This window comes from Selaginella moellendorffii, unplaced genomic scaffold (assembly GCF_000143415.4).
Source record: "Selaginella moellendorffii unplaced genomic scaffold, v1.0 SELMOscaffold_38, whole genome shotgun sequence".
NCBI classification, from domain to species: domain Eukaryota; kingdom Viridiplantae; phylum Streptophyta; class Lycopodiopsida; order Selaginellales; family Selaginellaceae; genus Selaginella; species Selaginella moellendorffii.
This window is the reverse complement of record NW_003314299.1, coordinates 1,007,603-1,076,307: the sequence shown is the minus strand read 5'-3', so window position 1 is coordinate 1,076,307 and position 68,705 is coordinate 1,007,603. Positions and strand designations below refer to the sequence as shown.

The 68,705-nt window shown below is 42.3% G+C and overlaps 10 protein-coding genes and 2 long non-coding RNA genes across 12 annotated transcripts; 8 read left to right on the top strand and 4 right to left on the bottom strand.

The window, feature by feature from the left end:
* Window positions 1-13,528: 13,528 nt before the first annotated feature.
* On the top strand, window positions 13,529-15,170 carry LOC9658964 (shikimate O-hydroxycinnamoyltransferase). The gene is made up of 2 exons (XM_002978759.2): window positions 13,529-14,070; window positions 14,115-15,170. The coding sequence occupies exons 1-2, from the start codon at window positions 13,630-13,632 to the stop codon at window positions 15,066-15,068; spliced, it is 1,395 nt and encodes a 464-aa protein (XP_002978805.1). The 5' UTR covers window positions 13,529-13,629; the 3' UTR covers window positions 15,069-15,170.
* Window positions 15,171-15,607: 437 nt separating this feature from the next.
* LOC9653907 (pentatricopeptide repeat-containing protein At2g29760, chloroplastic) lies at window positions 15,608-17,796 on the top strand. Its single transcript, XM_002978758.2, has 2 exons — window positions 15,608-15,694; window positions 15,745-17,796. Exons 1-2 carry the CDS (start codon window positions 15,638-15,640, stop codon window positions 17,791-17,793), a joined length of 2,106 nt encoding a protein of 701 aa, XP_002978804.2. The 5' UTR covers window positions 15,608-15,637; the 3' UTR covers window positions 17,794-17,796.
* Window positions 17,797-18,685: 889 nt separating this feature from the next.
* LOC112349366 (pentatricopeptide repeat-containing protein At4g18520, chloroplastic-like) lies at window positions 18,686-21,445 on the bottom strand. The gene has a single exon (XM_024683653.1). It carries the CDS (start codon window positions 21,443-21,445, stop codon window positions 18,686-18,688), a length of 2,760 nt encoding a protein of 919 aa, XP_024539421.1.
* A 43-nt stretch (window positions 21,446-21,488) lies between these two features.
* LOC9658963 lies at window positions 21,489-23,043 on the bottom strand. Its single transcript, XM_002978642.3, has 4 exons — window positions 22,717-23,043; window positions 22,263-22,657; window positions 22,001-22,209; window positions 21,489-21,933 (listed from the first exon to the last, which is right to left on the bottom strand). The coding sequence occupies exons 1-4, from the start codon at window positions 23,013-23,015 to the stop codon at window positions 21,514-21,516; spliced, it is 1,323 nt and encodes a 440-aa protein (XP_002978688.2). The 5' UTR covers window positions 23,016-23,043; the 3' UTR covers window positions 21,489-21,513.
* A 4,000-nt stretch (window positions 23,044-27,043) lies between these two features.
* On the top strand, window positions 27,044-29,082 carry LOC9658962 (protein NRT1/ PTR FAMILY 8.5). The gene is made up of 3 exons (XM_024683652.1): window positions 27,044-27,183; window positions 27,643-27,698; window positions 27,854-29,082. The coding sequence occupies exons 1-3, from the start codon at window positions 27,044-27,046 to the stop codon at window positions 29,080-29,082; spliced, it is 1,425 nt and encodes a 474-aa protein (XP_024539420.1).
* Window positions 29,083-29,886: 804 nt separating this feature from the next.
* LOC9658961 (shikimate O-hydroxycinnamoyltransferase) lies at window positions 29,887-31,326 on the top strand. The gene is made up of 2 exons (XM_024683572.1): window positions 29,887-30,306; window positions 30,365-31,326. Exons 1-2 carry the CDS (start codon window positions 29,887-29,889, stop codon window positions 31,298-31,300), a joined length of 1,356 nt encoding a protein of 451 aa, XP_024539340.1. The 3' UTR covers window positions 31,301-31,326.
* A 1,423-nt stretch (window positions 31,327-32,749) lies between these two features.
* Window positions 32,750-34,479, top strand: LOC9658960 (gamma-glutamyl hydrolase 1). The gene is made up of 9 exons (XM_002978755.2): window positions 32,750-33,222; window positions 33,266-33,358; window positions 33,490-33,674; window positions 33,723-33,783; window positions 33,845-33,934; window positions 33,986-34,048; window positions 34,104-34,192; window positions 34,251-34,343; window positions 34,402-34,479. Exons 1-9 carry the CDS (start codon window positions 32,941-32,943, stop codon window positions 34,436-34,438), a joined length of 993 nt encoding a protein of 330 aa, XP_002978801.1. The 5' UTR covers window positions 32,750-32,940; the 3' UTR covers window positions 34,439-34,479.
* Window positions 34,480-35,307: 828 nt separating this feature from the next.
* LOC9653906 (shikimate O-hydroxycinnamoyltransferase) lies at window positions 35,308-36,831 on the top strand. The gene is made up of 2 exons (XM_024683571.1): window positions 35,308-35,737; window positions 35,795-36,831. Exons 1-2 carry the CDS (start codon window positions 35,318-35,320, stop codon window positions 36,731-36,733), a joined length of 1,359 nt encoding a protein of 452 aa, XP_024539339.1. The 5' UTR covers window positions 35,308-35,317; the 3' UTR covers window positions 36,734-36,831.
* A 4,169-nt stretch (window positions 36,832-41,000) lies between these two features.
* Window positions 41,001-42,509, bottom strand: LOC9658959 (shikimate O-hydroxycinnamoyltransferase). Its single transcript, XM_024683818.1, has 2 exons — window positions 42,086-42,509; window positions 41,001-42,027 (listed from the first exon to the last, which is right to left on the bottom strand). Exons 1-2 carry the CDS (start codon window positions 42,503-42,505, stop codon window positions 41,089-41,091), a joined length of 1,359 nt encoding a protein of 452 aa, XP_024539586.1. The 5' UTR covers window positions 42,506-42,509; the 3' UTR covers window positions 41,001-41,088.
* A 750-nt stretch (window positions 42,510-43,259) lies between these two features.
* Window positions 43,260-57,739, top strand: LOC112349414. Its single transcript, XR_002993380.1, has 3 exons — window positions 43,260-43,275; window positions 45,390-45,392; window positions 57,665-57,739. It is a non-coding gene; the product is annotated as an uncharacterized LOC112349414 (long non-coding RNA).
* On the bottom strand, window positions 57,301-57,565 carry LOC112349415. The gene is made up of 3 exons (XR_002993381.1): window positions 57,540-57,565; window positions 57,431-57,491; window positions 57,301-57,369 (listed from the first exon to the last, which is right to left on the bottom strand). It is a non-coding gene; the product is annotated as an uncharacterized LOC112349415 (long non-coding RNA).
* Window positions 57,740-57,855: 116 nt separating the features above from the next.
* On the top strand, window positions 57,856-59,064 carry LOC112349365 (pentatricopeptide repeat-containing protein At2g22410, mitochondrial-like). Its single transcript, XM_024683651.1, has 2 exons — window positions 57,856-58,100; window positions 58,212-59,064. The coding sequence occupies exons 1-2, from the start codon at window positions 57,856-57,858 to the stop codon at window positions 59,062-59,064; spliced, it is 1,098 nt and encodes a 365-aa protein (XP_024539419.1).
* The last annotated feature ends 9,641 nt before the right edge of the window (window positions 59,065-68,705 follow it).

Genomic DNA, 68,705 nt, shown 5'->3' with positions numbered 1-68,705 from the left:
TTCTGACAGATGTCATGCAATGGTTATTGTATAGCTCAGTCACCCTTTCACTCAAATAACTTTTGCAATCAGTCCCAAGATTTGGACAGTAACTAGAAGCTCTTGCACATTCCAATCAACCTCTTCTTCATGCTGGAGAGGAGATCCACATCATAAATACCACAACAATACAAGATCTGGGAGCTTTTATGGCATTAGTCACTCCAAGAGATACTGTCACAGCAAAAGCATTCTTGGATTTAGGATTAGAGAGCAATTTCCTCTCCTTAGCATTGGCAAAGTCTACTAGATTACAAATCTAAGATAACACCACCGTCATCCTCAAAACATTTGCAAGTCATACAATGATCTCTACGGGCATATGCCGCCAAGTGCCAATATTAGTCCAAGGGATCTCATTGTTGGTGGATTTTGTGGTGGTGGACTTCCAGGATGTGAACTCCCACTCCCTCACCAATCTTATCATCTTGGGATGCACATGGCACCTCCAAGTAGATGCTGAGACATAGTAGAAGCAAGGAATGATGCAAATTAGTGACCACATCCAAACTGCCAAATGCTCATGGCCGCTCCTTGCACAAGACAACTCCAGCTCTTACTCCGACTCCTACTCCCACTCTGACACCTACTCCTACCCTGACTTCTTCCAAGACTCCAACATGTTTAGCTTTTCCAGTTGAGTTGGCAATTGTCTTCCCCAAGCTCCTCAATGATCCATCACTGCCAGAAATAGAGGTATGTAGCGTCAGCACCATCCATGAGTTTTTTGGGTCAACTGTAAACTAATCAGTACCAAAACCCACAGATGACAGCAAGGCCCATCCAAGCTCAACATTGCTTACCTCCTCAACCCTTCACATCACCATGGGGTATGCAAGTGCTAGGTTTGGCCTCTCTACTTGAGAATCACACCCCTACAGCTCACTGGGATATCCCAACTATACCAGCAAGGTAGCTGCAAGCAAGCTTGGATGCAAATTTTCCCCCAGTGGTTTTACATAACACACTTAAGTGCACTTTTTCAAGACCTATGGTTTTAACAATGGGTCTTTCTTGTGAAGAACACAAATCTGCTCACTCATACCATGATGAACATGAAAACACTTCTAGCATTCCAGTAATCGTGGCCATGACTTTCAGTGATCAAGCGACTCTGGGAAACTTAGAGACATCAGCCTCCACACTCATGGCACAATCTCCTCTAGCCAAACCACTTGAACAACTTAGATCTTACAAGTCCTAAAATGTGGCATTTTTCCTTACTGAGAAGATTCAATGTCCTTTATTTGGACCTCATATCCATCATGCTGTTTGCTCTTGTCTACTAACTTTGCCTTTCTAGGACACCCTCACAGATCCATGTACTTTATCATGGATCCCTACAAGCTCGATAGACAATACTCTTGCAACTGCTCAGTCCACTATCTCAGTGTAGTGTATGTGATCATGGGATGAGATTTGGATATACTGTTATTATGAATCCTTGGAATCTTTGGGGATAAATAGGGATAAAATAGCCACTAAGGGCTCTCTCATCAAGCAATTGCCCATTTTTCAATTGGGTTAAGAGAAGAGAGATAAGGTGCACTATATGTGGTATTGGAGAAAATGGCACAGGTTCAATTCATATTGATTAGTGGCTACTTAAAACATAATATACCCTTGAGCAAGGTATATTCCTACCCCTAAATCTGAAATCTTACATATTGGGCATCCATGCATATGTCCTTCCTATCCACAAACAAAGGTATCCACTGTGGGACTATGTGTAAGCAACCAAAGGGAACGGCTCGAGAGACGATCCATGGGGTTCAAATATAGAGGGAAAGGGCCCATGAACAAGAGTGCACCCCCTTTTCCAAACGGTTAAGGGTCTTGGGATATTTGGGGTTAAGCGTCCTTAGGTTTGAATAGTACTGGGCTGGGTGACCTCCCGGGAAGTCCAAACTCAGGAGCTTACACTATGGTATAGGTGGATGATTAATTGCCTCACATGGAATAGCTAGCCTACACAATGGAAGGATTAGTAAATTTAATACAGAAATAGAAATGTTGGTTCCTCTTGGCTTAGTAAAGGTTAAAAGGATTGGTAAATTTAGTGTAGAAATGGAGATGTTGGTTCCCCTTGGCTCAGTAAGGGTTGTTAGTTAATAGTCAATGAGTACATTGGCATTTCTAAATGGGGGTGAGTGTAGCGCATGTGATCATGGGATTAGATTTGAATATACTATTACTGTGGATCTTTGGAACCTTGGGGGATAAATGGGAATAAAATAACCACTAAGGGCTCTCTCATCAAGAAATTGCTCCTTTTCCAATTAGTTTAAGAGGAGAGAGATAAAATGCATTACACTCAACTCCAAGTCTTTTTCCTCACCATCAAAAAGCCTCACTCAAGGATCTAAGCTCCTCACAACACCACTTGGACGTGGCACATGCTAGCTATGGAGCACAAGGTGGTGCATCCTTCAAAGTTGGTAGACCCACAACTCCAATCTTTGTTTTTGACTTTGGCCACACTCAAGAGTCTTTACATGGCTTCCTTAACACTCAGGGAAGTTTTCCTCAGTTTGTAGCAGCTCCATATCACTCTAGAGTCAATACTCAGTTGCTTTGACATGGCATTGCACATTCATATGGCTTCGGGTTTCATCACATTTCAGCTCCAATTCTCAACATGGTGTCCTCAAGCATGGAGCCTTCACAGACACCATTCTTATCACAAAGATTCAATTTAGTTCAACCATAACCACACAACACATTTGATTCTATGGTAACTTTCCCAAGCATTGACACTTTGTTCGCCCACAAGACTTCTACAAGCACTCAGGGAAACTTTTTCCTCTTCAACACCATCAACATTTCCCATCCAAGAGCAGCCAACATAGCTAGACATCATGCTCCAAGTCTCTTATAAACATCTCTTATGGTCCTAGATTCTCTCAACACTAGGATTCTCTCAACACCAGAAGCTTTAGATCATCATGCCTTACTTCAGCTCAACTTTCCATGGAATCCAAAGCTTTCTCTAGGATTTTTTTCACCCTCCAAAGGTGAGTTTCTTCACAACAACACTTGAGCAAAGCTTGACTCACCACCTTCTTCACTAGCAGTGAATTTTCTCCTCTCTTTGGGTTTTTAACTTTCTTTTCTTTTCCTCTTTGTTTTCACTTATTTCTCATGTCCTTCCAAGCCATATCCTCTTGCTAATATAAGTTCAAGCTTGAATTCCAACCTTGAGGTGGCCTTAACTCCACTCGTCCGGGAGCTTGTTCATCTTCTAGCCTTTCCCCTTGGTTCCCAAGTTTGTCTCTATCACTTTCAAGAACACATCCTCCTCTTCATTCCTATCCATTTACATTCACAAACCATCACTCTATTCACTTTCATAATCACTGCATTTCATCATCATAAATACCCACTCTTGGTTTTTCATCATTTCCACACCAAAGTCATTCCTTTTTTAGAATTAAAAATATATTACAAATGAAATTTACATAAAAAATTTACATTATCTATGTATCACACTTAACTTCATTCTATTGTAAGGATTTAGAATCTATTCAAATAATTAATAGGACCATTAAAGTCATTGGGAAAAAGTGATGGAAATTTTTTCCCTTTACGTTTAAATTATAGTACTCTAAAATCATCTCCTTCCCTTTTACTTATTGAATTTTATATATTTCAAGAAATATACTCACTCTAGATTTCTATAATTATTTTCTTTGTCTCATACAACTTTGGATGCTTGTCACTATGTGAAACTCGAGGCTGCTCAAGCAGAAGAGGTGATTCCCTTGGTGGGGCTTCTCTCAAGTGTGGACAACAAGAAGTTCATTGATATGTGGTACAAAAAATGACCACAAACTTACAATAGCTTGTAATAGGAGTGAAGTGCATTAAAGGAGGGTGGCTTTCTTTTTCATGCATTATGCTGCTCTTTCTGTACAGGATGATGATTTTGGTATCAATGATTTTTACTGGTTAAGGTGGAGTGATATCTACCTACTTACTTTCATATTTTATATTTTAAATTTGTGAATCTATGCTATAATTTACATAGTGACTTATAATGAGAATATAAGATTTTTATTTAATTTTAGAGTTTTTAAAAGTAACATTTTTTAATTTCTATTGGCCTTTCAAAATCTTTAAAACCTATATTTAAAACAAATTTGCTAATTCATTTAATATTCCTTACTTGACCATTCTCTAATCACCCTTATCTCTATACTTTAAATATTTTTTACAGGTATTACATTTAAAATTATAGCATTAGCATAAATTATTTTGTAGATTTCTATATATATATATATATATAACTTTTTAGTTTATTATTAAGTTGTGAGGTCCAAGTGTATGCCTACAATGCCGTATACTAATATTGGCATAGTAAGATTTGATAGCTGTCAGATTAGTTTCAATCTAGACCACTCACTCATATATATAATCTAATATTTTTGGGCTAATTGATATATGCATTTTTATATTCCATTTCCATATCTATACACTCACATTGGTGAAGGTGAAGGGTAGTTTTAATTGTTTTTGATGAGTGATTGAATGTGGGATTTTGGTTTAAATCTAACTTTTGCATTGTTTAAATCTCCCTTTCATTATAGCTTTTTCAATTTCTTTTCTTTTTACTTTTTCTTTTCATTTATTTTTATGATAGAGCAATAGCTTCCTCCTCTTTTGACTTTGGAGTAGCAATTGGTGTAATTGCTCAATGATATGTGATTGTAATTGAATAATCAAACTCAATTGATGGCAGCATTCATGGCATATGGTACAACTCGTACTCTTGCTGCTAATCATCACGTTTAGCTAGAGTTCTTCCATGGGAATTCAAAAAATGATGTGTACCATTGGTTTCATCACTTTATAGTGATTGCCATATATCATTCTTGGGATGATGCTCAATATTTGCATGAATTTCCTATATGTCAAGACAATCCATAGAAGTTTAAATATAAAGTGAAAGGGCCCATGAACAAGAGTGCACCATTTTTTTCAATCGGTTAAGAGTCTTAGGATGCTTGGAAACAATTGTATCATGACCTTTTAGGAAATTCAAGAGTTTACAATATATTAATAATTGTGATAATGCCTTTCAACAATTATATCATCTTTATCAAATTGTGATAATGCCTTCCAAGAATTATATCATCTTTATCAAGAGCTATATAAGTCAATGATTCAATTTAGTGTTCATTTCTGAAGTCTCTTCTTTTGTGTAGAGTCAAATATGTTAAAGTGGATCAAGTTGGGAATGTTATCATTAGTACTTCGTAAAAATTTTGTAGGATTTATGCATGCACTTACTACAGCCACCCTTAATGATACTCTTCGATTGGCATAATATTATAAAATGTTATTTCTTTTGCTTCTCGCTACATGTTTTTCAACTCCACTTCCTATAGGAGATGGTCTTATTTCAATGGAGGTTGATCCTATTATTTCTCGAATTCAAGGACAAGAGCAAAGACAAAGTCAAGGACAAGGGTAAGGACAAAGGAAAGGACATAATCATGGCTGTGATATCCATTATTGGGTATGTGATGAAGTTAATCACACTTATTGGTGTTGTGTTTATTGGACTGGCAATTTCCATTTCCTGGGTGGAGACTTTGGCGTTAATAATATCATGTTGGTGCTGTTGCAATGGAAGGTTTAGACATCAAGATACTTCTAGGAAATGAAGAGTCACGTGAGTAGCGAAGGGTTCTTGCACAAATAAGTCAATAACCTTTCCATCTTTCTTTTAAAAGTATCATCAAAGGGTTCATTTAGCACCAATTCATTCAATATTTACTTTCTAAATTTGTTTTCATAACAAAAAGTCTCTTATTATTCTCTCTATGTTAGTTGATACATGCTCAAATTTATCTTTTATTGCTTGGCTTATTGCTACATGTTGTTGTTTAGATTTACGTCATGTAGTAGAGCTAATTTTCATTCTTTATGGCAATGGTCGAATACACATATCTACACAGGATGAGGCAGACCTAGTTGTGTGTGTGGGTGATCTCAAGCTTGAGTTGCAATTGTTGAGGGTAGTGCCAAATCAAGCTTTTGACTTCATTTGTAATATCAATTGGTTACAACATAATCATGTCAAATATGATTCCTTTTCGTCCTTTTGCTTTTACTTCTTCTTCCATCACTTTTATCTTCTCATTACTTCCTCCTTTATTATTCCTCTATTCATTCTTCAAATCCCTTTGATGGTCTTTGTATTGTAAAGGTTGACCAGATTATGAAGGAATATGCTAATTACTTTGAATTTGATTTATCGTTTGAGGCTAAGATTGCAAACACATCATCCTATTCCAACTAGGGATGTTTGTCCAATCAAGGTTTTCATTTGTCATCAGTCACCAAAAGAGTTTAAGATTTTACATCCAAACATCAAAAAAATATTGAAAAGGGTGTTATTTGAAAGTCACAGAGTTCTTGGGTGTGTTAATCTTATCTTGTGATGAAACTTGATAGGAGTATTTGTTTTTACATTGACTATCATCCATTAAATGAAATGACAATCCCTGATATGTATCCTTTTTCTCACACTGTTGATCTCTTGGATTATCTTGGGAGAAGTCGTTAGTTCATTAAGTTAGATTTTGCTTCTAAGTACTAGGAAGTGTTAATAGTCAAGGAAGATATTCTCAATAATGCTTTTTGTACACCATTTAATTTGTACAAGTTCTTGGTGATATTGTTTGGTTTGAACAATGCTCCAGCAACTTTCTAACAGATCATGAACAAGGTTCTTTATTATATGCCAAAGATGACTGCTGACATCATTAATGATGTCTTGATCCATTCAGAGGGGACGTGTGAGAAACACATCCATGATGTTCATAAGGTGTTGGATCAACTATGAAAAAAGTTGGTTTAAAGTTGAAGTGATCAAAATATGTATTTAAGTTCAAGGATACCACTTATCTTGGGTACCGTATTTTTCGTGAAAGTTTGCAAATTAATCTTAACAAACTTATGGTTGTTCTCAAGTTCTTTACTCCAAAGTGTGTGAATGATGTGCAATACTTCTTAGGCAAGGTGCACTATCTTGATTATTTTGTTGATCATTTTTTTAATTGTATTGCACCATTGCGAGCATTATTGAAGTTTTCAACACCTAATCTATGGACTGTGAGTGGGTATTTACAAATTTCAGAGAATTATTGACGACTCCTTCAGTTTTGGTATATTTTGACTACACTTGACTTTTCATTTTGCTCTTGGATACTTCTAATATCGATTTTGGAGGTGGTTGATGCAAGAAAGCCCGAATGTACTTGGTCAACACCATCCCATTGTATACATTAGTTGTACATTACAATTAATAGAGGTGAACTACTCTACAACAAAGGAGTGTTTATTACTAGTTTAGAGTTTTGAGAAACTTTATACATATTTATATAATTCTTAAACATTACTAAAAAGTGATTATACTATAGTTACTTCATTATTAAAGCAGAAAAACTTGGTTAGTTTTACTACTCTATGAGCTTTGAAGCTTTAGATGATGTTGTTCATTGCTTAAGGAGTTTTATGACTGATACTGACACCCTTTCTCAAGCTCTTCTTCCTTTTCTATTCTCATGTTTCTAACAAGCTTGTTATTTCAGCATCTATGGATATTTTAGATGACAATTTTGTGCCATTGGCAGTTGCTATACTTGATGTTTAGTGTTACAAGGTGCAAAACAAAATTTACCTTCTTTTGACAAGGTTCATGAGGCTCAAAGAGTTAAGCCATGAATTTAAAGGATTTGCGATGGGTTTGAAAATCTTGCATCACTTACTAATGATTTGCCATTTTAGTATTTATATTCTTAATATCGTCTTGAGGACAATTTTCTTTATTTTATGGGGATTGTTGGTGATGCCTTCAATCTTTATTCCACGCTTTCTTCATGCGTACCATGATTCTTCTATTCTAGGTGGGCATAGAACATTGTTGTGTGATCGAGAAGCTGCAGAAGTCTTTTTATTAGCTAGAGATGCAATGCAACGTTATTTCGTATGTGTGTAGCTGTATTTGGTGCCAAACTCATAATACTCCCCCTTATGCTATGAAAGAACAGTTGAAGTCAATTGCAATTTCCCATTTATCTGAGTTGCTTGCATTTGATTTAATGGGGTATTTTCCATACTTGATTGCTGGCAATGAGTATATCATTATTGCTTCTAACTACTTGACTCACTAAGTGAAATTAGTGCTTTTGTTAGTGCATCTACAACTATTGTTGGATACTTCCTCCTCAATCAAGTGGTGTTCTAACATTTCTGTTTAGAGTGAATTCTTACAGATAATAGTCCCACATTTATAGCTAAAGCATTTCATATTTTAATGTCTTAGTTAGAGATATACCACACTTTTATGAGTGTTTATTATCTACAATCAGATGATTTGGTGAAATGGCTCATTCAAACTTTCAAAAAGATGATTGCAAAGTACATAAACTTTTAACATTCAAATTGAAATGGTTATTTGCCACCTTTTCAATATGCATGTCACAAGGGTGCAAAGTTATATTAGTGCTTCACCATATAAATTCTTATATAGTCACGAATATGACTTTGGGTATCAAAAATTATTTATCGGCGAGTCCTTTTAAATAATATTTCCTTACTGCCACAACGGCAAAAGGTTGGTATTGCTAATTCCTTTATCAGTCCCTTTTGTTTAAGTGTTAGTAAACTTGACTTAACATTTGTACTTAGCTAGATGAACATAAAGTAGAAACTCTTATGTGTTTCTTTCTAAGCATACTCGGTTAGCTCTTAGTTCTCTTTTGCTCTATTCTACACTTGTTTAACAAGAACCCTACGATATTAAAATCAATATTCACTAAATGATAACTTACTGTATCTGTTAAACACCCTTGCTATCATGCCCTTTGTGTTAGTCCTATTCAGTCCTAATTGCTATTTATGGAAAGTGTCTATATTTAGCATATTTACGGAATGTAAAATGTTGTCCTAAACACAATGGTGTTGGTCCTGTGTCCAAATTCACAATTTAGAGACATTCCATATTTAATAAATTTTGAGCTTCTCCTAAAGACTAACTCCTAATACTAAGGGTGGCTAGGTTGAAAGCCCAAAGCATATGTTCCTCAAAGGGGTGGGGGGTGCTGTAGGGGGTTCCAAATATATAGTAGGGATAGTGGGTATTTAGCTTGGGTCTAAGCCCAAGTTCCATAACATGCTAATTGGTGAAGTATTTATATCCTCGCATTAGGCCACTAATATGCTAAAATAACACCAAACTCCATTTAGCTCTGTTTTATGTGTTAGTCCTGACATTAAGATACTAAAAGCTCTAAAACTATTCCAACATTGCTCCATGCTTCTGTCCTTTCATTCCTTAGGTTGAATACTTAAGAGTCATTCTATGCTCCAATTCCTTTGCTCCTTAGCTACAAGCTTGGGAATTTGGCTCCGTTCTTTCATTCAATGCCCCAAGGCCCTAAAACTCAAATTCCACTCTACTATCATTGGACATGTGACATATGGCACATAAAGGGTTTAGGTTCTGTTTTATGGTTATCCTATAGTAAACCATTATAGGATAAAGGGTGAAAACCATGTATGTTACATATATAGTTATGATGCGATACTACTAACGAAGTTGAGTTTACCTTTGCAATTGCCACAAGCTGTTGATACTAGGTCTTGGGATTAGTATTTAATAAGCATTCTTCCACTTGTCTGAGTAAAGTTTGTTGAACATCTGGGCTACATACAAATGGGACAACGGCACTACATCGTCCACCTATAGAGTATAAAATAGATGATTTAGTGTTAATTTATTTTCCCAATTTTAGGGTATATGGTTTGTCTAAGGGGCTCCTTGATTAGTGGAAGGGACCGTATTGAGTGTTGTAGCAAGTTGGATCACAAATTTATAAGGTTCAATATAACGTCTAATAAGCATCCTTCAGAAATTGTGCATGTGCAATGACTAAAACACTTCATACAAAGGGATTAGGAATAATTGGCACCACTTACAGATCCACCAATGCCTCCTTCTGATGTTCCTTTAGATCCTAGCCAATCCACTAGAAACCCTAACTATCTTCTATCATTCCAAAAGGATGTAAGGTCTAAGTGTATAATTACAATGTTGTATAACTGTAGTGGGATTTTGATAGCTATTGGATTGATTTCAATCTGGACCACTTGCTCTTGTATATAACTTAGGGTTTTTGGGCTAATTGATATGCATATTTCTATATTCTATTTCTGAATTCCATGCACTCGCAAAGTTATATTATATTTTTATTTTTAAAATTTAAATAAACTATAATAACTTTAAAATATTTGAAACTAAACTAAACTAAACTAAAGTTTCTTTATTATATATAATTATCTTTGCAAAACTCTCTAGGATATACTTTGCATTATGACAAAATTCTAACATATCTCCAATTGAAAGAAAAGAATTTAATATTATATTTAATCCAGATTTTATGATTTTCAAGTTTATATTTAATAAAGTAATAAATATAAAAACATTAAATAAATTAAAAAAATATTTCAAGATTATTTCAAGAGTATTTGACAAACATTCTTCCATTAGTTTGAGCAAAGTTTGCCAAATACTTGAGTTGTATACAAATGGGACAACAACAACATTATAACTTCTATTATCATCCATTTACAAAGTACAAAGTGAATGATTTTGTTTTAATCCATTTTCCCAAGTTTATAATACATCGTTCAAAGGGCTCCCTACTTAGTAGAAAGGGCTATATCAGGTGTTGTGCTAAGTTGAACCACATGTTCATAAGGTTCAACATAACATCCAACAAGCTGATCCTCTAGAAATTGTGTATATGTAACAATTAACACTTTATATAAAAGGATCATGAACAATTACCACACTTACAAATCCATCAATGCCTCCTCCTTATGTTCCTCCAAATCTCAACCCATCTATTAGAAAACCTTAATTGTCTTTTATCATTTTCAAATGAGGGGATGATGTGAGGTCTAAGTGTATGGCTATGATACTATATATCAATATTAGTATAGTAGGATTTTGATAGCTGTTAGATTGGTTTTAATCTAGACCACTTACTCTTGTATATAAGTTAGAAATTTTGAGCTAATTGATATGTATATTTCTGTATTCCATTTCCATATTCCATGCACTCATAAAGTTATATTATAATTTTATTTTTTATAAAATTTAAATAAATTATTCTAATTTTAAAATATTTAAAATTAAATTTAAAGCATCCTCATTATATATAATTAGATTATTCTCTTGCAGCTGTCATAGACCTCGGTCTTTGCAAAACTCTCTAGGATATACTTTGCATTACAACAAAATTCTAACATGTCTCCACCTGGAAGAAAAGAATTTAATATTATATTTAATCCAGCTTTTATGATTTGTCATGATTATATTTAATAAAATATTAAATATAAAAACAATATATAAATTTAAGAGATATTTCAAGAATCAATGCAAAAATGTTTATAAATAAAACTTTAATTTTTATTTTGTTACCAAAATTTGTGTTAACACTTATCTTTTCAGGAAACTTAAATATCTTACAACCTGAAAGTGTAGAGATAATTCTATTAACATTAAATATGATGATTTCAAAAATTGATTTTCAAGTAGTACCTACAGGTCAAAGTATGAGTTTTGAATATAGTTTATTAGATGAAAGGCTTGGAAATTTAAATTTAATTAATCAGTTTTGGATATTTGATAGACTTAGTGACTTAAGTACATGTGTTGCATATCGTGGGAATAAATATGTTAATGAAGAAAATGTTATAAAAGAGTTTAAGGATCTAATTAATACTTATTATCATTCTATACAAGAATTAAAATCATCTTTTGTAACTATAATATCTGATTATTTTGCTATTCATTATGTTGTTACAAGTTTGTATAAAATTCCTGATTTACAGGAAATGGTACCGAAAAATTTTCTTAGTCAATTTAAAGATGGTTGTATAATTTATTTAACAACACTATTTAGTACTATGCCTAATCATTTTTTGAAAAGCACTCAATTTTTACAATCTTCTAATAAAAAAGTATATCTTTATTTGCACTCAAATTGTTTATTGGCACTATATAGTGGTAACAATATTAAATGGTTTAAACAACCAGAAGTATCATCTTTTGATTGTGAACTTAGAGTTCAAAAAGATGGAAATTTAGTATATTATAAAAATAATGGTGAGGTAATTTGGTCTCCAAATATATATTGTGGACCACATGATGATTGTGTTACAGAAACATACTTATCAGTTCAAAATAATTGTGAATTAGTTTTATATGAATTACGTCAGAAAACATTTTCTGTAAATCCCAGACCTATTAGAAGATGGTCTTCAAATTCATATCCATGTTAAATTAGTATTTATTAAAATTAATTTCAAGATTAATAAGTAAATCTAGAGAATTTTATATTACAAAATATCCTAAATTTATACTTTAAATTTAATTTATCAAGAATTTTTTATAAACTATATATAAGAAATTTATCTAGTTTTTTTAAATTATGAAATTAAATAAAATTTACTATTGATATTTTTTAAAATATTAGATGAATTTGTATCAAGTGAACCCCTTGATAGTACTCTTAAAAGAAGGATGGAGGGTCATTTTCCATAAGGACCTTCCAATAAAGAATATAAACTATCAAGAATATATGTCCTATTGATTAGACAAGGAGGTTCTATTTCAATTAATGGTTATTAGCATTATTTGTCTGAGCAATAAAAACATATTAAATAACTTACAATGTTTGGCTTAAACGAGGCCCTACAAGTAATAGTTATTGTGACTATTAGGCAAGTAAAAAATAAATAAAACACTAAACATGTGTAGCAAATTTCAATCTTTGCTAAGCCATCAATAGCAACCAAGAACTGTATGATAGTGTTCAGAAATATTGGATATCAATTTATTGATATTTTTAATTTATTATGGCTGATTATAGTGTTAAAGTCTAAAAGTTAAATTTAAAGCTTTAAAGATCTAGTCTGTTTTACAACACGAAGTATTTGGAAGTTGCCTGTTGCAATTGCACTCAGTGTTAAGGGGCAGATATTATAAATATAGTTTTTTGTGTAATTATGTACAGTATTACAAATTTTTATTGGTTAACACTAATTCTTCCTGAAAATTCTACTCTTAAGATGGCAATGGACCAGCCTTCTCATCATCAATCAAAGCTCTGATAATTGGGTGTACATATTAAGTTTGATAAACATATGTATAGTCCCTATATGTCTAGTAGAATGGAAAACGAGGATCACAAACTGCAAAGAATCCCTCTTGCGTCACAAGAATTGCTTTGTTTTATTTCTTTGTAGTTTGAGTTTTCATCTGAGCATTTTGGATAACGCAAAATGCGCTCACCATGGGCATTTGCCACTGCACAAAAGGTTTTCTCGTAATATCAAACTTCGAGTTAACACAACAACACAAAGATTCGCATTGTCTGAAGATTTCCTTTTGGTCTTTTGAATATTGAATTTGTTCTAGCATTTCTGCCAATTTATAGAAGAACCCACGGGAAACGCGTGTACAACAAAACCCTTATTGGTTAGAGAGAGAGAGAGAGAGAGAGAGAGAGAGAGATGGGTGTTGTGAGCATGTTGTTGGTCTCCACTGTCACTCCAGCCACTCCCACTTTGCCCATGAATCGAATTCACAAGCTTTCCAATCTCGATCTCCATGTCTCCTTCGATTACTACACCAAGCAAGTCTACTACTTCCCGCCGCCAGCCCCAATTGATGACCCTCAGCACGAGAAACCGATCGAGGAGATCGCGAGCAGCTTGAAGGCATCGCTGTCGCAAACTCTGGTCTTGTTCAATGTGTTTGCAGGCAGAGTCCGCGAGAATGGACCTCGGCTGGAAATCGAGTGCAACGATCGAGGGGTGCCATTTCTTGTCGCCACCGCCGACGCAAGTTTCAGCGACTGGGGCGATCTCGCCCGCTGCTCGATTGAGCACGAATTGAATCCCGGTGAGACTTACATCACCAATCCGGTCGACTCGCCGCTTCTCAAATTCCAGGTTAGCCTTAAGGAGGACAACTCTGTTTTAACTCCGATTTGCAGCTGACGAGATTCAACTGCGGCGGCATTGCGCTGGGAGTTGTGACCGCCGAGCTCATCGTCGACGGATCTTCCTACTTCGAATTCATGCGATGCTGGTCACAGATCCACAAGGGCTCCTCCCCGCGAGATCTCACTCCCCCAGTCTTCGATTCCTCTCTCCTCAAAGCCCGGGAGCCGCCACAAATCACCATCCCAGTCCGGGACTACACATCGTCGCCCAAGCCATCCACTGATGCCATGGGCAAGTCCAGCCAAGAACACAATGCCTCCGCCAAGCCGACACTCGTCAAGCTCTTCGAGATGGATCCCCCGCAAGTGGACAGCCTTATCCGCGAGATCCAGTCCGGCCCCTTCGGATTCGACACCCCGAGCTCGTTCGAGGCCACCTGCGCCATGATCTGGAAGGCCATGACCGAGGCGCGAGGCCTCCCCGACTCCACTCTCACCACCTACGTCTACGCCATCTCGCTCAAGGCCAAGAACCGATGGAACCCCCCAATCCCAGCCGCGTACATTGGCAACTCGGCTCACTCGCCTTGCCTGTCAGCCAGCGCCGGAGAGATCAAGTCCAACCATGTCTCGTACGTGGCACGGCTCTTCCGGCAGGATATTCGAACCACCACGCCCGAGCATATCCAGTCGGCCATCGACTGGATGGAGCTGGAGATCATTCGCGGCCGCAAGATCAACTTCAACTGTGACTTTGTGGGAGGAACCGGGGTCTACAGCACCAGCTTGCACACGTTTCCGGTCTATGGAGTTGACCTTGGCATGGGGAGGCCCGTGCATTATTCGCTTGTCATGCAGCCGTGGTATGGGAATGGGGTCGCAATTGTCCTTCCGACGCCCAAGGGCGGCCGGAGCAGACGATTGCTCGTATCATTGCCCCGGGAAGAGATGCGCAAGCTGTGCGAGAACGAGCTCTTTCAGAAGTTCACCACAGCTGTGTTATGATTCTTGTTTGGCGCTGTGTTTGTTCAGCGACTTGTTCTACTGAGATTTTGCTTTTGAAGGTTTTATTTGGATGGTAGACGCCGACCTTCCAGAATTTCTTGACTCCTTCTCTCGCTCGGCCCAGCCGTAGCTATCAATGACTCGGCACAATCTTTATAGGGCAGGCGAGAAAGGGCTGGTGACGAGAAACACGACCAGATGCAGAACACTCTAGAAGATAAACCAATCAGTCATGCTTATGACAATAAACGAATGTTCTCCTTGCTTCGAGAACATTGGTATCAATGATGTTTCCAAACTCAAACATCCCTTTGGACCAAAAGTCAATACGGCAAAAGCTATGGCTCCTTGGTGGCTGGGAACTGATTACATCCATAAACTATGGATATAATAGAAAAATACATATAAGATTGTTTACAGTAGGGATGGCGTTCGATTTTTTTATTTATTTGTGGTGCTCATGTCAGGACAGCTATGTAAAACATTTTGTATAATTGGTCACATCATGTTTCATAGGGGGCGATGTGATTGAAACTGCACTCCACGATGTTTCTTGGTAGATCATTGTCATGCTTAGTTTGATTGTTGGTACGAGGACAGCAGGAGGAACTGAGGCCCATCCTAGAGTAAGCTCTGCTCCAAATCCATTAAAAGTTTTAATGTTTTCTCGTGCCAGGACGAGGCAAAGAAGCAAGACTTTGCCTCCAATATCCGCCAATGCAGCGACCTCGCCACCCTCCGGTTGCTCCACGCCCAGATCACTGCCAGCGGACACCATCGCCGCCCATTCCTCGGCAATCTTCTCGTCCAGATGTATGGCAAATGTGGGAGCATCGAAGACGCGCGCGCCGCCTTCGCTGCCATCGCCTCGCCAAACATCTACTCGTGGACGATCCTGGTGGCGGCGCACGTCCAGGCCAGCGATCTCTGCGACGCCAGGGCGGTGTTTGATGCGATGCCGAGTCGCGACGTGGTGGCCTGGAACTCGATCATCGGGGGCTACGCTCGGCGCGGCCACTGCGGCGAGGCGATCGATCTTTTCTGCCGGATGGACCTGGACGGCGTGCGAGCTGATGCCGTGACGTTCCTGGCGATGCTAGACGCTTGCGCTCGACAAGGATGCCTGGAACTGGCACGAGAGATCCACGAGATTGTGATCGAGGAGAGATGTGGATCGGACTCCAAAATCAGAAACTCGATCGTCAACATGTATGGGAAGTGTGGCGGAGTGGAGGAAGCTCGCCGCGCGTTTGATTCTCTTGAAGAGAAAACGGTCATTGGATGGACTGCTGTTCTTACGGCGTATGCCCAGAACGGGCACCTTGCGGAGGCGAGGGAGACCTTTGCCGCGATGCCCGAGAGGAATGTGGTGTCGTGGAATGCTATCCTGTCCGCGAACGCGCAGCAGGGGAACCATCGGGAGGCGCTGGAGCTCTTCTTCGGGATGAATTCGGAGGGAATTCAGGCTAGCGCCATCACGATCATCTGTGTGCTGGATGCCGCGGCGAGCGCTGGCGATCTAGATGCTGGGATTGGAGCCCATGCCATCGCGATTGAAGCTGGGCTTGCGGGCGAGATGATTGTCGCCAACGCGCTGCTCCACCTCTATGGCGAGTGCGGGGAGCTTGCGGCTGCGGAGGCGATGTTCGCGGCGCTGGGCGATCGCCACCGCCGCAACACAATGTCCTGGAACGTGATGATCTCCGCGCGCGCGCGCGTGGATCCCGCAATGGCGCTGGAGACGTTCTGGGCGATGAATCTGGAAGGATCCCAGCGGCCAAACGTGGTGACATTCGTGAGCGTCATGGACGCTTGCGCGAATTCCTCCAATCTCGCGCAGGGCAAGCTCGCCCAAGCCCACAGCGCCGCGCTCCTCCCGCCCAGCGTCATCCTGGCCACCGCGGTGGTGACGATGTACGGCAGGTGCGGCCGTATTGACACCGCGCGGGAAGTGTTTGACGGAATATCCTTGCCGGACGTCATCGCCTGGAGCGCGATGCTGACGGCATATTCGCAGAACGGGCATGGCAAGGAGGCGCTGGCGGTGCTGGCCGAGATGGACGTCCTCGGCCTCAAACCCAGCGCGGTGACGTACGTCAGCGCGGTGGACGCGTGCGTCAGCCTCGAGTCCATCCGCACCGTCCACGACGGGATCGTCGACGCCGGATTCCAATCCAACGGCGCCGTGGCCAGCGCGCTGGTCCACGCGTACGGCCGCTCCGGCGCGCTGCCGGACGCGGCCGAGGCCTTCCGTACCGGCCCGCTACGAGACGCCGCGCTGTGGAACGCGCTCATCGCCGCGTTTGCGCGGAACGAGCTCGCGGGTTTTGGGGTGGCGGTGTTTCGGGAAATGGTGGCGGACGGGGTGGCGCCAAACGAGATAACTTTCGTGAGTGTCTTGTGCTGCTGCGGCCACGCAGGGCTCCTTGAGGACGTGTGGAGCTGCTTCGTGGGGATGATCGGGGATCACGGCGTAGTTCCCGGGGTGGATCACTATGCTTGCGTGGTTGATCTGCTGGGGCGGGCCGGGAGGCTGACGGAGGCCGAGGATCTCATGGCCAGCATGCCTTTCGAGCCGGATTTTGCTGCTTGGACGAGCTTTCTCGATAGCTGCAAGAGTTCCGGGGCTCGAACCAGGAGTTTTGCCGCTGCAAATGCTCTGGTGGTCGATCCCAGCAGCTCTGGGCCATATGTATTGTTGTCAAACATGCACAAACATTCTTAATCCTTCTCAAGTATTTAAATATTGCGCATACGGCCGTTCACCGGTTTGAGTGCCATTCGAATCCCGCAATGTTTTCATGTTGTTTTGCGCCATGGACTGGAGCCTGATCTCTCGACGAAGGTCTGCAGATGGGATCTCCAGGAAGCTGTAACAAAGCAAAGATATATTATATTATATTCTTAAAGTCGAGTATTTAAATATTGCTATCGATATAAAATTTACTTAAATTCTTTCTATAAATCAGCGATGCTGATTTGTATATATAATGCGTTCAGACTTTTTTATTACTCACTGGATCGTGTGTACTGATGATAACGTGTACTGAGAATAACATTCTACGGATTTTCTCTCTTGTCTTCCTCCTCGTGTCCATAATCCTTGTCCTTGTGATCATGATCTTTAGCCTCGTGTCTTGCAGAAGAAATTAATAATAATGTTGATACTGTTATTATTATTGATGTTCGAGCCATGACTTCCTTCCTCCAATCGTCCATCTCTGTAAGGTTTATATCACTAAAACAAAAGGCTGGTTCTACAGCTACTGAATCCCCATCCACCTTGACGTTGCCTCCTTCCAAACTTGAGAGCTTCCTTCTACTTGAAGACGAAGAAGAAGAAGACAATGCAAATGTGAAAAGTGGCGGGCCTAATGGATTGCTAGGCCTTACATACAAATTTAGAGTACGCATGCGTACAATTGTCCTTCTAGCAGATTAATTATGTTATGTAATGTCAGGATAGCGAGGGCGTGGGTTCAAATCCCACTCCTGACAAAAGTAGTTTAATGGTTTTTCTTTTTCATCTTCAGAGAGATGGTAGAGCCAATGTAAGATGGATCAGATCATGATGCTCGTTTTTCCGGTGGTGATCGCATAGACGTGATGATCGAGTTCTAGCCGTCTTGAGCTAAACCAGAATGAAGTATTTTGTGCTTCTTTTCCCACATCCCCACGCTCGCATAGATGTTTCCCATCAAGACGTGAGCCGCGGCGTGCCTCTGGTCGAGCTCCAGCAGCGATCCGAACGCGAGCTCCGCGATGCAAACGTTCTTCCACTTCTTGCACGAGCTCAGCAGCGTCATCCAAGTCACTGCCGTTGGCTGGAGCCGCATCGATCTCACCACCTCTACAGCCTCCTCCAATCGGTTAGCTCGCCCAAGCAAATCGATCATGCCGTGGTAGTGTTCCAGCTCGGCCTCCACGCGGTACTTGGAAACCATGAGCCGGAAATAGTCGGTTCCCTGGCGGACTAGCCCGGCATGGCTGCAAGCCGCGAGCACATACGTGAAAGTGATCCCGTCCGGCTTCACTCCGCTCTCCTGGATCGCGTGAAGGAGATCAAAGACACGATTTGCGTCTCCCAGCCGGCTGTAACCTCCCATCAGCGTCGTCCAAGTCTCGATGCTTTTGCATGCCGGGATGGAGTCGAAGAGGTGCTGAGCTTCCAGCATCAATCCGGACTTCCCATACAGGTCCACCAGAGCGTTCGTGATCTCGGCATTGCTCTCGAATCCACGCCTGAGAACCAATGCATGGACTTCTCTGCCGCCTTCCACCGCTGCAACGTCGCTGCAGGCCTTGAGCACGGCACCCAGGAGCTGGGAGTCCGGTTGACAGCCTCGGGATCGCATCTCTGCAAACGCTTCCAGAGCCGCTTCACTGTCCGAGTTTTGGACGTAGCCGAGGACCAAAGCCGTCCAAGCAACCACGCTGTCCTCAGTGCTGGCACAGACTCTGTGCGCATCGAACATGCTCCCACACTTCGAGTACGAATCCACCAGCGTGCTTGCAACGTAAGCGTCGAGGCCGAATCCTGTGGCTGTAGCTTGGGAGTGTACCACCCTGGTTCGTTTCAAAGACTGGACTTTGAGAAGCCTTCCATCTTCGCGCCTGCTCTCTTCCTTCACTGCCTGGCCACTGCATGCCTTGAGTGCCGCAATGTAAGTCTGCGTCACTGGTAAACAGCCCTCCAGTTGCATCCGATAGAATTCCTGGATAGCCACCTCGCACTGTCCCTTCTGAGCATATCCAGCTATCATCGACGTCCAGGAGACCGCACCGGGACTGTGCAGCTTGTCGAAGACGTGCCGAGCATTGTCCATGCTGCCACACCTTGTGTACAAGTCGACCAGCGCGGCTCCCACAAACGCATCGGACTCACAGCCAGCTTTCGCAGCTTGAGAGCCGATAAACGAGCCTTTCTCCAGAGATAAAGCCTTTGAAGACTGCTCGTTTTTCGTCGCGAGGAGAATACACGCCTTGAGTGCCGCAACGAAGCATTGGGAATCCGGTACACAGCCTCCCGTCTCAAGCATCTGCTCGTACAGATGAAGAGCTAACTGCGGCTGACCGTTCTGAGTGTATCCCAGTATCAAAGTCGTCCACACCACCACGTCACGCTGCTGTAAACGGTCGAAAGTACGCCGAGCCTCCCTCATCTCCCCGCATTTCGCGTACATGTCGATGAGACTGCTTGCCACCAGCTTGTCTGAGACGAGTCCATTCTTCTCGGCTCCCGAGTGAATCTCAATGCCTTTCGCCAAAGCCACCACCTTCAAGTCGCCCTGCTTCGCTTCTTCTCTTGCTATGACGTTTGTGCAGGCTCTGAGTGCAGCCAAATACGTCTGAGAGTTTGGATGTATGCCAGTTGACTTCATCCGCTCGAATAGCTGGAAAGCCGCTTCTTCCTCACCATCCCGAGCATATCCCAGCAGCATTGTGTTCCATGACGCGACGTCATGGTTCTGAGTACTCTCGAAGACTTTCCGAGCATCCTCCACGCTTCCACACTGAAAGTACATCTCGATTAAGCAGCTCCGCACGGCTACCTCAGAGTCCAATCCCAACTTTGTTGCGTGTGAGTGAATAGCTCTTCCTGTTTCCAGCGTTTCCTGCTTGGAGTCTTTGTTCACTGCCATACCAGAGCACGCCTTTAGCGCGACCACAAAAGAACGAGCATTCGGTACACACCTTGTTGTCATCATGCACGAGAAGAGTTCCAAGGCCACTTCAAACTCCTCATGTTGTGCATAACCCCAGACCAGTGACGTCCACGACACCACATCGTGATATCGCATCTGGTCAAAAACACCTCGAGAGTCCCACAAGCTCCCACATCTTGCATACGTATCCACCAACATATTCGCCACCACCATATCAACGCAGCCTCTCTTGGCAGCTTCGCGATGAACACCCATCCCTTGCCGCAAAGCAGCAAGCTTCACGACCCTTCCTTCGACTTGACTGCCAACTTCTTTGCTAGCTACGCTGGAGCAGGCCTTGAGAACTGCAGCGTAAGTATGGCCACTCGGTTCACACCTGCTTGCCTTCATCCGCGAGAACAACCCCAGAGCTATCTCGGCTTCCCCGCTTTCAACATACCCAGACAACAGCGCTGTCCATAGAAACACGTCCTGTGGAGAAGACTTATCAAAGACCTTGCGAGCATCCTCCATGCTCCCACATTTGGCATACATATTGATGAGCGAGCTAGCCACGAACGTGTTCAACTCCTCTCCTGTCTCAGCGGCTTCTGCATGGATTATCTTGCCTCTTTCCAAATCCCTTGCTCTAGTAGACTCTTTAAGCGCAGCCAGCAACTTGGATATCTTTGCTCTTGGGTCTTTCAGAGAACCAAACCTCCGGCAGTGCATCCCAGCATGGGCTTCGATCAGAAGCCGAGAACTGCCATTACCCTAGACCCTGTAGTGCCGTTTGTTTCCTACCCGTCTGCAGTCCAGCTGAATGCTAGCAGCACCAAGCCTAAAGTAGACACTAGAATACTGCCTCCAAACACCCAAAGTACTCGCTGTGAAGGCTCGGACTTCTTCGGCTGGCTTGATTCCTTTCCCTGTCTGAGCGACTGAAGCTGCTCAACTAGAACCCGGATCTTGTCCAGGTCTGCATCCTTGGCGGCCTTGGCCAGTCCGTCCTCGATCTGCGTCAGTTCCAGATCCACTCCACGAGACCAATGCCTGTCTACAGCTGACCAGATGAAACCAGTTGTCCTCCAGAGTAGAATCCCCACATAGATGCCAGACACGACATCCACACTGTAGTGATGCCGCTCTCGTATCTCTCGCTGCGACGAGTGTGCGACAAGAAGCCAGATGAAAACCGAAGACCATCCCGGGTAGGCTTCCTGAGAGGGTAGTCACTTGAGAACAAGAAAACATGGAAAAAAAATAAAAATTGATCCTTGTACTTACAGTCCATGCCATGGCAGTGAGCACTGAAACGAGAATGTGGCCGCTGAAAACGAGATCGTTGCAGCCTCCTCCAGCTCTCTTCAAAGTGTTGAACCAGGATTCCTCTTTGAAGTTGGCGGCATTTGGATCAACCGGCCTGAGAAAGTTGGCTAGGAAATGCATTCGTCCCCAGTTTGGAACGTACTCAGCTGGGTACTCAGCTGCTTGATCTGCGGAAAAAAATACACCATTAAGACGGAAACAAGGAACACTCTTCTCCTACCGTAGGCCGAGTCTTCACGTAGGAGCCGAGCGATCGCGCTTGGATCAGAAGAGTAAGGAACATAGTATTTCTGTGCCCAAGGATGAGGATGGTCAGGGACTCTAAATCTTGCTCTAGCACACCAGGGCCTCGCAGAAGGGAGTATAGTCCCGAGAAACGTGACCACCCTGAGAAGCCTTCCAACACCCATTGTGAAAAGATATCTGGCACCCAGCGCGAGCCCCGGAGCTCTAACGCATCCAAAGAGCACGGAGAATCCCAGCATTATAAAGAGCATGAGGTAATGGTGCAAACCTATGATCGGTGCTCGCAGAACCTCGACGAGAAATCCCGGGAGGCGCTCGTTGAGAGCCAGCAAGAGCCACTGCCCCATATCCGGTAGAGGTTTCGCGGATCTGGCAAAACGCATAGCCATCAGACCACAAATATTTCGCTTCTGCCTATAGTTTCTTACCCGTGCCAATCCAGCCCGAGGACGCTCGTCACGAACTGGACAGAGATCGCCTCGACGACGAGGCAGGAGAGCATGAAAACAAGGCAGGCGACGAAGAGAAGCGCGCTCCGGATCTCCGCGGGCCAGTGAGGGTACCACGGAGCTCGCGATGCAGCTCCAAGCGCGAGCGATCCCCAGAGAATCGGCCGCAGCGCGTCGTGCAGCCCCGGCGCCACGACACGGAGATAATCCACGAGAATGTAGGCGACAGCCGCCAGCCCCAATCCCCCGCCCCTCGCGAGCGCGATAGGCGCCTTCATCGTGGTGTGACTAGGGTTCTTACGCTGGGGCGTAGGGATTCGAACCCTGGACTAGTAGCGCTGACTTTGTTGACTAAATGGTTTAAACGACGTGGCGGCGTAACTTGACTTGACGGGAGAGTTGCCAAAGTCTATAGAGGCGGCTCAAAGTTTCTTTAAATACTCCAAGTCCCATTGTGAAACTCCTCTGTGTAGCAAAAGATGAGGGCTTCACATTTGGCAAGTCTTGTTGCTGCAATATGTTTCCTGTTGCTTGTCCTTGTTGGCAACAATCAGGCATCGGCTCAGGGCTGCATCGATTCGCTTCCAATTCCTTGTCGTAGAGGCGGGAATATCTGTGCCTGTTGCCCTGCGCTCAGACCCAAGGCGGACTACTGTCCTCGCCTCCAAAGCACGGTCGAGGAATTACAAGGGACTTGCTCTAGAATCCGCTGTGCTTCACCCTAGGTAATTGGGATCTCTCTCGTGTAATCCTGTAGTAACTACTATCTGTATGATTCGAATAAGGAATCTCGTTCAATGTGTTTGACACCTTGTCTCCTTAATCTGTTTAGTGACATAAAAATTCACCTGTTGTCTCAAAAATTTTTAACTCTGCCACACAATTTTCAACAGTTGAGTTGAGTTTTGAGGTTTGAACAGATGATGGCACCGCCCTGAAACTAGCCACGTTACTGAGGCCACCTCATGCGTACCTTTTGTTGAGGATAATATCTAGATTCTAGTCATTCGACTTCAATTTTCTCTCTGCTTATTAACTTGTCAGTCTTAAATACACAACCGAGCAAAGCCAATGTAGCTCCGGATCTGTTCTTCAGCACAACGGTTGGCGGGATGGTGGGTTCATTGCTGCTTCGAGCTCACCCCACGCCCTCAAAATAATTTTTTTTTGCGTGAGCTGGCTAGTAATCTCTTCCCAGTTTCGTACTTTATGTCGAATAATTTGTTTGTGACATGGAATTGACGGTTCCACCGATTCAAAGTCAAAGAAACTTGTCAGAAGTGGGATTTTAACCCACCCCTTGTCAGAGGAGCAGAACTTGAGTTTGCCGCCTGACATTACACAAATATAATTACTCTACAAACATCTATGTTTTGTATTTAATTCACTAAGTATTGGTCTGTGATATAACTTTTGTGCTGAAGAGAGCTTCTTTGGCTTGGCATGGGCTTCTGTGCCATGTCTGATTAGGTTGACTGCAAACAGGGAACTCCCAACTGTAAGATCCCTGTGAGACAAGAAACAGCCGTTATTCTGGGCCATGTTTAATTTTAAGAATGGTTTGATATTTGATTAAAAAGATATTTAATAGGAAAACTATTGTTCTTTGGCCATAACTTATGATTGCCTCTTGGCCCGTGATGGCGCGTGGCAAGCTCTTGGCTATGCCCTAAATGAAGATCCATCAAGAAAGACTACTAAGAATAGGTAAATTTTGATAGATTTGGCTGAAAAATAGTGAAGAAATCCAGATGGGTTTGTTTGGAACTCCAAGAAAGTCATTAATAGATTTCTAAATTTGGCTGAACTCATACCTCTTAAGCAGTACAAGTTGCCTTCCATTCTTCAGGGGAATCCAGAATCTGCAAGATGTGCCTTCGTTTTGGTTTCTTCAAGGCTGCATTTCTGAGGTAGTTGTCTTTCAATTGCTTCACTTTAGTTAGCATTTTCTTTTTGATTGCCTCCCCTTTCTTCTCTTCAGGTAAATGCTTTTTTTCTTGTCACTTTATCTTCTTTTTCTTGTGCACAGCAAAAATTTTCAACCTTTTTCTCTTCTATAATACAAGCTTTCTCAACCACCTTCACCTTCTTCTCTTCTACCTTGCATCCTTTCTCCTAAATACATGCTTTCTCGTCTTCCAATCTTGTTAGCATCTATATAATAGAAAATATAAAGGCTATTTAAGCAAGGAATGTCTAAATATCACTAGCTAAAGTGCATTAACAACATTGTATTGATATTTGATAGTGAATATTTCTTCATAGATAAACACACCTTTTGACTTATTGAGAAGAAATTATTCTGTGGGTATGAAGTGTCCTCTCACAAGTAGCAAGTTACAAATGTTAAGTAAGTGTCTAATGACAAAAATCATCTTTAGCATTATTGCTTTAGACACATGAATCACAAAGTTTTGCAGTTGCAAAGCATATGGTGAAGGGTTTGGATCTCAAGGGTACAATCATATAAAACTTTTGTAAGTCTTCTGCACCATTGAGGGTTGATGGATATTCTTAGCCATTTTGGTGCAAAGTACTTCATGGACTGTCATTAATGACTTTAGCCACAAAATTTGCATATTCTTCATGTGGAAAGGATGAAATTATGGAAGCATTGAAACATTATATTACTTTTTTTAAAATGAAGTTTAAATGAAAAATCAAAATATTATGAATCGATAGAGGAAATTTAAGATTTTTGCCATGAATATAAGATTTAATATCAAGTCACTACATGGTACATACAACATCAAAATGGAGTTGTTAAATGAAAGAATTAAACATTAGTGAATGTAGCATATAACCTCCTTTTTAATGTGAAGTTGAGTAAAGAATTTTGACAACAAACATTTGTTATAGTGATGCATGTCCAAAATTAATTACTCATTATTGTGTTTAAAGGTAGGTAGACTCTAAAAGAAGTGTAGTCTGAAAGGAAGTCTAACATATTACATTCTATATGTTTAACTTTTACTTGCATCTTAAATTAGCTACATAAAAAGTTTGATCCTAAGAGCAAAAAGTTTCTAGTTGTAAAGGATATAAACTTTAGGATCTAGCTATTATAACCATATTTATTAGCATCTTTGTAAAATATAATTTTATAGATGATAAGGCAATGAAATTAAAGTTCATGAATATTGTGAATGAAGATCTTCTTGCTATCCTTTTAACTTGGTCTTAAATTATAAAGTGTCCTTTAGTTTGATTTATACTGAGATTGAGTGATATTCCAATAAATCCAATTTAAGAAACTTATAAAATGATAGGACTAAAATCATGATGTTAAATTAATGTAGCATATGTGATCATGGGATGAAATTTAAATATACTATCACTGTGGATTTTTAAAACTTTGGGGGATAAATAAGGATAAAATAAATATTAAAGACCCTCTTGTTAAAAAATTGCCCATTTTTTTATTGGCTTAAAGTGAAAGAGATAGGGCAATATATAATATTGGAGCAATTGATCATTATCCTTAAATAAAGTATATCTTTACCCTTAAAATTGAAATTATATATATTGAACATCCATGATTACATCCTTTGTTTTGTAGAGCTGAAATAACTAGTAGATTCAATGCGAAAATCAGTTTTCATTGGCTCAATAAATGTCAATATCCTCATTGATTATTCACTAATAACCTTTAGGAAGAAAATAGTGCATATGATCATAAAATAAAGATTTAAATATATTATCACCATAGATCTTTATAACCTTAGAAAATAAATAGGGTTAAAATATTTATTAAAGGTTTTCTCATCAATCAATTACCTTTTTTAATAGGGATAACATGTGTTACAACTAAGGATCTAAGGATCAACAAACATGTATTTCATCAACAAACATGTATAACTCAATGAAGCATTAGTCACATGCCTAAAAGCCCTAAATGGATTCACAAGCTTTCCACACCAAGCAAGTTAATAATTTTTTTAATTATTTTATTGGAGCACAAACCAAGATGAAATTTCCCCACAGCTTAGGCCCATACATAAGATCTTATCATGTTTGTTACACCAACATTTGTCAGAGCCCTCAAAGAGCTATGAAAGATTTGAAGGCAGTGCTAAACGATCCAATCCAGCTTGAGCAATGTAGAATGTCCAAAGATTCTAAGATGCCTTCTTGGGGCATTTGCAAGGCTCGCAAAGATCACAGACAAGAGTTGTACCACCCAGGAGAGTGTCTTTAGATCCAAGCACCCAAACATTGAGGTTGTGAGCCACTTGCCATTGCCAACGTACTTGACCCATTGTCACCACTCGGGAGATCAACAAGCACGCCAGAAGCTCCGTCTTGCATGGATCGCCAGGCGGAGCTTTGGTGGAGTCCTCCACTGGCAAGGATTAACAAGGAGACTGCAAAGGAGACTGCAAAGGCGTGGGCGCGACGAGTAATTCTTCATCTCAAGTTCAAAATTTCTGAACGTTGGCTTCCACGGTGTTAGGCTCTTCAGGAAGGAAGACGAGGCGGCAGTCCTGTGGTTCAAGCCTCTAAGAGGACAATCTATTGCGCAAAATTGAATTTTGCTACTTCGTTGAATCCGAAAACCACCGGACTAGACTTAGAATAGCTGAGCAGAAGATTTTATGTTCTTAGGGTTCTTACGATAGCTTTGTTTATCCTAAATGATCATCCACCATGGAACTGCTGGATGGTGGGCTTGCAAATTCATCCTTGGTACGCTTTGTTTCCCATAAGGATTGAATGGCTTTCTTAATTTCTCTGCGTTTCTAGTTTCTCTCTCCATGGAACGGCTCGCATACTACGCCATTGTAACAAACATGGTGATTTACATGTCTAGCAAGCTTCACGTATCCAGAGCCAGTGCGGCAAACGCAGTCTCAAACTGGATGGGAACCTGTAATCTTACCCCTCTACTGGGTGGATTCCTTGCAGACTCTTACCTCGGCGAGTTTCGGACGATCAACGCCTTTTTCGGTATCTACTTGCCGGTAAGAAACACAGACACTCTAGACTCACCTTTGCCCAACCTTACACTCACAGGGTATGATCTTGCTAACCTTGTCAACTTTGCTACACCCTACATGCCATAGCACTGGATCACATACTTGCAGCAAAACAGTAAACCCGGCCTTGCTTTACACAGCGTTATACGTCATAGCCGTGGGATCCGGTGGACCAAGGTCTTGCATTTCATCATTCGGTGCTTTTCAACTGGAAGAGTCTGATGATCCAGCAAGCAACAAGGCCAGCTTCTTCAACTGGAGCTACTTCTTCACCAACATCGGAGGTCTGATTGCGGGAACAGCTCTGGTATATGTCCAGCAGGAAGTAAGCTGGCCGCTCGGGTTCGCCATCCCCACAGTGGCGGTCACGGCGTCCGCCATGATCTTTCTCATGGGCTGGCCGCGGTACAAGCACAAGCAACCGGGTGGGAGCCCGCTAACCAGGGTGGCACAAGTTTTCGTTGCAACTGCCAGAAACAGAAGTACAAGGATAGAAGTCGAGCATGCAAATGCAACCCTCTATGAGCTACAAGGGGAGAGTTCCAGCATTCCAGGAAGTAAGCAGATTCAGCACACTGCTGGATTCGGATTTCTCGACAAGGCGGCAGCCATCGCTCGCGATGAGCAAACAGCGTTTGAGAACTCACCACCGACGGGATGGAGGTTATGCACGGTAACGCAGATCGAGGAGGTGAAGATCATCCTCCGCTTGATGCCAGTGTGGGCGACGAGCATCATCTTCTCCACCGTTTTCATCCAGACCTCGACGCTGTTCGTGCAGCAGGGGCAAGAAATGCGCAACCGCATATCCGGCTTCAAAGTGCCCCCGGCATCGCTCGCAGCAGTTGACACCATCGCCGTCATTCTCACAGTGCCGCTCTACGAGAGGCTTCTCGTCCCGGTTCTTCGCAGGTTGGCCGGTCAACAGAGTGGGTTGACCGGCTTGCAAAGGATGGGCCTGGGGCTTTTACTGGCGATGGTGGCCATGGTTGTGGCGGGGGTGGTGGAAACGCACGCAATGGTTCACCAGGTGAGTATACTCTGGCAGGTGACACAGTATTTTCTAGTGGGCGCCGCTGGAGTGTTCGCGTTTGCCGGGAGGACCGAGTTCTTCAACGAGGAGTCCCCCGAGGCAATGCGGAGTTTGATCGGTGCGCTGTCGCTCGCTACAAATGCTCTAGGGAGTTATCTCAGTAGTGTTCTTGTTCTTGCGGTGGAGAAGGTCACGAGCAAGGGTGGCGGACGCGGGAGCTGGATCGATCACCATATGGACTACTTCTTCTGGCTCTTGGCGGCACTCGTCGCCATTGATCTTGGCTTGTTTCTTGTGTGTGTCCGCTGCTACAGATTCCGGGCTATGGCGAAATGAAAAAACCATAGCATAAGAGCCCTAATTCACGGGAAATTGCCGGGATCATCGGCCGTCTCAGGATATGTGATGTGGTTAGTGACGTGGACCTTGTGCTTCCCACACTCCTCCTCAAGGTTTCCATCACCTAGCTTGAGTGTCTTTAGGAAGACTTGATGCTTTACACGAGGTAGAGCCTTGGTCAGGACGTCCACCAGCATCGTGTTGGTAGGACAAATTCCAGAAGAATTTTGCCTTTGTCGATGAGTTGGAACCTCAGTTTGATGTGCTTTATCCAATAACTGGTGTGCAATGACAAAAGCTTTTCTCGCTTTTCATCTCTTTGTTTTTATATTCTCTCGATTTTGCAGAAGAATGCATTCGAAACGAAGGAATACCCCACTCTCCGGATGCCATTCGAATTACAAGCCACTTGGGAAGAATCCGTTGTCGTCTAACCCAGACTACCCGACTGCGCCACAATAGATCATGCATCCGTCGACGTCCTGTTTCTCCACTGAAAACATTTCATGATCAAATACGATACTATTGAACCAGAGGGGAGATGTCGACTTAGACACGGCAGGGAGGGGCAGACCGCAGCTGCTAGGAGGCACAGTGAACGCGCAAAACGTGTACACAGTGTACACAACTTTTCAAAAAAGCTGACTTTGTCCTTGTCGTGATCTGTGTTGGTGGCTATGGACCACGTGCGTCGCCACGCATTGTTCGCACGCATTTTTTCAAGGCTTTGCATTTCCTGGAACCCACGAAAGATTTGGTGTTATATATATTTTAGGTTGTACGTATGTTCTCTCGTCAACAATGGCCAGTGTTGTGACCGTGTTGGGGTCTTGGACTGTCAAGCCCGAAACTCCGACTCCACAACCCCGGATTCACAAGCTCTCCAATCTCGACTTCCACATCTCCTTTGAGAATTACACCAAGCAAGTCTACTATTTCCCGCCATCTAGCAGGGATGATCTTGTCGAGAGCTTGAGAGCTTCGCTGTCCAGAGTGCTTGTCCCGTTTTATGTCTTGGCAGGACGAGTGCGCAGGGGGGAAGATGGTCACAAGCTGGAGGTGGATTGCAACGACGCTGGCGTCTCGTTTGTGGAGGCGAGTGCCCCCGATGCCAGCTTCAGCGATTGGAAAAACATGGCGTTTTGCTCCATCGAGCAGCATCTCAATCCTTCGGAAGTGGCCATTACGGATCCAGACACTGCTCCGATCTTCAAAGTTCAGGCAGGTTTCTTGATATCGCAGTTAATTCTTCAATATTTCATGGAATTCCTGAATCTAGGTGACGAAGTTCAAGTGTGGTGGGATCGCATTAGGGATCTTAACGGCCGAAGTGGTGCTGGATGGATCCTCATTCTTTGCGTTTGTGAATGCTTGGTCCGAAATCCACCGAGGCCTGCCGCTTTCGAGGCCTCCGGTTTTTGCCTCTAACATTTTCCAGGCCAGGCAGCCCCCAGCGATCATTCTGCCAGTCCGCGACTACTACTCCTCTCCGATCTATAACACTCACTCGGCCAAAGCAACCGACGTAACGTGCGAGTACGTAGTGAAGATTTTTGAGATGGATCCTGACCAAGTCGACGATCTTATCCGAGACGTTCACAGTGGTCCGTACAGCTATGGCCGCCCTCCAACCTCGTTCGAGGCAACGAGCGCCATGATCTGGAAAGCCATCACCGAGGCCAGAGATCTCCAAGACTCGATCATCACAAGCTACGTCTATGCGATCTCTCTCAAGGGCAAGAACCGCTGGAACCCCCCAGTCCCAGCCTCGTACATTGGCAACAGCATCCACTCGCCATGCCTCACTGCCAAGGCCGGGGACATCAAATCCCGCCATCTCTCCTACGCTGCGAGGCTCTTCCACGAGGATATCCTAAGCACCACTCAAGAACACATGCAATCTGCCATCGATTGGATGGAGATGGAGCTGGGCAGAGGAAGGAAGATCAATCTAAATGGTGATTTTGTGTCGGGGACTGGGATCTACAGCACGAGCTTGCACAGTTTCCCTGTGTACAGCGTTGATTTTGGATGGGGAAAGACTGTACACTACTCTCTGGTAATGCAGCCGCCGTGGTATGGGAACGGTGTGACGGTGATTCTCCCCAGCCCAAGAGGAGGAAGGCACCGGCGGCTGCTCATCTCGCTGCCTGCAATCCATATGAAGAAGCTCGTGAACCATGAATTCTTCCGCAAGTATACTACTCTGGAATGATTACTGGTTCATATTGGTGTTGGTAATTTTTTTCTTGAACGAAGGATTTTTAATAGAATAATTTTATTTTAAATACAAGGATTTAATCCTTAAAAATGTAAAAGTTTATATTTCCGATACATACCTCGAGGACATTGTGTTTTACTTAATGCCTACCAGCTTGGTTCATTGCATCTGGACCAAATGTATAGCAAATCTCTATAAAAGATTATATGGAAGAATTTGGTGCTCCTATGGTTGATGTATGGATGGCCAATTAAAAGTGGGCACACTGGCTGGAATGGAAGAAGCTCATTGGTGCTATGGGGGAAACCAACTTGCAACACGTGGCTGCACTTCATATCCATTGAATCGTGGCTTGTGAGACAAGATTACACGCAAGGAGCTCTTTGATTTACATTTCTTCTTTCCCAGCGTTTTGGCCAGCCTCAAGTGGGCATTCTTACATGCAGTGACATACAGCTGCATTGGCAGCTCTAATCACAAGGATATCGCTGGAGAATCACCAGGGTTTCTCTTGCGCCATGTTGGCGAGCCAAAGAATTATGGCTCTTGGATTGTCTGACCTCTACTCATACACAAGCAAGAACATTTATAAAAAGCTATGCTTTGATTGTTTCATTTTTGCAAGTGCACATGCAGGTTGCATTTTGTTTAAACAAGCAGAAAAACATACATTCAAGAGCTGGCTTGAGAAGCCGGTCTTACTTGATAGGTCACGTACATTGCTATTTGGTCTACGTAAAGGTTGTTGTAGGGGGATTAACAACATCACAAATGAAAAGGGGGGCAGAGAAGTAGCACATACCATGGTTACAAGTTGTACCTCGGATTTATCTGTGAGGCAGTGGCTCTGCTCTGCTAGAAGGTCCGGAAGTTTTTTAAATCTAGACTGAAGTGACTACTATAAACACCTTTCCCAGAAACTTTGGATTATCCGAAGTTCTACTTCAGGCAGCTAGACTCGTGTGCAAGTTTGAGTGTTGTGAGAAGAGGATCTCAGGGGCAATGGATGCTGGGGTGTCTTCCATGGGACAGCAGACACCCTAGGCTTCATTCCACTGCATCGAGTCACGCCAGCAATATCAGTCTCTTACCGGCTAGATCTCCTCGAGCTGCGATCGCGGCCACTGCTGCTGCGATCTAGCACTGCTGCTTGCAGAACAATGCCGCCGCCAGTGCGATCTTAGCAGCGCCGCTCGCAGCAGAATGCTTCTCCACCGTTTTCATCCACGCTGTTCGTGCAGTAGGGGCAAGAAATGCGCAACCGCATCTCCGGCTTCAAAGTGCTCCCGGCATCGCTCGCCCCGTCATTCTCACAGTGCCGCTTGACGAGAGGCTTTCTCGTCCCAGTTCTTCGCATGTTGACCGGTCAACAGAGCGAATTGACCTGCTTGCAAAGGGCCATGGTTGTGGCGGGGGTGGAAAAGGATTTAGAGAGTAGTGTTCTTGTTCTTGCGGTGGAGAAGATCACGAGCAAGGGTGGCGGACGCGGGAGCTGGATCGATCACCATATGAACTACTTCTTCTGGCTCTTGGCGGCGCTCGATCTTTGCTTGTTTCTTGTGTGTGTCCGCTGCTCTAGCAATTGACGCGGACGAGAATTTCCCGCGAATTAGGGCTCTTACGCTAGGGTCGCCATGGCAGGAGCCATTGTAGCGATCTTCCTCGCGCTCGCTGCGATCGCCGCCGCTAGGATCATCCAGCTACCCGAAGAATCCCGAGAGAAGCGGCCGCTGATAGGGATTCTCACTCAGCCTGGCGATGGCGATGGCAGGAGCTACATCAACAGGCTGGAGCCCGGCGATCCCAGGCGCTCCAACATATCTTACATCGCTGCCTCGTATGTGAAATTCGTCGAGGCCGGGGGTGCTCGCGCCGTTCCTTTGCTTTACAACGAGCCTTGGGAGACGCTAGCGAAGGTAACTTCCAGCTAAATTTCTTTGCCCTTATTTGTTTGCACAGAAATTCTCGCTGATCAATGGCATTTTGTTCGCTGGTGGGAGCGCAAGCTTGCAAGATGGTCCTTACTACCGCGCCGGCGAGTTTCTCTTCAAGGTTTGTGTTCTTCCCTCTTGCTTTAGCTTTGGAATGCGTCTTGTTCGTTCTTCGTCCATTGTTTTTTCCAGGAGTATTCATGATAGTGACTTTGCAACTAGAGTCTTTGATTGTTTAGTTTGATCTTGTAGAGGGCACTGGAAGCAAATGATAAGGGAGATTATTTTCCCGTGTTTGGGACGTGCTTGGGTCTGGAACTTCTAGCCGTGATCGTCAGTGGCAACCATTCCATCCTGGACGATTACAACGCACACAAAGCTGCTGGAGAGCTAAACTTCGTGGGCGACTGGGCCAAAGGGCGCAGCATGTTTACGTGGTAACGAGTCAGTTCTTTGTATGTGCTTGTGAAGTGTTCTTTGTCCAGGTTTCCTAAGGACATTCTGGACAAGGTGGAGCACGAGAAGCTTGCAATGCAGAATCACATTGTAAGGTTCTCAGCACTTACTTTGTGTTTTCTTCTTCTCATTTCTTTGGCTTGGATTGCAGAAAGGTCTATCTCCACAGGCTTGGAGAGACACACAGCGCCTTAGAGATTTCTTCGACGTGCTAACTACAACTCCTGACCTGAATGGAAAGGTAATTCTCGGTGCCAAATCTCTTGAGCCATCAGTTCCTTTGGATTTTCAGATATATATTTCGACGATTGAAGGGCGCAAGTATCCAGTAACTAGTGTGCAATGGCATCCCGAGGTAGAGCTTTTCTCGTTTTTCACCTCTTTGTTTAGATATTCTCTCGATTTTGCAGAAGAATGCTTTCGAATGGGGATATGAAGGAATACCTCACTCTCCGGATGCCGTTCGAATTACACAGAGCGCCGCGAGCTTCTTCGTCAGGTAATTCTCTTCACCTTCTCATTAGACAGGATAAACTGTCGACTGTTTGTCTGAGTAGCGAGGCTCTGAAGTCAAGCCACACAGCTTCTTGGGAAGAAGAAGAGCAGCTATTGATCTACAACTATTCGCCAATCTATTCCGGCCGAGACGGGTACTTACTCCCATCAAAATCTAAAATCGCTCAGAGCCTCTTTGTACTGTGCTTGTAGGAAGGGACACTTCGATCAATCTTACGTCTTCTGGTGAAGCAATCTGATAATAAAACTACTGTTATTTTAGCTGAGGTCTCTAATCCGTCGTCGTCTATTCGGGTCAGGATGCCTGGCTTTCATCCAGGCGACCCTGGTTCAAATCCCGGAAACGGAATTGTATTTGATCCTCCCCACGGCACAGGATGTGCACACTTTTCACAAGGGCAGAATAATCTCAACTGGCTGCCCACTTGCAGGCAGGGAGGACGAGTACGATATTGCAAGTTGTAAGTAATCTGCCCTGGTGGCAGGCGAGTACGATTCTGAGAGGAGTTATTAGAGGTGATGGTTCTTTCATGTGATGCTTTTCCAGAGCTACAGCTCGCTACAGCTCTCGATGTGGAACCCATAGCTTTGTGAGTTCGCATCTAATTTCTATTGTTTAAACTTTATATTCGCTGGTCATCGCACCATTGGCAACTGTCCGATCGAGTTTAATTCTTGGTAACAATCTTATTGATAAACGCACGTGGCTAACGTGGTCTGTACAGTTCTGAAGAAACCTGTATACTACTTACATCGGACAAAAGAGTCCTCCAGATTGTACTAGTTCAGTACGGGCTTGCCCTTAACCTCTTCATTAGGCCATTGGTTTCTTTCGCGTGGGCCTTGGACTACGAAAGAGAATGCTCTTCTTTGTTCTGGAAGAATGCCTGTAGGAAAAGCTGGATTGGCTCTTTAGCTCTATGACTTCAAACCCGTATCATTTTTTACTTTAAACCCATTATTTAAATGATTATTATAACTAATAAAAATGCAAAACTAAATTCAAGATAAAACAATAAATATAAATACCTTTACCTTTAAGATTTTATAACTGTACAAACTTTGCTATATATATATATTACGTTTGTGTATGTTCCTATGATCAACCATGGCTAGTGTTGTGACGGTGTTGGGGTCTTGGACTGTCAAGCCCGAAACTCCGACTCCACAGCCCCGGATTCACAAGCTCTCCAATCTCGACTTCCACATCTCCTTTGAGAATTACACCAAGCAAGTCTATTATTTCCCGCCATCTAGCAGGGATGATCTTGTCGAGAGCTTGAGAGCTTCGCTGTCCAGAGTGCTTGTCCCATTTTATGTCTTGGCAGGGCGGGTGCGCAGGGCGGAAGATGGTCACAAGCTGGAGGTGGATTGCAACGACGCTGGCGTCTCGTTTGTGGAGGCGAGTGCCCCCGACGCCAGCTTCAGCGATTGGAAAAATATGGCGTTTTGCTCCATCGAGCAGCTTCTCAATCCTTCGGAAGTGGCCATCACGGATCCAGACACTGCTCCGATCTTCAAAGTTCAGGCAGGTTTCTTGATATCGCAGTTAATTCCTAAATATTCATGGAATTCCTGAATCTAGGTGACGAAGTTCAAGTGTGGTGGGATTGCATTGGGGATCTTAGTGGCCGAACTGGTGCTGGATGGATCCTCAAACTTTGCGTTTGTGAATGCTTGGTCCGAAATCCACCGAGGCCTGCCGCTTTTGAGGCCTCCGGTTTTTGCCTCTAACATTTTCCAGGCCAGGCAGCCCCCAGCGATCATTCTGCCAGTCCGCGACTACTACTCCTCTCCGATCTATAACACTCATTCGGCCAAAGCAACCGACGTAACATCCGAGTACGCAGTGAAGATGTTTGAGATGGATCCTGACCAAGTCGACGATCTTATCCGTGACGTTCACAGTGGTCCGTACAGCTATGGCCGCCCTCCAACCTCGTTCGAGGCAACGAGCGCCATGATCTGGAAAGCCATCACCGAGGCCAGAGATCTCCAAGACTCGATCATCACAAGCTACGTCTATGCGATCTCTCTCAAGGGCAAGAACCGCTGGAACCCCCCAGTCCCAGCCTCGTACATTGGCAACAGCATCCACTCGCCATGCCTCACTGCCAAGGCCGGGGACATCAAATCCCGCCATCTCTCCTACGCTGCGAGGCTCTTCCACGAGGATATCCTAAGCACCACTCAAGAACACATGCAATCCGCCATCGATTGGATGGAGATGGAGCTGGGCAGAGGAAGGAAGATCAATCTAAATGGTGATTTTGTGTCGGGGACTGGGATCTACAGCACGAGCTTGCACAGTTTCCCTGTGTACAGCGTTGATTTTGGATGGGGAAAGACTGTACACTACTCTCTGGTAATGCAGCCGCCGTGGTATGGGAACGGTGTGACGGTGATTCTCCCCAGCCCAAGAGGAGGAAGGCACCGGCGGCTGCTCATCTCGCTACCTGCAATCCATATGAAGAAGCTTGTAAACCATGAATTCTTCTGCAAGTATACTACTCTGGGATCGTAGGAATGATCACTGGTTCATATGGGGTTTGAGAATTGGTGTTGGTAATTTATTTATTTGTAACCTTATTTTACTCTTTATATATTATTTGTTTTCTTTTAGAGATTTTCTATGCAATGAACCAATCAAATCTTTGCAGACCATTTTGCCAGAGAAGAACAAAGTGCAACATGTATCTTGGGCGATGAGCTGGGTGAGCAACAGCTGTCATGCTCTCATAGGGCAGCTCAAGGGCAATTGGCTGTGAATTATATTGGCCAAAGACACAATTGGCACGATTTTTTATGTTTGGGAATCTCAATATCTTTTTGTGGTCTTTCTCATGCTCAAAGTTTTTGTGTTGGAGACTTCTTTAGTTTAGTGCCAATTGTCCCTTATGGTCTCATCATATTTGTGCCTTCCCTTGCTCTATCCAATAACAAACAAAGATGTGCTAGAATTCCATTGGTAGACAAACATCATCCTAATTTTCCTAGGTACTATAGAAACTAAGGCTGGCTTGGACTTGCAATCTGATAGTTGCAAAAGGCATAGATTCTTATTCTTAAATTTTACCTATATAAATATTAGCAATTTCCTAGTAAATATTGGGTGGTTGGCAAAGCCTTCCACCACTAACACAAAGACTTCTTTTTTTAAGATTATACATCTTAGAAAAGGTAAAAATAAAGTAATTGGTTTTCAATTTTCTTAAATGGTCAAGAGAATACCAATATCCATTTATAGAAAATCAAGAAATTTTTGATAGTGCTAAAGTTAAAGTGATAATTTTAATCACAATAATAATATTTAAACTAATCAATATACCAAAACATCACCATCAAAATTGCTATGCCATCAATCCTTTCTTTTCTTTGAGCTTCCTCTAGTCTCTTATCTACTGCAATGTAACACATCATAAGTGCCCATCCTAGAGCATGGGTAATTGCTTTTGATTAGATGATGATTTTGAGCCAGTGAACTCTAACAAAACACACATTGCTAAGACTCATTTTCCAATCTTTGAAAATACTTAAAATTTAGCTTGAAACCAATCTTTTAAAGTCAATGAGTTTGAGCATTATGGGGAACTAGGAGATACCATTGACTTGATTAACTTGACATCACTAATTTTCCTGAGCATAAATATTAATATACTCCTTCACTTATGATGCCATTGCACACCCATAGAAAATGCCCTAGAATCCCCATCTTGCCCAAGTAAGTGCAATTTTTCTTTTAGGATAGAAATTAGCTAAAACATGGTTAAAAAAATGACCTTCATTGGCTGGATTGACAGTTTAAAAAGTTGAGTGTCAATCCCAGTTAACACATGCCTATGACATGTGCTATAACAACTTCTTATCTCGCCTAGACAATCAGCAACCTCCCTCTATAGTATTATTCAGTAAGACATAGTTAACAAATAACCCTTTGATAGTTACCCATGCCATTGGCTGGATCTAACAATTAGCAACTCCTCCTTATGGTTATAGATTATTATTTTAGTATTGCCCAAAAAAATCTAGGACGAAATTGTTTACAATCAATTATACCAACTCTTAGTAAAATTATTAATCAAAAACATAATAATTTGGCTGTAGATTTTACTAATTAACTTGAGTTCATTCAGAAGTTATTTAATTTTAAATTTAATTTAATTTCTGATAATTCCAGGAGAAGAAAGAACTTGGTTTATGACCAATTTTATCTAGGACAATATTCACCTTCCTAGGGAATAGCAACACAAAGTTTAATATTTACTATTTACACCACTTTACTGGCTTGAGACTCACATAAAACTTTAGAGTCAAAATGTGAAAGGTTGTTCACAATTTTCTTTCCCAGCTTCCCAAGGCCTAGACTAAAAAAAAATTTGCAAGGATTTCACTCAAAGCTCTTCATTATTAGCTGCCCTAGATCCATCTTCACATTTATCATCCTACTCTATATATACTTTTGGAGCTTCACTTTATAGATTTTGGGGTAATAGTCTCTCTAGACTTCCAACTTGAGCATTTGCTATATAGACTGCCTACATAACAAATTAATATAAACTTGGAGAGAGATAAAATAAAAGAGATAATACATGTATTTATCCAGCACCAAGTTTGATGGATATTGCAATGCCAGCATTTTATTTTCTGAGAAACTACATGCTGTTGCATCTAGAAAGGACAAATTACATATGTGAGAGAAAAAAACTAGTGAGAAATGAGAATTCCCAGAATCCTTACCAAGAAATCACACCCTACCTTCATGTTAACTTTGTCCCATAAAAACCCTAGGCAGTGATGACCACTCAAGAAAACCCCATTCCAAAAATTCACATGTTTAACAGGACAAACATGAGAGGCAGCACCACCACTAATTGATCATGCCCTGGATGGATGAACCTGAGAAGAAAAGCATTAGGATAGCTGTTGCAACCCAGCTGCAATAAAAGAGAATCTCTTGGAACTAAATTTTTTTTTTCTCCTGCTCAAGAGGTAGAAACCTTTGCAACTGAAGGAGCTGCCAACATGACCCAATCTGTGCGAACTCTTTCATTGCATCAAGACAAGGAGATCTTACCTCACAAACCAATTCATCTACCTAGCACACTTCATCTACATTGATGTCTTGAAACTGCAAGATCTTTGACTATTACATTCTTGCTCACTCTCATTGTTCATACAAACATAGACCTATATATGAGAGCAAACATTTGCCACATTTGTGTCTTACCTTGCTTTGTCCAATAACAAATAAAGATGTTGTGATCCTCCTTGTAGATGATGGGCTTGTGTGTGTGTGTTCTAGAGCAACCACAACAACCTAAAAACAATCATGCACTTATTGACAAGCAAATGATCATCCTAATTTTTCCAAAAACCATGGAAACCAAAGTTGGTCCAAACATGTGATTTGAGAGTTGGGGGAGCCTCCTAGACTCCTGGATCTCAAACAATTGCTGTTGCAAGATGAAATGTTGATTAGGTCATAGAGAAACAAACCACACATATAGCGTTTTTGTCTATTCTTGCAAGCTAAGATGTGCTGGTATTTCCAAACCATTTTTCTCAAAACCATAGGTACCAACACTCTTCTAAACCTAGCATGAACTCAAAATAGGGAGGTTGAGAAATCATATTGTGGACCCACCAAAGGGTGGATAAATAAAAATGTATAAAAATTAAAAATATTCTATGCATCACATAACTTAAATGAGTAAATACCTTTTTGGTATTAAAGTAAGATTATTCATATAAAAAGGGATAAAGGTATAACAATCCAAAAAACCTTTTTTTCTAAGGAAAATCAAAATAATTTGCTATATGTTGCATGTAGTAGTGTTATTCCTACTTATTAATCCAATTGATCAAATAAAATTATAATTATAAACATGTTTGTAATTTATAAACACACGATTAATCTTATTGCATATCAACCATTAGATGGTAGAATAAAAAAGAATATACTAGAAAGGGTTTAATAAAGTTTATAAATGGTTATAAATTATAAATACAAGATTAATCTAAATGAAAAATAACCATTAGATGGTAGAATATCCTAAAATATCCAAATATATTCTAGGTATATCCACTACCACAGGTTTACTTAAGCAAACCAAAAAGATGAACCAAATACTTTGTAGTTTTTAATATTACTTTTGTAAAAAATTAAACTTATGCCAAAGAAACAAAATGTGAAAAATTTTGCAAAATGGAAAGCTGAGAGTGCGTGGTGTAGTGCAACGTATTGGACATATCCAACACATACACATTGTCATGGGCGACCTATTTGCCACAGCTCAGAGAAAAGCCACCCTCATTCCACAATTTAACACAAAGATAAAAAAAAATTAATTACCTTACCAATACACACATTTTGCAAATTCTGTGGGAGGCAAGTTCTTGGTCCAGTTCATGCTCAATAGCACAAGTAATTGATAGTACCCAAGAATTCATTTCATAAGGGTTTCATGTGGCAACCATAAATATCAATTGGCACTGATCTAAAGAAGTCTCAAAGGCAAAAACTTGAGCATGAGAAAGACTGCAAACGTTATTGAGATTCGCAAACATAAAAAATCGTGCCAATTATGTCTTTGGCTAATATAATTCACAGGCAATTGCCCTTGAGCTGCCATGTGAGAGCTGTTGCTCCCCCAGCTCATCACCGTAAAAACACTATATTTACCCCAAGATACATGTTGCAATTTTTTCTTCTCTTGCTAAATGGTCCTATTGGCCAAAAGCAAAAGACTTCACTCCCGGCCCCGGTCCAAAGATCCGACAGTTGCAGTAATATTTGATTGGTTCGTTGCATAAGGTTACAAATAAATAAATTACCAACACCAATTCTCAAACCCCATAGATATGAACCAGTGATCTTTCCTACGATCCCAGAGTAGTATACTTGCGGAAGAATTCATGGTTCACGAGCTTCTTCATATGGATTGCAGGTAGCGAGATGAGCAGCCGCCGGTGCCTTCCTCCTCTCGGGCTGGGGAGAATCACCGTGACACCGTTCCCATACCACGGCGGCTGCATTACCAGAGAGTAGTGTACAGTCTTTCCCCATCCAAAATCAACGCTGTACACAGGGAAACTGTGCAAGCTCGTGCTGTAGATCCCAGTCCCCGACACAAAATCACCATTTAGATTGATCTTCCTTCCTCTGCCCAGCTCCATCTCCATCCAATCGATGGCGGATTGCATGTGTTCTTGAGTGGTGCTTAGGATATCCTCGTGGAAGAGCCTCGCAGCGTAGGAGAGATGGCGGGATTTGATGTCCCCGGCCTTGGCAGTGAGGCATGGCGAGTGGATGCTGTTGCCAATGTACGAGGCTGGGACTGGGGGGTTCCAGCGGTTCTTGCCCTTGAGAGAGATCGCATAGACGTAGCTTGTGATGATCGAGTCTTGGAGATCTCTGGCCTCGGTGATAGCTTTCCAGATCATGGCGCTCGTTGCCTCGAACGAGGTTGGAGGGCGGCCATAGCTGTACGGACCACTGTGAACGTCACGGATAAGATCGTCGACTTGGTCAGGATCCATCTCAAACATCTTCACTGCGTACTCGGATGTTACGTCGGTTGCTTTGGCCGAGTGAGTGTTATAGATCGGAGAGGAGTAGTAGTCGCGGACTGGCAGAATGATCGCTGGGGGCTGCCTGGCCTGGAAAATGTTAGAGGCAAATACCGGAGGCCTCGAAAGCGGCAGGCCTCGGTGGATTTCGGACCAAGCATTCACAAACGCAAAGAATGAGGATCCATCCAGCACCACTTCGGCCGTTAAGATCCCTAATGCGATCCCACCACACTTGAACTTCGTCACCTAGATTCAGGAATTCCATGAAATATTGAAGAATTAACTGCGATATCAAGAAACCTGCCTGAACTTTGAAGATCGGAGCAGTGTCTGGATCCGTAATGGCCACTTCCGAAGGATTGAGATGCTGCTCGATGGAGCAAAACGCCATGTTTTTCCAATCGCTGAAGCTGGCATCGGGGGCACTCGCCTCCACAAACGAGACGCCAGCGTCGTTGCAATCCACCTCCAGCTTGTGACCATCTTCCGCCCTGCGCACCCGCCCTGCCAAGACATAAAACGGGACAAGCACTCCGGACAGCGAAGTTCTCAAGCTCGCGACAAGATCATCCCTGCTAGATGGCGGGAAATAGTAGACTTGCTTGGTGTAATTCTCAAAGGAGATGTGGAAGTCGAGATTGGAGAGCTTGTGAGTCCGGGGTTGTGGAGTCGGAGTTTCGGGCTTGACAGTCCAAGACCCCAACACGGTCACAACACTGGCCATTGTTGATGAGAGAAACATATGTACAACCTAATAATATATATAATGGGATGCAAAGCCTGCTTGGTTGTGATCCATAACCACCAAGGCTCGATCATGACAAGGATCTTGTGTACATGTTTTGCACGTTCACTGTGAGGCTCAAAGATTAGAGTTGGCACCCACCCTAGTATAAAATATATAGAGGGAAAATTTTATCAACTCCACTCTGTCGCTGTTTTGCCGCAAGGATTCAATGAAATGTGTATATACATTCTTTAATGTCTTTAATACAAAAACTAAGCATTCTACCCTCTCATGACAATAGTTAACAAAATTCTTCCGCGTCCCGTGGGCTTAGTCCTGTAGTAAAAGCAGCTGTCCTCAGTGCCGTGTCTAAGTCGACGTCTTCCTTCTGTGCTGCCGGGCAAGGGTTCAAATCTCAGCAATGGTATCGTATTTGATCATGAAATTTCTTTTTTTCGCGGCCAGTGGAGTCGACGGGTGCATGGTCTATTGTGGCGCAGTTGGGTCGTCTGGGTTAGACGACCACGGAGTCTTCCCAAGTGGCTTGACTCGGTACTCAGACAAACAGTCGATGGAGATGAAGGGACGATGGTAAAGTTTCAAATCTAATCTGGCAGTGCTCTGTGTAATTCGAATGGCATCCGGGGAGTGGTGTATTCCTTCGTATTCCCATTCGAATGCATTCTTCTGCAAAATCGAGGGAATGTAAAATCAAAGAGATGAAAAGCGAAAAAAGCTTTTGCGATTGCACATCAGCGAGAATTTCTGTGCAAACAAATAAGGGCAAAGAAATCTCCGCACTGCCTCGGGGGACTCCTCGTTGAAGAACTCGGTCCTCCCGGCATATGCGAACACCCATGGAACTCGATCGCGCAGGCTTTCGCTGAGAGTGGCGATCTCGCCACTGCCAAGGAGATCTTCGCCTGGATGCCCTCCACGAACATCTTCTTGTGGACGATCGTCCTGGCGGCGTGTGCGCAGGCTGGGAGCTTCGAGGATTCGAGGGCCTCTTCGATGACATGGAGCAGCGCGGCGCCAGTGCGAGCTCGCGGAGCATTGCTTCGCGAAGATCCCCGACTGGACGATCGTTTCCTTAAATGCGATGCTCCAGGCTTACGGGGAGACCGGCCTGCGCGAGAGATCTCTTCGCCAAAATGCCCAAAAGAGATCTTATCTCATGGAACAATCCTCCTCACAGCAACTGCCCAAGGCGGGGATTTTCTGTATGGTAGATCTGTTCTTGCGAGGATCCCCGGAGCAAGCGTCGTGTCATACACTATCTTTTGATCATCGCATGCGCAGAGAATGGTATGATTCTTCTAGCAGAAGATCTGTTCCTCTATTCTCCTGAGAATGATGTGGCGTCTTGGAACGCTTTGATTGCAGCAAATGCAGGGCATGGGCAAATGCGTAATGCCATCGATCTCTTCAAGCGCATGGATCTCCAGGGTGCGAGGCCGGACGGGATCACATTCGTGGGGATCCTTAGCGCCTGCGCTACCAGCGGCGATCTTGCTACTGGTAAGCTGATCCATCACAGTGCTCTCGAGGGATCATCGCTAGACGATCCCGTGCTGGCCACCACGCTCCTCGACATGTACAGCAAGGCCGGCGATCTGATGGCGATCTTCACGGCGATGGCGCAGAGGGACATGACGGCCTGGAACGCGATCGTGGCGGCGTGCGCGCGCAACAGGCGATGGAGCGTTTCTTCTGGGTAATGAGCCAGGGACGTGATCTCGTGGACGCCGATGATCGCGGCGCTGGCGCAGAGCGGGCAGATCGATCGCGCGTGCCTCATCTTCGATGAGATGCAGGACGAGGATCTCGCGGCGTGGAACGCGATGCACGTTCCAGCCCGGCGATCCAGGGTCCGCGCTCAAGCTCTTCTGGCTCATGGATCTCGAGGGCGTTCACCCGGACGAGATCACATACGTTTGCGCGCTTGATTCGTGCTCCACCCTCGCGTCGCCCAGCGCGGGAAAGAGCATCCACGACGATCTCTCCGCCAATGGGCTGGAATTCGCGAGCGTCGTCGTGACTACTGCGCTGCTCCGCATGTATGCCAAGTGCAGCCAGCTCCATCGCTCACGATCGCTCTTCGATCGGATCACCAATCCCAGTGGTGTCTCGTGGAACGCGATGATTGCAGCATATGCCCAGAACGGGCATCCAGTCGAGGCATTCGATCTGTTTGCTGTCATGATCCAAGATGGCGCGCGCGTGGATCATATTACGTTCCAGTGCGTGCTGTTTGGATCCAGCCACGCTGGGTCGCTGGAGATGGCGATCAAATACCTCGCGTGGATGATGGGTGATTTCGATTGCGCTCCATTGCTGCTGCACTTCATCTGCATGATCAATCTTCTCGGGCGATCTGGGCGCGGGATGCCGAGGAGCTGATCTACGCCATGCCCGTGGAGCCCAACGATGTGGCGTGGATGACGCTGTTATCAGCGTGTAGCAGCCACAAGGATAGATCACGAGGAGGACGAGCTGGAACGTCGGTTCTCAAGCTTGATCCTTGTAACTCATCGCCATACGTTCTCCTCTCTAACAATTCAGTGTAGAGCAAAGGAGAGCTGGTAAAATGCCAAGATAAATTTACATTGAGCTGATCAAACACTCATGAAAGATCCACCCAGGGAATCGTGCCACTCAAGCTGTCCCTGGACAGATCAAGGACTTGCAAGTTTGATAAACTCAGGATCTCTCCTTGGAGTAAGGTTGCAAAACCCCAACGTAGGAAGCTCGCCAGAGATGGCATTGCAGTTCAGACCACTTGCATTGTGATCCCGACTCACAATGTGCTTAGTTGTCCCGTAGAGAACTGGATTGTGGGTTACCTGGACACAAGCTGTGTTGTCGCTGAGAAGTTGAGTCGGTGCTTGCTGTGTCACTCTTAGGTCCTCAACAAGCCTTCCAGCCCAAAGAGCTTCCTTCTTTTGTAGCAGCAGCCATGGCCATATATTCTGCTTCACAGCCACCATTGGTTTTTTCTTGCTGCCAAGCAATTTAAAACACCCAGATATCCATTTGAGCTTGTAATCCAACTTTGTTCCCTATGATATGCTCCAGATTGATGAGACTCCTTGCTTTGGCATCAGTAACACGATATGCCAAGGCTGCCTTGCTGTGCTCCTCCACCTCCTTCACAGATGCAGTCCTTAGGAACTGTGAGATTGCTAGTCGCCACATCCCAAACACTCCTTGATTGCAGCTTGTACTGAGTTTCTGAAAACCAAACATGAGCGTTGTTGGCTGTGAGTTTGCAGCTCTTTCTCATCTCATTGTCATAGCCACCCTTTCTGCAAAAGAGGAGGTATTTATCTAGAGAAAGAATGGCTTTGTAACCACTCCTTAATCACAACTCTTGCACGTCTCTTAATCAGTTTGCTCTAATCTCCTCGACTGGTCCAAGGACTTGGCTGTCTCAACAACTAATGCAACCTTCAAGGCACCCACTTGAAGCCATTTCACCAACTACATTGCAAAATTTAGCAAGACAATGTGTATTTCTTTTTTCTTTAACTTTTAATGTAAGTCCAAAACTTTACAGACAACTGATTGGATCAACCTGTTCATGCAAAATTTTGATTTTATCTTATATCTGACTCAATTAGCTAATGTTCTCTATTTTGTGAACTACAAAGCTTTGTGGTGATCAAGAATTTTACTAGTTCTAGTGGACTAACATGAGAATACATTTAGAACATTTAGAAAGTTAACTTCTCTAGATTTTTTAATTAGAAAAAAATAGATCTCATGAAAAGATAACAACTTCAAATCATAGTAGACTAAATGTATTTTGTGTTTTCTATGTTCCACCATCTTCAGGAACTTTTGAATTTTGTTCTCTGTGTGTGTGTATGGTTCTTCAAGTAGGTTAACCATGCTTAAGATGAACAAGATTGAGGGGTTAAGTAAGCATGTTAAATGCCTTCTGTACATTGTTTTCTTGGTGCTCTAAGATGTTGTGAATAGAAGGTGGTCCAATGTTGTTATGGACTAAGCAAGAAGTTTATTTTGAGTACAACAAGAAAGTGCTAATTAAGGTATTTTTAGAACATATTTTCCAGCACAATTTTCTTGGGTTTCTCAATGATCGGCCAAGATCCCACCAGAATCTTCCAAAGTCCTATGAGATTAACACAGGAATATCTGAGCCATGCTGAGTCATCAAGAGAAAATATTACCATTACCATTAATATTACCCTTTTGTAACCACTGACACTGGTATGAATAGTTGCCTAATGCAATGAATGAGAAGGGTATTTTTAATGAGTGTCACCTACCTAACCCAAGACAACTAGTGAGCTGCAATAATCTATTGTTGGCTAGGGTGGCCTCTTGGTTTTGGTCATGGAGCAACCTGATGAGCATATACAGAGGTGTTTGTATGTATCCTCTTAAAGCTAGAAATTCAACTATTGTACTCTTTGAATTTAAGTATAGTAAGGATAGTGGGAAACCAATTTGAGATATGTTTTACCTCCTCATTGGGCATGTTTATCTCTGTTCTTTGTTTGACTTGGATCTAAAACCAAACTCTATACCATGCTACCTATATCCATAAAGTATATTTATATAAAATTTAAGAATAAGAATCTATAATAGTAAACTCTACTGTCTAGCTTGTCAGGTTGTAGGTCCAAGGCACCCTTGGTTTCCATAGTACCTGGGAAAATTCAGATGATGTTTTATCTACTAATGGGATTATAGGACATCTTTGTTTGTTATTGAACAGAGCAAAGGAAGGCACAAATGTGATAAGTGTCTACTCTATGCTATGGCATTGCTGTAGGAATGTGGGCAGATAAAAAATCTTGTTGTTGGTGCTGATGGAGTTTTCTAAGAAAATGAATTGCATAGTATGTTTGTGTTTGCTTTTACAAAGAGAGATCTTTAGGTTCAAAATCTTTCTCATGTTTGTTTTTGTAGTTTGTTATCTAAGTGATGCCATTTTACTCAATTGACATGATGATGTCTTTACTTTCACTTCTCAAAGAGGTAAAGAAGTTCCCATCTCTTTTGTGGGTGTATAGAACTTTACTTAGGAGTTCTTATTGTTAACAAATTGATATAAACTTGGAGAGAGAGAGAATAAAAGAGACAATACATGTATTTTATCCAGCACCAAGTTTGATGGATATTGCATTGCCAGCATTTTTCTTTTCGGACAAAATTCATACCACTGCACTTGGAAAGGACAAACTGCATATGTGAGAAAAAAAAACTAGTGAATAGTGAGAATTCCCAGAATCCTTACCAGCAAATCACACCATACCTTCGTGCTAAACTTTGTTCCATAATAACTCTAGGCAGTGATGACCACCACTCAAGAAAACTCCCTCAACTCACCATTCTAAGGATTCACATGTTTTAGGACAAAAGTGTGAGAGGTAGCACCACCACTAATTGATCATACCCTAGATGGATGAACTTGAGAAGAAAAGCATTAGGATAGCTATTGTAGCCTAGCTGCAGTAAAAGAGAATCTTTCAGAACCTTTGCAACTGAAGAAGTTGCTAATATGACCTAATCTGTGTGAACTTTTTCATTGCATTAAGAATGGGAAGATCTTACCTCACAAACCAATTCATCTATCTAGCACACTCCATCTGTGTTAATTGTTAGGAATCCCCTAATTCTTGCCACATTCCTGACTCTCGCCGGATTTCTGACCTGTAGACCACATTCCTGATTCTTGAGACACTTCCCTATTCCTGACTCTCGAGACACTTCCCTATTCTTGACTCTCTAATTTCCTATACGATTCCTGAGTCTCGAGCCACATTCCTGATATTGATGTGGCGCCTCCTCGACCTCAGCTATATTTAGGCCGTCCTCGATCCAAAAGTGGTGGACCTTCATCAACCTATAATATATATAAGTTAGCCTTGTTTCATTTCTCCACAATCTGAATCAATGCCAGTCTAAGGCCTCTTCTTTGTTTCCACTAGTTTTTCTCTTTGTCTTTTGCATTTTCCAGTCTTGATTTTGTTGGGGGGTCCTGACAATTTGATTCAGATTGTGCTTTTTGCTTTTGCTTTAGCTCATTTTGATTATTTGATTGCCTTTATCTTTTTCCCCCTTTTTTTTTCTTTCTTTTTGCTGATGGAGTCTCCAAGCCATCTTGATTTCTTTGCCGAAGTCCTTGCAAAAATCCAGTTTGAGAATACTGAGCTGAAGGTGACCCTTCTTCGCATGCAGCAGGAGCTTGCTTCACTTTCGGCTCAAGGATCCAGCAAAGTTCCTGAACCGAAAGTGAGTTTCCCGGTGAAATTTTCAGGCAAGCGTTCGGAGCTTCGCAGATTTTTGAACCAAATGGAGCTGATCTTTGCACTTCAATATTGGCGGTACCCCACTCCCGAGTCTCAAATCGGTGCGATTGGGACGTTGCTCGAAGGTGCAACTTTGTCATGGTTTTCTCCTCTTCTGGAGAAGAGCATGAAAGGGGTTGTGGTTCCGGAGCTGATGGATCTTCAATTGTTCAAAGAGAAGCTCGAAGCATGTTTTGGCGCGACGGATTGGGTTCGGGCTACTACCACAAAGATGAGACGTCTCTCTCAGAGGTCTTGTCCTACCTCGATCTATGCTATAGAGTTCCAACTCCTTGCCTTGGACACTTAGTGGGATGAGCGAGCCTTGATTGACCAATTTTGTTTCGGCCTCAACAACGGTGTCAAGGATTTGTTGCTCACCATGGAGGATCCCAAGGACTTGTCGGACACCATCAACAAAGCTATTCGATGTGACAATCGTCTCTTTGAACGTCGTCAGGAAAGTCGCCGTGCCACTGTTTTTCCGTCCCAGACTCAGGAATCCCAGCTTGAGTCTTCGGGGCATACTCCTAAACCTACTGCTCCGGTCCCGATGGATATTTCTGGTACTCCTTGACTCATTAGAGGGAAGTTGAGTCATGTTGAGAAGCAATGTCGAATATCTCATAACCTTTGCCTCTACTGTGTTGATCCTAATCACAAAGCAGCTGTGTGTCCCAAGAAGCCTCCCCGACTGCTCGAGTTCACTCTGCCTCAAAGTCCACCTCTGTTGCAGTTGGGAAACGACCCTGTCTAAACAGAGTAGGAGCTGTCTGTTTGGACTCTCTAAATAAAAATCATTTTTCTTCTTTATCAAGCTCCTCACCACCTTTCATCAAAGCCACCACCAATTCCTGCAACTTCTGTGTCCCATGTCTCCTTTCTTTCACCAAACAATTAGGACTCAAGGCTTTGGCGCTACTGGACTCGGGTGCAACTTCCTGCTTCATGAACATGGACTTTGTTGCCCGACATCACGTTCCTTTTTCTCCTACCATACGGGATCTGAGGGTTGAAGGCAATCGGCGGGCATTTTGTGTCTCCATCTTCTGGACTTAGGGAAACGTTGCCCATTCGAGTACATATTGAGTCCACCGTCACCGATATCGCCTTCAACATCATTAACAACAAGTCCTCCTTTGTGGTGCTCGGTCTTCCTTGGTTCCAACTACATCAGCCTCAGATTTGTTAGAAGGAATTACAGCTCATCTCTCCCACATCACCATCTCCCATGGCTTCCCCTGCTGTTCATCGAGTTTGAATCAGGAAAAGTTCCCTAAACTCAAATTAGGGTTTTGTTCCTGACTCTATGAAGTTTTCACCCTCTTCTTTTTCCTCTCCTCCATCTTACACTGGACAGTATCCTCATTTCATCATTCCATTTAGTCGTACACCTCCTCCTATCTCCATAATCATTATGAAAGAACTCCTTCATGAAGAACCTATTTTCCTTTTTGCTTTGCATGTTTTTCTTGTTAGTCTTCTTGAGAAGTATCATGATTTTGGGGATGTGTTTGACAAGAAAAAAGCTAGTGTACTGCCTGTTCATTGGCCTTATGACTGTCCCATTGATTTACAGAAAGGAGCGTCACCTCCGTGGGGGCCTATCTACGGGTTATCCCCGTCCGAGCTTAAGGCCCTCAAAGAGTAAGTGGATGAGAACCTTGCCTCGGGGTACATTCAGCATTCGCGGTCCCTGGCTAGAGCGCCTGTCTTCTTTGTCAAGAAGAAGGATGAGAGTTTGCGGCTAGTAATTGATTACCGAGGTTTGAACAAGGTGACTATTCAGAACCGTTATCCGCTGCCCCTGATCTCGGACCTGTTGGAACGCCTCGGCGGTGCCCGCTTCTTCACCAAGATTGATCTTCGTGGCGCATACAACCTGATCCGGATCCGGCCTGGTGATGAATGGAAGACTGCGTTCCGAACCCGCTATGGCCACTTCGAGTACACTGTCATGCCATTTGGCTTGACAAATGCTCTAGCAGTTTTCCAACACATGGCGAACGACATCTTTCGGGAGTTTCTTGATCAGATGGTGATTGTCTACCTCAATGACATCCTCATCTACTCAAAAACTTAGGAGGAGCACGACTAACATGTACGCAAGGTGCTGGCGAAGCTGCGAGAACACGGCCTATACGCGAAGCTTGAGAAATGTTCCTTCGATCAGCAGTTTGTGGAGTTCCTTGGGTACATTGTCACTCCTGAGGGTATCACGATGGATCCTGCCAAAGTCAAGACTATTCTCAAGTGGGAGCCTCCACAATCAATGTCGGATGTTCAAGTTTTCCTTGGCTTTGCCAACTTCTACCGCAAATTCATTGATCACTACTCTGACATTGTCCTTCCTCTCACGCATCTCACTCGCAAGGATGTTCCCTTCTCTTGGTCTGCTGCTGCCTAGCACGCCTTCGACACACTCAAGGCAGCCTTCAGTTCTGCTCCCGTTTTGACCCATGCTGATTCCTCACAACCTTTCTTCATCGAGGCTGACGCCTCCGACTTTGCCATCGGTGCTGTGCTGTCTCAACTCGGAGCGGATCAAGAACTTCATCCGGTCGCTTTCCATTCTCGGAAATTCCAGCCTGCGGAGATTAATTATGAAATCCACGACAAGGAGCTCCTTGCCATTGTGGATTCCTTTGGAGAGTGGCGCCGTTTTTTGGAGGGGGCAGGCCATCAAACAACAGTCTGGACAGATCACAAAAATCTTGAGTACTTTGCCACTTCCCAAGTTTTAAGCCGTCGTCAAGCAAGGTGGGCACAATTCCTAAGTCGGTTTGACTTTGTTATTAAGTACAGACCTGGAAAGTTTCAAGGCCTTCCTGATGCTCTTTCAAGGCGCTCTTATCTCAGTCTCAAGCCTGGTAATCCTGCCTTCGATCAACAGGATCAAGTTATCCTTGGTCTTAATCGGCTTCAAGTTATGGCAATTTCCCTGGCCCCTCAGGACTCCTCCTTGATGGATGCAATCAAAAACGATCTTCAATCCGATGATCTCGCCAGCGACATTTTCCCCCATCTTCAGGCTGGACACCTTGTGACTCCCGACTGCCGGCGATTTGACGAGTTCGAGTTCTTAGATGGCTTATTATACCATGGGGAGCAGCTTTATGTTCCTGAAGGTGATGCTCGAAGGTTGGTCCTGATGGTGTGCCACGATAGCCTGACTGCTGGTCACTTCGGCATTGTGAAAACCTATGAGCTAGTTGCATGGGACTTTTGGTGGCTTCACATGAACGACTACATCAAAGCTTTTGTTACCTCCTGTGACACTTGCGTCCGGAATAAGGTACCTCGCCACCTTCCTTTAGGTTTGCTTTGTTCCCTTCCGATCCCTTCAGGTCCTTGGGAATCCATCTCCATGGATTTCTTGAGTGATCTTCCGAGTTCTGGAGGCTTCAACAACATTTTAGTTGTGGTGGATCACTTCACAAAGATGGCGCACTTCTTGCCATGTACCAAGGAGTTTTCGGGTGAGGAGATGGCAAAACTGGTATTTAGGGAAATTTTTCGACTTCATGGGATTCCTACAGATGTGGTTTCGGATCGGGGGCCTCAGTTCATCTCTCATTTCTGGCAACGGTTTTTGCAGCTGCTTGGAGTGAAGGCCAACCTCTCTTCGGCATATCATCTTCAAACTGATGGGCAGTCCGAGCGAATGATTCAGATGTTGGAACAATTCTTGAGGTGCTTCATCAACTATCATCAGGATAACTGGTTCAATATCCTTCCCCTTGCTGAGTTCTCCTATAACAACTCTGTTCACTCCTCTCTTCAAATATCCCCCTTCTTTGCAAACTCTGGTCGAAATCCCCAATTCAATCTCTCACTTCCTTCTCCATCCGAATCCTCTTATTCAAATCCCCGCTCTGAGTCATTTGTCTCCAACTTCCAAGAAATCCACAACTCCATCTCCTTCCACCTCCATTGTGCTCAGGAATCTCACAAAACATTTGCCAATGTCCATCGTCAGGATTGTCCCCCTTACAATATCGGGGATAAAGTTTGGCTCCTTAGGTGAAATATCTCCACCATCAGGCTCTGTCCAAAACTTGATTTCAAACGCCTCGGTCCTTTCCCTATCACTGCCATCATTAATCCTATCACTTATTGCTTTGCACTTCCCTCCTCATATCAAATTCACCCCGTTTTTCATTCCTCTCTCCTTGAGCTTTATATTCTCAGTCCTATTCCCAATCGGGTCATTCCTCCACCTCCACCAGTGCAGTTCAAAGATGGGTCTGAGTACAAGGTTTAGGACATCCTTGATTCCAAGATTTCACAGTCTAAACTCTACTATCTAGTCGACTAGAAGGGTTACGGGCCTGAAGAACGCACTTGGGAACCTGCGGACAACCTGATTCATTCTTCTAACCTTGTTCAAAACTTCCACCATCGCTATCCTTCTCGTCCCAGTCCTCATTCTTTTTCTCCATCTCCCATCCCTCGCCGCTCATCTCATCCTCCTCGTCGTTCTCATTCACATCCTCGTTCCACTTGTTCTTGAGGAGGGGGTGCTGTCAGGAATCCCCCAATTCTTGCCACATTCCTGACTCTCGCCAGATTCCTGACCTGCAAACCACATTCTTGATTCTCGAGACACTTCCCTATTTCTGACTCTCGAGACACTTCCCTATTCCTGACTCTCGAGACACTTCCCTATTCCTGACTCTCGAGACACTTCCCTATTCCTGACTCTCTGATTTCCTGTACAATTCCTGAGTCTCGAGCCACATTCCTGATATTGATGTGGCACCTCCTTGACATCAGCTATATTTAGGCCGTCCTCGATCCAAGAGTGGTGGAGCTTCATCAACCTATAGTATATATAGGTTAGCCTTGTTCCATTTCTCCACAATCTGAATCAACGCCAGTCTAAGGCCTTTTCTTTGTTTCCACTAGCTTTTCTCTTTGTCTTTTGCATTTTCCAGTCTTGATTTTGTTGGGGGGTCTTGACATTAATGTCCTGAAATTGCAAGATCTCTGACTGCCACATTCCTGCTCACTCTCATTGATCACACAAACACAAACCCATACACAAGAGCAGGCATTTGTCATATTTGTGTTTTACCTAATAACAAACAAAAATGTTGTGATCCTCCCCATGGATGATGGGCTTGTTGTGTTTTGGAGCAACCACAACAACCTAAAAACAGTCATGCACCCATTGGCAAGCAAAAGATCATCTTGATTTTTCCAAAAACCATGGAAACCAAAGTTGGTCTAGATATGCAATTTGAGGGTTGGGGGAGCCTCCTAAACTTCTAGATCTCAAACAACTGCCATTGCAAAATGAAATACTAATTAGACCATAGAGAAACAAACTACATAAGTGTTTCTGTCTATTCTTGCAAGCTAAGCTATACTATTATTTCCAAACCATCACAACAATTTTTCTCAAAACCATAGCTACTAACACTCTTTTAAACCTAGCCCAAACTGAAAATGAACAGCAAAGGGAGGTTGGGAAATCCTGGACCCACTAGGTGAATACAAATGTATAAAAATTCAAAATATTCTATGCAAACTTAAATGAGTAAATACCTTTTTGGTATTAAAGTAAGATTATTTATATAGAAAGGGATAAAGGTATAAGAATCTAAAACACCTTTTTTCTCAGGAATATTGAAAAAAGATGAAGTTTCTAATATTACTTTTGTAGAAAATTAAACTTATGCCAATGAAACAGAATGTGAAAAATTTTGCAAAATGGAAAGCTAAGAATGCATTGTGTAATGACGTAATGGACATGTCCAAGACATGCACATTGTCATGGGTGACATAGTTGCCACAGCTCAGAGAAAAGCCACCCTCATAGCACAATTTAACACAAAGATAAAAAAAAAAAAACAATAACCTTACTAATACACACATTTTGCAAATTCTGTGGGAGGTGAAGTTCTTGGTTCAGTTCATGCTGAATAGTATGAGTTATTGGTAATACCCAAGAATTCATCTCATATTCATGTGGCAACCATAAATGACAATTGGCACGGATCTAAAGAAGTCTACAAGGCAAAAACTTGAGCATGAGAAACACCACAAACATAAAAAATCATGCCAATTGTGTCTTTGGCCAATATAATTCACAGCCAATTGCCCTTGAGCAGTCCTATGAGAGTGTGACAGCTGTTGCTCCCCCAGCTCATTGCCCAAGATACATGTTGCACTTTGTTCTTCTCTAGCAAAATGGTTTGCAGGTGTCCTATTGGCCAAGAGCAAAAGACTTCACTCTGGCCCCAAAGATGACAGTTGAAGTATAATTTGATTGGTTCATTGCATAGAAAATCTCTAAAAGAAAACAAATAATATATATAGAGTAAAATAAGCTTACAAATAAATCTATTACCAACACCAATTCTAAATAGTGATTTTGTGTCGGGGACTAAGATCGATAGCACAAGTTTGCACAGTTCCTTATGTGTGCTTGGCTCCTTGTGCTTGCGGGGAGTGTAATCAAACCTTAAGTATAGTACAACCTTTCCCCATCCAAAATCAACACTATACACAGGGAAACTTGCAAGCTCGTGCTGTAGATCCTAGTCCCTGACACAAAATCACCATTTAGATTGATCTTCCTTCCTCTGCACAGCTCCATCTCCATCCAGTCGATGGTGGATTGCATGTGTTCTTGAGTGGTGCTTAGGATACGTGGGTGTGTAGAAACGCTGCTGGCAAACGCACCAATACCTCCTCCTCGATTACCTGGAGTAACAAATAGATCCTCGTGGAAGAGCCTGACAGCATAGGAGAGATGGCGGGATTTAATGTCCCCGGCCTTGGCAGTGAGGCATGGTGAGTGGATGCTGTTGCCAATGTATGAGGCTGGGACTGGGAGGTTCCAGCGGTTCTTGCCCTTGAGAGAGATCACATAGACATAGCTTGTGATGATTGAGTCTTGGATCTCTGGCCTCAGTGATGGCTTTCCGAACGAGGTTGGAGGGCGGCCATAGCTGTACGGACCACTGTGAACGTCTCGGGTAAGATCGTCGACTTGGTCAGGATCCCTCAAACATCTTCACTGCGTACTCGGATGTTACTTGGCCGAGTGAGTGTTATAGACCGGAGAGGAGTAGTAGTCGCGGACTGGCAGAATGATCTCTGGGGGCTGCCTGGCCTGGAAAATGTTAGAGGCAAATACCGGAGGCCTCAAAAGCGGTAGGCCTCGGTGGATTTCGGACCAAGCGTTCACAAACGCAAAGAATGAGGATCCATCCAGCACCACTTCGGCCACTAAGATCCCCAATGCTATCCCACCACACTTGAACTTCGTCACCTAGATTCAGGAATTCCATGAATATTTAGGAATTAACTGCGATATCAAGAAACCTGCTTGAACTTTGAAGATCGGAGCAGTGTCTGGATCCGTAATGGCCACTTCTGAAGGATTGAGATGCTGCTCGATGGAGCAAAACGCCATGTTTTTCCAATCGCTGAAGCTGGCATCAGGGGCACTCGCCTCCACAAACAAGATGCCAGCATCGTTGCAATCCACCTCCAGCTTGTGACCATCTTCCGCCCTGCGCACCCGCCCTGCCAAGACATAAAACGGGACAAGCACTCTGGACAGCGAAGCTCTCAAGCTCGCGACAAGATCATCCCTGCTAGATGGCGGGAAATAGTAGACTTGCTTGGTGTAATTCTCAAAGGAGATGTGGGTAAAGGTGTTTATATTTATTGTTTTATCTTGAATTTAGTTTTGCATTTTCATTAGTTATGTTAATCATCTAAATAAAGGTGTTTAAAGTAAAAAATGATACAGGTTGATTATTCTCACAGAGCTCCCGATTATTTTCCAGCACAAAGAAGAGCATTCTCTTTCGTAGTGGAAAGAAACAAATGGCTTAATGAAGAGGTTAGGGCAAGCCCGTAGGCATGCTTGTACTGAACTTGGAGGACTGTTTTGTTCGACGTAAGTAGTATACAGGTTTCTACAGACCACGTTAGCCACGTGGGTTTATCAATAAGATTGTTACCAAGAACTAAACTCGATTGGACAGGTGCGATCAATTTAACAATAGAATTAGATGCGAACTCACAAAGCTATGGGTTCCACATCGAGAGCTGTAGCTCTGGAAAAGCATCAGGTGAAAGCTTTTTCCCGTATACCACAATCATCACTTCTAATAACACCTCTCAGCATCGTACTCGCCTGCCACCAGGGCAGATTACTTACAACTTGCAATATCATCCCTGCCTGCAAGTGGGCAGCCAGTTGAGATTATTCAGTGGGGTATTCTGCCCTTGTGAAAAGTGTGCACATCCTTTTTTTGAGGTGGGGAGGATCAAATACAATTCCGTTGCTGGGATTTGAACCAGGGTCGCCTCGGTGAAAGCCATGCATCCTGACCGGACTTGACGGCGACGGATTACAGACCTCAGCTAAAATAATAGTAGTTGTATTATCAAAGATGGCTCAAGAGATTTGGCACTGAGAGTTACCTTCCCATTCAGGTCAAGAGTTGTAGTTAGCACGTCAAAGAAATCTCTAAGGCTCTGTGTGTTTCTCCAAGTCTGTGGAGATAGACCTTTCTGCAATTCAAGCCAAAGAAATGAGAAGAAGAAAACACAAAGTAAGTGCTGAGAACCTTACAATGTGATTCTGCATTGCAAGCTTCTCGTGCTCCACCTTATCCAGAATGTCCTTAGGAAACCTGGACCAAGAACATTTCACAAGCACATACAAAGAACTGACTCGTTACCAGGTAAACATGCTGCGCTCTTTGGCCCAGTCGCCCGCGAAGTTTAGCGCTCCAGCAGCTTTGTGTGCGTTGTAACAGTCGAGGATGGAATGGTTGCTACTGACGATCACGGCTAGAAGTTCCAGCTAGCGTCTCCCAAGGCTCGTTGTAAAGCAAAGGAACGGCGCGAGCACCCCCGGCCCCGACGAATTTCACATACGAGGCAGCGATGTAAGATATGCTGGAGCGCCTGGGATCGCCGGGCTCCAGCCTGTTGATGTAGCTCCTGAGAATCCCAATCAGCGGCCGCTTCTCTCGGGATTCTTCGGGTAGCTGGATGATCCTAGCGGCGGCGATCACAGCGAGCGCGAGGAAGTTCGCTACAATGGTTCCCGCATCAATTGCTAGAGCAGTGGACACACACAAGAAACAAGCCAAGATCAATGGCGACGAGCGCCGCCAAGAGCCAGAAGAAGTTATGGTGATCGATCCAGCTCCCGCGTCCGCTATCCTTGCTCGTGATCTTCTCCACCGCAAGACCAAGAACACTACTAAGATAAGCTATAACTCCCTAAAGCCTTTGTAGCGAGCGAGAGCGCACCGATCAATCTCCGCATTGCCTCGGGGGACTCCTCGTTGAAGAACTCGGTCCTCCCGGCATACACGAACACTCCATGGAACTCGATCGCGCAGGCTTTCACCGAGACTCGCCACTGCCGAGGAGATCTTCGCCTGGATGCCCTCCACGAACATCTTCTCATGGACGATCCTCCTGGCGGCGTGTGCGCAGGCTCAGAGCCTCGGCGATTCGAGGGTGCTCTTCGATGAGATGGAGCAGCGCAACGCTGTGGCCTGGAACGCGCTCATCACGTCCTATGCGCTGGGGCGCCAGTGCGATCGTGGAGCAGTGCTTCGCGAAGATCCCCTACTGGACGATCGTATCCTGGAATGCGATGCTCCAGGCTTACGGGGAAACCGGACGCACGGCCTCCGCGACATCCTCCTCACAGCAACTGCCCAAGGCGGGGATTTGCTGTATGGTAGATCTGTTCTTGCGAGGATCCCTCAAGAAAGCGTCGTGTCATACACTATTTTGATCATCGCATGCGAAAAGAAGGATATAATTCTTTTAGAGGAAGATCAGTTCCTCTATTCTCCTGAGAATGATGTGGCGTCTTGGAACGCTTTGATTGCAGCAAATGCCCGGCACGGGCAAATGCGTAATTACATCGATCTCTTCAAGCGCATGGATCTCAAGGGTGCGAGGCCGGACGGGATCACATTCGTGGGGATCCTTAGTGCCTACGCTATCAGCGGCGATCTTGCTACTGGTAAGCTGATCCATCACAGCGCTCTTGAGGGATCATCGCTAGACAATCCTGTGCTGGCCACCGTGCTCCTGGACATGTACAGCAAGGCCAGCGATCTGGGCGTGGCGACGGCGATCTTCGTGGCAATGGCGCAGAGGGACGTGACTGGAATGCGATCATGGCAGCGTGTGTGCGCAACAGGCGATTCGACCGTGCAGAGTGCTTCTTCTGGGTAATGGCGGCCAGGGACGTGATCTTGTGGATGTCAATGATCACGGCACAGGCACAGAGCGGGCAGATTGATCATGCATGCCTCGTCTTCAATGAGATGCCGGACAAGGATCTTGTGGCGTGGAATGCGATGATCTCAGCCCACGATCCAATCTCTCTCTCTCTCTCTCTCCTTCAAGTAGGTTAAGCATGCATGAGATGAACAAGATTGAGGGATTAAGTATGTCAAATGTTGTTTTCTTGGTTGTTGTGAATAGAAGGTGGTGGGAGTGATTGGTCAACCAATGTTATTACCTTGACAAAAATCTTAATATGAAGCAAGAAGTTTCACAACAAGCAAGTAGATTAAAGTCTTATGAGATTAACATAGGTCTGAGCCATGCTGAGTCATCAAGAGAAAATATTAAAACTGTTTTTGTAACCATTGTCCTAACCACTAACACCTAATGCAATGAATAGATGTCACCTGCCTAACCAAAACAACTAGTGAGCTATAATAATCTATTGTTGGCTAGGATGGCTTGGTCATGAAGCAACTTAATGAGCATATAGATAGGTGTTTGTATTTTTGATATCAAATGTAGTGCACCTGAATTTGGAGCCAAACTCCAAACCCGTTGCACAAGCTAGAAATTTATTGTACTCTTTGAATTTAGGTATAGTAAGGATGGTGGGAAACCAGTTTATCTTTGTTCTTTATTTGACTTGGGTTATACCATGTTAAATAATGGAGTAAAGTATATTTATATGGGTGAAATTTAGGAATAAGAATCTATAATAGTAAACTTGATTGCCTAGCATTTTGCAACTATTAGATCATAGGTCCAAGGCAGCCTCGGTTTCCATGGTACCTAGGAAAATCAGGATGATGTTTTTTCTACCAATGGGATTATAACACATTTTTGTTTGTTATTGGACAGAGCAAAGGAAGGCACAAATGTGATAAGTGTCTGCTCTATGTTATGGCTTTGCTGTAGGAATATGGGCAGATCAAAAATCTTGTTGTTAGTGCTAATGGAGTTTTCTAGGCAAATGAATTGATTCATGACAAAACTTCAAATGAGAGTGGTGCTGATGACAAAGTTGAGAGTGAAATTTTTGAAGTTTCTCAATCACCATCAAGGTTATTGAGACTGTGGTTTCATTTGGATTTGGTAGTGGACATCATGACATGAAGCTTGATGTGTAGCCCAAGCAGCTAGAGGTGAAAGGAAGAGTGCCCTTGCTAAGTTTCTTATAGATCTGTGTAACATAAAATCTAAAGTAGTCATAGAATATTTGTGTTTGCTTTTACAAAGAGAGATCTTTAGGTTGGAAAGCTTTCTCATATTTGTTATATAAGTGATGCCCTTTTACTCAAGTGACATGGCCATGTCTTTACTTTCACTTCTTAAAGAGGGTGTAGAGAACTTTACTTAGGAGTTATTATTGTTAACGAGAAAAGCAGTGTAGGTGTTATTGCAGAATTGGAGCTATATGATTATTGAGTGATTTTGTTAAACTGGATTGTCCAACATAACTTCAGCTTCAAGAGTCGATGAATTGAACTTTTATTAGAGTTTTTTTTATCAAAGTTGCTGAATATTTTATTAATTACAATGCTGAATAGAAGTGTTAAATTACAAAGGCTTTGAACTTTTAGCTCTCTAGATTTGCCAATGTTTTGAGTCAAGATTGTTATTGTCTCAGCTTAGCATGCTTTTCCTAAATAAAAGCCTCCTTCATTCTCTAGGTAACAAATAGTGCATCCATACATCATGTATTTGGCAAGTTTCCCATTTCATTTGATCTAATCTTTTCTTGATTTGACTGTAAACCCTAAACCCTGAACAGAGCGGAATGGGCTAAATCACCAGTAAGAAGGTAGGAACCATGTTACAACCACCTGAAGCAAGAGGCAGCAATAGGACTTTGAGGAGTTAAGTGTGTCTATCCTTTGAAATTCCACAAAAGTAAGAGTGGGAAATTCAGTGCAATCCTCATACAACTAAAGAGCACATCTTGTCTTTCCAATAGAGTCTGAGAGAATAACAATATTTTTTAAATATCCTAAGAAACTTGAAGGTTCAGCCTTTGAATTTATGACACTTCTTCTTCTTAGAGCAAATGCTAGGTGGTTGGCAAAGCCTTTCACCATCAACACAAAGACTTCATTTATTAAAGATTGTACACTTTATAAAAAGTAAAAATAAAGTAATTGTTTTCTCAATTTTCTTAAATGGTCAAAAGAATACCAATGTTTATTCACAAGAAATCAAGAAAGCACATTTAGATAGTGCTAAAGTTAAAGTGATAATTTTAATTACAATAATAATCTTAAAAATAATCAATACAAACTTAATCAATGGACAAAACATCACAACCAAAATGGCTATGCCATCAATCCTTCCTTTTTTTTAAGCTTCCTCTAGTCTCTTATCTAGTGCAATGTAACACATTATAAATGCTCGCATCCTAGAGCATGGGTAATTGTTTTTCATTAGATGATGATTTGAGATAGTGGAACTCTAGCAAAACACACATTGCCAAGACTCATTCTCCAATCTCTGAAAATACTTAAAACTTAAGTTGAAATGACTAATCTTTATTTAAAAAGATAAGAGAAAATATATCATCTTCTTCCTCCATAGAAAACTATCTAGGAAAATAAATAGCTTACCCAAAATGGGAAACAATCATCTTTGTGATGGAATCTTATTGAAAACTCCAAGTTTAATTTGCAATGCACAAATACCCTCAGGAATCAAGAGCTCCTTAGCATGAGTGATAAAACCCTAAACCATGTATGTTATATATGTTACAATTCTGTCTTGCATCATTTAATAACAATACAAGTTGTGTTGTCTCACATTGGTGGCTAATACATCAATCCAATTTTTACTAAAACCAAGTAATTGAGAGAATTCTAGGCCTCAGATCTCATAGCCAGTTGAGGCTTACCTTAGTATTTTACTAGCAATTGTGTAGTATATGCTACCCAATCAACAAAATTATCAAATTGAGAACTAAATTAGAATAGTATCAAAATAACAAATATTATATTCCATTTTAACATGATCTAAAGAAAAATTGATAAGGTAACTATAAGCATGTATTTCCTTAGAGAAAACTATTAAATCCTAGAAGCCAGAGTATATATAGTTACAAAATCCCATTACATACATATAAATAAAATATTATAAAATTAATTACTTCCTACAATATTATAGTACAATTTTGTAACACATTTTATTTCTATCCTCTTAAGCTAATTAAAAAAGGGGTAATTGTTAGAAAAGAAAGCCCTTAATAACTATTTTTTCCCTATATCCCCTTTCAAATGTCTTTATTGACCATCAATTAACAACCCCTATTAAACCAAGGGGAATTACCTTTTAGAGATGTTAATGCCTTCATTAACCATCAATTAACAACCTTTTCAACCCCTATTGAACCAAGGGAAACCACCTTTCAGATATGTCAATTTTCTCATTCACCATCGATTAATAACATGATGAAGAGGTAAATGTTTTATCTTGTATATCTTCCTAAGTAGAGCAAAAGAAGGAAGCTTAGACGAAATGGAGTTATGCCTAAGTTTAAGCATCCAAAGAAGAAAAACCCAACTTAAGCGAGAAGCAGTTAGGAATGGTTATAAAATTATATAGTTTATAAATAGCACTTAGACGTATTAGAAAGTAACATCCATTCACTATTGTGTGCATTTGCATTGAATTAACCATTTTTTTTCCCACATATGACTGTTAGTGCAAAGTAGAGTTAAGAGAATGATATATGCTTGTCTTTACTCACGCCTTTAGGGTTTGAGGCTGAATTATATTCTATTCTTTTTTTATCTTCTCTTCTTCTCATCTTCTTTTACATTCTTGTCTCTGTTTGTTTACCATTATTTTGTAGGTAGTGGCGAGAACACGAGTGCGGGCAAAAAAAGCCTTATTCACTTTTGGCAAGTATAGTGGGATAAATTATCACTCTTTGGTTTGAAAAATAACTGGGAGAAAATTGCTTATGAATTCCAAACGTGCCCAACATCAGGAATCATAAGTAAATTTCTTTAGTGATTGTAGAGGATTTAAGCCCAGACAACACTGAACAAAGAAGCTTTTTTTGCGATTGTAATGGTTTAATGCCCAGATAACGCAAAAAAAATAATTTTCAACCGTCTAGAGCATGGGATGAATTTGAAATGAAATACGGCATACATTGCTAAGAAGCTCAAGTTTAAATTACTTTGCTAGCAATTTCTTAAGAAAAATCCAAAAGAAAAAGGAATGGGGTTTATTTGATATGGAAAACACAATCAATTACTCTAGAATTCTTTCCTTCTAAGGAAGTTTCCATTTGAGTTTTTAAAGGATACATTTTTCAACAGTGTATCACAATTTTTCTAAGCATACACAAATAGGAAAATTAAGTATTTATAACTCTTGTTTTTTACTCTAACTTAAAGAGAGCTAAAGCTAACCTTAGTGAAGAACAAATTAGGGAATTCTTCACTCAAATCTTACAAAGCTTTAACAAAGGTAGAATCATAATTAGAATATTGTGCTGTCTCAAAGCTTTGACCTAAAGTCCTTTATTTTGGACTACTACTTAGACACAGTTTGAGAGTAGACTTGTCTCGAGTTTAACTCTCCTACACATACTACAAGAGCTTATAAGACTTAAACAAAACTCACAATTTGAAAATTCAAAAACAGTTATCACAAACCACTCTAACCGTTTAAACTGTTCTACGCTTGGTACATTTAGATGAATTGATCAAAACTCATTTTTTATTTATTTAAACATGGAATAGAAAACTGTAGAGCTTGTTGCTAGATGTAGACATTAGTCTTGGAGACACTACTACCATCACTTTAATCTCTAAAGAACTAAAACAAGTTTAGAAATATTAAAGTATATGGAAATCTAACTCTTGGTACCATTACTATTGTCAAAGAAAGTGTGATAATACATTTAGATTATTTTGTATATACACAATAGAAATGAAATTTATATCTGTGGAGTTACCTTTACAAAAAGAAAATAGTATCAGGATTTTTCCTAGATAGAGAGATAGTCTACTTATCCAAGCTAAACGCAAATCTTGAATATTAAAACCTGCAAAAGATTTATAAAATTCTGCCTACTAAACAATTGCCACAATTTTATGCAATTTTAGGCAAAAAAGTTATTATAGAAACTTTAACGGTCCACAATAAAGCTTGGATACCCATGGTAGAAATATGCTTGTTGATAATTGGGCTAATAGATGTTGAATCAATCCCAAATTTGAATTAATAAGTAACAAAATTTTGTGGAGTAAAAATCTTTTAAGATGAACCATATTTGAGCAAAACAAATACATTATGAAAAATAACATTTGTTACTCGAGAAATTTCTAGGATTTTCATATAAGAAATATCCTAGATATTTGGCCTCTAAAGGAAAACCATCCCCATTTCAAAATTGATTGGGAAGTTAGGTGTTTGTTTCTAAGAGTGACTGATAGGTTAATTTACAAGAAGAATACATTACATACCAAAACCATGTACCATTCATTCCATAAACAAGGCATAATAACCAAACTTGCCATAATAGCAATGCTAATAGACCTCAAAATATATAAATATAGACTAATAATTGATTTTACCTATAAAGCTTTAGAGGGAATAGTCCCTATACATAAAATTGTCATTGTCTATATCAAATAAGGTAATAAATATACAATATTTCCCTCACAATTTAATGGGCGGAAAGTAGTTTGAAAAGAAGTATTTACAAGATCTAGAATGAGATTACCAAGCACTTGCTCATGATATTTGCAATTTTAACTTCCCTTCAAAACAAACTAAATCATTGCTCAACCAAACTAAAGAAAATCTTAAAAGAGAGTGAACTAAAAGCATATTGGGTACACTTTAATGAAGAGGAGATCAGAAATCCTAATATGACTTTAACAGTTGTTCAAAATACGTGAATCCATATGCTACTTGTAGCGCATGTGATCATGGGATGAGATTTGGATATATTGTCACCGTGGATCCTTGGAATCTTGGGGGATAAATGGGGATAAAATAGCCACTAAGGGCTCTCTCATCAAACAATTGCCCCTTTTCCAGTTGGGTTAAGGGGAGAGAGATAAAGTGCGCTACAGTTGGTATTGGAGTAAATGGCACAGGTTCGATTCCCATTGATTAGTGACTACTTAAAAGTATAATATACCCTTGAGCAAGGTATAATCCTACCCCTAAATTTGAAATCGTACGTATTGGGCATCCATGCGTACGTCCTTCCTCTTGTGTGGAGTATCCACGGACGAAGGTATCCACCGTGGGACTGCGGTACGAGTGGATGACTAGTTGCCTCACATGGAATAGCTAGTCTACACAATGGAAGGATTGGTAGATTGAGTGCGGAAATGGAGGTGCTGGTTCCCCTTGGCTTAGTAGGGGTTGTTAGTCAATAGTCAATGAGGACATTGACATCTCTGAAAGGGGGGTGAGTGTAGCGCATGTGATCATGGGATGAGATTTGGATATACTGTCACCGTGGATCCTTAGAACCTTGGGGGATAAATGGGGATAAAATAGCCACTAAGGGCTCTCTCATCAAGCAATTGCCCCTTTTCCAGTTGGGTTAAGGGGAGAGAGATAAGGTGCGCTACACTACTCCTCTTTGGCAGCATTGGCATATAGAAAATTCTTCTATTTTAGCTAAGAATAATGGAATACAAAACAACTAAAATCATTCCCCAAAAAAGGAAAAAGAGCTAAATTTATAACCCTTACCCTTTACTGTACTTTACGAACCAAACAATTGTTTTGCTTATACTAGTTGCAAAATAGAGCATTTCCTATCAAATTGCAATGAGCATGATAGCAATTGCAGAAACATCAATAAGCATTGTCATCATATATCCATCATTTTCTGGAATTAAAGAAGAAAACCCACAACTACATATTGAGTAATACACAAAATTAATCAAGCTCAATCAAGTAGATAGGCAAGAAAAGAGTCTTTTCTCCTATATACTCAAAAATAAAGGCAAAGACTGGTACTATGATAATGATGTAAAAAAGTTTGGCACATTTGATGAGCAAATAAAGTTTTTCCTTAAAGCTTTCTCTATAGAAACAAACTCAAGAGAAAACTATGATGAGTTCCAGAAACTTCATTAAGGAAAATTTAAAACAATCGAGAAATATACAACTTGATTCAACAAGCATTATAAATATTATAAAAACTTAGTGTAAGACAAAATGCATCTACACTTATATATACAAGGCCTCAAGAAAATTTATTGTGAACATGCAAAAAAGAGAGCTTATATAGATTTTGATAACTTGAAAAAAACTATAATTGCCTATCAAGATCTTATAAAATAATATGACATGGTAAATATGGTGAAGTTAGATGAAAAAATAACCCCTTATAGACAAGGAAATTAGTCGTATATAAAGGCCTTAAATTGCAAACTAATATCAAATAAAGGATTTGGTGTACCAAATGCAAAAATGAAGGCCATAGCAAGAAAAAATGCAAACTCTAGTTGATCAAGTGCCAAATTTATAAAAAAGAGGGGCATATAACTAAGGAATGTAGAACCTTGTTTAAATAATCAGGAGACTAATACACAACTTGAGTTAATAAAATAACAAAACTATCCATTTGATGATAGAAGTTATCATAGAAAGAACGATTACAATGATAATCAAAGTGCCAAACATGAATACCCACATGTTGAAATGCAAGATGACCATCAAGATTATCTACCTAAAGGTAATTTTCAAAATTATCAACCTAACTATGAGGAAAATAGGCCTAGAGACTATAATTGACCTAGAGAATACAATCAGCCAAAAGGCTATAATAGGCCTAGAGAATATAAAAGACTAAAAGAGTATAATTAAGCTAAGATTATTACTTGCTATCCTAGGTTATATAATCAAGTTGAATCATCAAGCAAAAATAATAGGCCCTCTAAGGATACACAATCTATAATTAGGTATTTTAAAGTAGAATAGTCAAATATAGAAAAGTTACCTAGTGTTTGTGTCATAACTAGAGGCTAACAAATAAGAGTTAAATTTGAAAGCCAAGATGAAGGGTAAAAATTATCCCTAACTCTTAATGGCATTAAAAGAAAAAGATTAGTGCAAAAATCATTCAACTTCAAGATTTGCAACCATAAGTCGATTTTGTTGTGAATGTGACTTCGGGTATCGAAAGATACTTGTTTGCCAGTCCTTACGAACACTCTTTCCTTACTACCATAACGGCAAGAAGTCGGTACAATTGGTTCCCTTTATCGTTCCCACTTGAGCTAGTTGAAAAACTAATCAATGACCTTGCACTTAAATTGGATAAATATAAGGTAGGAACTTTATGTGTTTTTTACTAAGCATACTCGGCCTAGTTTGAGAAACTCGTGTCATTAGCTTGCACTTGCTAGTATCAAGAACCCCCACGATATTGAGATTGATTCCTCAATATTTATTAAATGATAACTTATCGTGTCTGCCAAACACCCTCGCTATCATGCCCTTTGTATTAATCTCATTTTGGTCTCAAATTCTATTTATGGAAAATATCTAGATTCACTTATTTGGCATATCTACGGAATGTAGAGATTGGCTTGAACACAATGGTGTTTGTCCCGTGTCCAAATTCACAATTTAAGGATATTCCATAGTTAGTAAGTTTCAAGCTTGTCCCAAAGACTAACTCCTAGTACTAAAGGAGGTTTGGGGTGAAAACCCAAAGTGTGTGTTCCTCATGGGGGGTGGGGGAAAGCCCAAAGTATATGTTCCTTAAAGGGGCAGGGGGGGGGGGGGGGAAAGGGGGCTATAAAGGGTTATAAGTGTATAATAGGGATAGTGGTTGGAATGCATGTCTGACCACCTGAGATATTAATTTGGCTCCCATTGGGCTGTGTCACTCCTTGTTCTGCATTTAGCTTGAGTGTAAGCTCAAGCTCCACGCTACTCTAATCGGTGGGGTACCCTCATCCTCACATTAAACCACCAGTATGCCAAAATTGTGCTAGACTCCGTCTAACACCATTTTGTATATAAGTGTTGGATATAGGGAGCTAGTGCTCGTGGGATTGTACTGGACCCTCGTTTCGTAGTGCAACAGGCTTGGAGTTTGGCTCTAAAATCAAGTGTGCTACAGATTTAGAGGATGGTGATTCTAACACAAAAAGTCTCACACCTTTCCAGGCTAATACAAATTCACTACTAGCGCAAAAGGAAAATCCTATACTAAAACTAGATGGCAAAGATGAAAAAATGGTAGTGAAAGGCATTTAAATGCTAGAATTACATTCACTCTAGGTTAATTTCTCAGTAAAGATTGGCTTGAACATAATGGTGTTCGTCTAATGTCTAAATTCGCAATTTAAGGACATTCCATATTTAGTAAGTTTTAAACTTGTCCCAAAGACTAACTCTTGGTACTAAGGGAGGCTTGGGATGAAAGCCCAAAGTGTGTGTTCCTCAAGGGGGGCAGGTTATAGGGGGTTTCAAATGTATAGTAGGGATAGTAGTTAGAATGCATGTCTGACTATCTGAGATATTAGTTTGGCTCCCACTAAGCTGTGTCACTCCTTGTTCTGCGTTCGGATTGGGTCTAAGCCCAAGCTCCACGCTACTCTTGTCAG

Excerpts from the sequence above, each read along its gene's own strand:
- LOC9658964 (XM_002978759.2), top strand. The coding sequence starts at position 13,630 with ATGGGTGTTGTGAGCATGTTGTTGGTCTCCACTGTCACTCCAGCCACT. Across the intron at positions 14,071-14,114 it reads CGCCGCTTCTCAAATTCCAG|CTGACGAGATTCAACTGCGG; the intron begins GTTAGCCTTAAG and ends TCCGATTTGCAG.
- LOC9653907 (XM_002978758.2), top strand. The coding sequence starts at position 15,638 with ATGCTTAGTTTGATTGTTGGTACGAGGACAGCAGGAGGAACTGAGGCC. Across the intron at positions 15,695-15,744 it reads GAACTGAGGCCCATCCTAGA|GACGAGGCAAAGAAGCAAGA; the intron begins GTAAGCTCTGCT and ends TTCTCGTGCCAG.
- LOC112349366 (XM_024683653.1), bottom strand. The coding sequence starts at position 21,445 with ATGCACTGCCGGAGGTTTGGTTCTCTGAAAGACCCAAGAGCAAAGATA.
- LOC9658963 (XM_002978642.3), bottom strand. The coding sequence starts at position 23,015 with ATGAAGGCGCCTATCGCGCTCGCGAGGGGCGGGGGATTGGGGCTGGCG. Across the intron at positions 22,210-22,262 it reads ACGTGAAGACTCGGCCTACG|ATCAAGCAGCTGAGTACCCA; the intron begins GTAGGAGAAGAG and ends TTTTTTCCGCAG. Across the intron at positions 21,934-22,000 it reads TCACTGCCATGGCATGGACT|GAAGCCTACCCGGGATGGTC; the intron begins GTAAGTACAAGG and ends CTACCCTCTCAG.
- LOC9658962 (XM_024683652.1), top strand. The coding sequence starts at position 27,044 with ATGGATCGCCAGGCGGAGCTTTGGTGGAGTCCTCCACTGGCAAGGATT. Across the intron at positions 27,184-27,642 it reads TCTGAACGTTGGCTTCCACG|ACTCTTACCTCGGCGAGTTT; the intron begins GTGTTAGGCTCT and ends GATTCCTTGCAG. Across the intron at positions 27,699-27,853 it reads TTTTCGGTATCTACTTGCCG|CGTTATACGTCATAGCCGTG; the intron begins GTAAGAAACACA and ends TGCTTTACACAG.
- LOC9658961 (XM_024683572.1), top strand. The coding sequence starts at position 29,887 with ATGGCCAGTGTTGTGACCGTGTTGGGGTCTTGGACTGTCAAGCCCGAA. Across the intron at positions 30,307-30,364 it reads CTCCGATCTTCAAAGTTCAG|GTGACGAAGTTCAAGTGTGG; the intron begins GCAGGTTTCTTG and ends TCCTGAATCTAG.
- LOC9658960 (XM_002978755.2), top strand. The coding sequence starts at position 32,941 with ATGGCAGGAGCCATTGTAGCGATCTTCCTCGCGCTCGCTGCGATCGCC. Across the intron at positions 33,359-33,489 it reads CCGGCGAGTTTCTCTTCAAG|AGGGCACTGGAAGCAAATGA; the intron begins GTTTGTGTTCTT and ends TTGATCTTGTAG. Across the intron at positions 34,344-34,401 it reads ATCTATTCCGGCCGAGACGG|GAAGGGACACTTCGATCAAT; the intron begins GTACTTACTCCC and ends CTGTGCTTGTAG.
- LOC9653906 (XM_024683571.1), top strand. The coding sequence starts at position 35,318 with ATGGCTAGTGTTGTGACGGTGTTGGGGTCTTGGACTGTCAAGCCCGAA. Across the intron at positions 35,738-35,794 it reads CTCCGATCTTCAAAGTTCAG|GTGACGAAGTTCAAGTGTGG; the intron begins GCAGGTTTCTTG and ends TCCTGAATCTAG.
- LOC9658959 (XM_024683818.1), bottom strand. The coding sequence starts at position 42,505 with ATGGCCAGTGTTGTGACCGTGTTGGGGTCTTGGACTGTCAAGCCCGAA. Across the intron at positions 42,028-42,085 it reads CTCCGATCTTCAAAGTTCAG|GTGACGAAGTTCAAGTGTGG; the intron begins GCAGGTTTCTTG and ends TCCTGAATCTAG.
- LOC112349365 (XM_024683651.1), top strand. The coding sequence starts at position 57,856 with ATGATCCTAGCGGCGGCGATCACAGCGAGCGCGAGGAAGTTCGCTACA. Across the intron at positions 58,101-58,211 it reads TATAACTCCCTAAAGCCTTT|GCTTTCACCGAGACTCGCCA; the intron begins GTAGCGAGCGAG and ends TCGATCGCGCAG.